The following is a 72089-nucleotide window of genomic DNA, read 5'->3' as shown; positions in this document are numbered from 1 at the left end:
TATTTTTTTTTAATTAAAAAATAAATATGTGATGTGTGAATATGGGCGGAAATTTTTTGGTTTAATAATAATTCAAAGTTTCATGTGCTATATTGGATGCTACTAAGTTAGGACTATATCAAATACTAGATAATTAAGCAATTTATTTGAATAAACATAATATATAAACAATGATAATATAGATATTTATAATTCTAAGGAAACAAAATTAGTTCTATATAAATTTATATCATTTAAAAATTTAATTAATTTACTTAAATTTGACAATGAGAGGAATATTTTCTTCCAGTTACGGGATACCTCCATAAACGCTCAATACGTTGAGTATGGGTCGATATATTATTTGGGTCTATAAAGTTTCTGCTGTGATTATCCGAGTAATGATCATATCCATTTTCATTAAGATTGTTATAACTTGAAAAAATATTAAATTTTAAGATTTGTGCGATCTCATATTTATTATTTTTTAATAAAAAAATAACATTTAAAAAAAAATAATAAAAAAAAATAATAAAAAAAAATAATAAAAAAAAATAATAAAAAAAAATAATATTAAAAATTTCCCCGAGTCTCAGTGACTTATCACAATTTTTAATTATTGTTCCTTATGGGAATAAAAAAAATACATGATATATGATCTTTCTAAGTCTAAATATGATTGTTTATTATAGAGTATATTGACTAGTGTTGTTAAACGGTTCGTTTTGAGCCGATTTTTAAAAACGGCTAACTCAGTTTTTTATCCAGAAAAATATTACGCATGCCTGAAAATTTTGCTCATAGAAGGAGCAAAGACCTAGACATATAGTATCGAAATTTCGAGGCTTAGTCAATATCTGGCAAAAATATTGAGTTAACCGTTTTTTAAAAATCTGCTCAAAACGAGCCTTTTAACAACATTAATATTGTCATTACTCTTTAAAATCATTAAAAAATAAAATAATTACAATGATATTTTATTTTTTTTTGCCCAGCCTGGCCCAAAATATTTAGATGTTGGGCTGGGCCGGGTATTAGGCTTGGCAGGGTATGATTAACTACTGTTTGAGATACGTTAGGAGTTAAAGCTTAGTCCATTTTATTTGGTTTAGAAAAATATTGATAAATATCAAATTGGTATCTTTATAGTAACAATAACAATTCTAATAAATAATTTTTTTGCATTTATTTAATATACTTATAGTATTCGTTTTAAATATATTTTAAAGTATCATTTAAAAGCTATATGAAGAATTTTGATCAACTTTTTCGTAAAGATAGAAGAAATGGCACAGCAGAGCCCCTAATAGGTTGATTAAATTAAATAGACTATATAAAATATTTTACTAATTTGTTTTATAATCTTTTATCTTCCTATTTAAAATAAATAGTAAAAGAACTTCTTAATTCGACAGGAAGTAAGATTTAAAATACTAGCTTGTAGTTCGAAATTTTTATAAGTAAAACCCCTAAATCCTATAAAATAAATTATAAATAATATATATAGTCTTTATTTAAGTCCCTTTATATATTATAATTTATAAAAGCGATATAAAAGTGGTATCTTATAATTAGTTAAATAAAATGGGGCATTGAGTAGGGGAATTCTAATTTTAAATTAACGACTCCGAATCTTCCCTATTTGGATACCCTACCCTATCCTTAATATATATGTCGTATTGGGATATGGAATCAGAGAATCGGAATCCCAACATGGGGATTCGAGATCTTGAATCCCCACGTTTTATTCGAATTTAAAATATATTCCGAATCCCCATGAAAAAAAAAAAATAATATAATTACTTTTTCTTACCTTTTTTGCTGTCTGGCTGGTACCATATAATTAAAAGGTCAAAATAAGGGATTTAAAAAGAAAATTTAAAATAAAAGTAAATAGTATAAATTTAAGGCATATAATGAATGAAAAATAAGGTTAAACTAGGTTTTTGTAAATTTATATGAAATATTAAATATTTTTACATGAATATATATTTTAAAAAAATCAAATTATTTACTGCAACAATACTTCAATGCTATATGACATTTCGTTGAAATTTAAGGTTGTTCTTGAAACACTAACACCTTTTATTCATGTAACCCATTTTGCAATTGCATAACGATGGTTTCCCATAGTTGTGACATTCCGGAAGCTCCTAAATATTTTTATCAGTTTAAATTAATAATTAATATATTCTATGTACATGAATTAATTTGAGAAGTATATGTGATTACTATAAAAATAGCTTAAATTACCTATGATTGATATATCTTTGTTGGGAACTTCAAAATCATTTAATTTTATAGTTTTATAAAGACTAGTGGCAATAAATGGTGTTGAAATTCTTCCAGCACAGGTTCCTACTCATATTTTGTTCAATTTTAAATATTTTCCCTTCTAAATTTTTAGGAATAAAATAACTCAGAGACCTGCAGAGGTGCCATTTGCACGGCCCGGCCCGAATTTTAAAAAAAAATATATTATATTTTTAATGGCGATTTAAAATATTTGGTTTTAAAATATACGGCGCCTGGGTATTTATATTAAAAAAATTAAAATACGACATGACCCGTGTATACCCGGACCGGGCTTAGGGCCGGACCTGCAGGTCTCTGAAATAACTGATATGAATTATCAATAAATTTAATTTTAATATAAATTAGTAATTGTATTGGGCGAGATTTTTTTTCATAGAATTTCTAAATTATTACATTTTTAAATGAAAATTTATCTATGATTTAAGAATCTTATTGGGTGGGATTTTTTTCCATGGAATATCTAAATTATTACATTTTGAAAATTTATATTAATACAATTATTTTATTTCTAATATAAGTTTTAAATTTTTTTAATGCCTCAAATTTTTTACCCAAAACAGTTACAGAATATAATTTTTATAGAACCATATTAAAAACACCCAAGTACAAATCTATTCAAAATATACAGAAAGAAATGTAGACAATATTTTTAACGATTCCGTCACTTTTTTTATTGTTTACAAATGAGGAAAATTATATGAAAGCTATATACATTGCTACTTAAATAGCAAAGGTTTCAATCAAAGATTCGTGCTTTCGAATTGTCCATAATATTACTAATAGTTTTTGTTCAAAAAATATTGCGATAAAATTACATGAAAAAATAGTTGTGTTACCAATAATATTGGGATTAGTACTTGTTTTATAAAGGGCCCCTTCTTTTATTTCATATTTAAATGATCGTGGGCGTCAAAACATAATTTATTCTTAAATAATTGGACAAAATAACTTTATCTTAGGTCATCACTTGTTATTACCTATCCATAGGACAGATAGAACAAATATCTGTCCTAAATTTATAAGGGAAAGTATTAAAAATTGAACAAAATAAAATATGAGTAGGGTGTGCTGGAAGAATTTCAGCACCATTTATTGCCTCTAGTCTATATAAAACTATAAAATTAAATGATGTTGAAGTTCCCAATAAAGATATATCAATCATAGGTAATTTAATCTTCTTTTATAGTAACCACATATACTCCTCAAATTAATTCATGTACATAAAATATATTAATTTTCTATCTAAACTGTTAAAAATATTTAGGAGCTTCCCCGAATGTCACAAAATATATGGGAAAACATCGTTATGCAATTGCAAATGGGTTGCATGAATAAAAGGTGAGTGTTTCAAGAACAACATTAAATGTTCAACGATATGTCATATTGCATTAAATAATTGTTGCAATAAAATTTTTTTTTAAATTCGGATTTTTTTATAAAATATATATTCATGTGAAAAAATTTATGATTTTATATAAATTTACAAAAAAATGTCTTTTAACCTTATTCCTTTCCATTCATTATATGCCTTAATTTTATTCTATACATCATAAAATTTGTCCCCATGACTGAAAGAATTGCAGTTCTATACCTGAATACCGCCTACAAACCCACAATTCTCCTCAATGTTTACGTCCCTCCAAAACTTACAGAAAGAAGGATATTCTTGGAACATCTGGAAAGTGTGATAAGCTCCTTGCCTAAAAGATACAACAATATAGCGATGAGAGATTTTAACACTAAAATAGGTCATAATATAATATACAAAGTTAGTAAAACTATAGGTAACACAACAGTTTACAACAGTAATGATAAGGATGGGAAAAAACTTCTCCAAATATGTTTAGACAACAATTTAAAAATCGAAAATACTTTTTCTAAACATAAACCTCTCCACCTCATATCCCACTCAAGAGGTGGACACTCCTCCCAAATTGACTTCTTTCTATTTAATATCCACAGCTGGTTTGCAGATGTAAAGGCCATCCTAAATATAAATATATCAGATCACAGATTAATTAAAGCGCATATAAAGATACAAAGTGAGGAGTGGAGAAACAATAACCAGGCACATCTATAACACAACACGCGCAGCTCCAGAACAAACTCCCAAATGGCACTTTACCAACATAAATGCTTCAGTTTTGAAAACAGCCTACAATGATACAATCTGCTCAAACATAACTAGAATAATCCTGCCCTTACCTACCAAATCACTAGAGGAATGCTGGTCGGATTTCAAAAATGCAATTTTCCACGCCTATAATAACTTAAAACATAGCCAAATACCAAAAAGAGAATGGCTCTCAGTAGAAACAAATTTAATCTTATCAATAAAAAACGATAGCAGTCGCAATTTAGAGCTATGGAGGCGTATTCAGAGATTACTACGCAGTGATCGAAGGATCTTCTTGGCAAAGAGAGCAGAAGAAACAGAAATGGATATGAGAAACAACAAAACTCATGACGCTTACAAAAAGCTCAAACACTTCTGCAAACCAGCATGTTTCAAGAAATTACCCATACTTACTCTACAGGAAGGAAACAATTACATAGACCCTGAAAAGCAAATGGCTATCTGGACAGACTTCTATATGTCAGCTTTTGAATCCAGAATTCCTTCTAAGATAGCGGGCTTCCAACAGCCAGGCTTGCCATTACCCCACTCCAATTTCTCCCTCATAGAAATCAACAAAGCCATAAACAAGCTAAAAAACAATAGAGCTCCAGGCTCTGAAGGGATTAGAAACGAGCATATGAAAGCCGCTCTAGAAAGCATTTCTAAATATTTATTAGCCATATTCACAAAAATATGGCATTCAGGCAAAACCCCCGATGATTGGAATAAATCAACAATCTGCAACTTCCCCAAAAAACCCCACCCTTCATCGTTCGGAGATTACAGAGCCATTACTCTTACTTCTACAGTTTCAAATTTGTTCATGGTTCTCCTGAAGAACAGAATCCTCGCTTCTACCAAAGATCTCTTATTAAGTAATATTTGCGCCTACAGGCCAAACAAGAACAACAATGAACCCATCCTAGCTCTTAAAATCTATCTCCACAAGTGCTTTATATATAAACTTCCTTTTATATTTACTTTCATAGACTATAGCAAAGCCTTCGGCAACGTGAAACACGATGCCCTTTGGGAGGCTCTAAAAGAATGCAATATTGGTCAAAACGTAATTAAAATTTTTAAATACCATTACAACAACTCTTGGGCCAGGTTACAGCTAGACCAAACTTTCTCACCTTACTTCAAGATTAGAAGAGGCGTGAAACAAGGCTGCGTACTATCACCTATTCTTTTCAATATAATCATAAACAAAATCATAGAAGAAACCACGAGCACTATGAACCTAGTTGATCTATCATCAAACAATAATAATATCAATCACCTATGAATCATCTCATACGCAGATGACCTGGTTTTAATTACCAAGTCAAGAGATGAGACAATAGACTTACTAACAAGTCTCTGCTTTCATAGCAACAAGTTTAACCATCAACTTTAATAAAACTTTTACTATGCCATCGCCAGATGCGTCTATAAATAACTTAACATTTGAGGGAAATGAAATTAAAATAGTTAACAATTTCAAATATCTTGGCGTGCTTATCGACAATAAAGGAAAGTGGTGAAATCGAAGCCCGACTAAAAAATGCCAAAATAACCTTCATGAAATACCATAAACTCTGGATAGCCAGAGAGATCTCAGTCAAAACGAGACTCCGCATATTTAACGTTACAGTCATCTCAGTCCTCCTCTACGGCAGCGACACTTGGAAAATAAATAAATCCCAGACAAAGAAAATACAGGTTTTCGTAAACCGTTGTCTACGCCAGCTTAACGGTGTCTTTTACCCAAGATTAATTTCAAATGCCAGCCTTTGGCGAATTTCAAAAAATGTCCCGATCGAGACTACTCTCAAAAAAGACGTATTCAACTCTTTGGTCATACCATAAGAAATTTCAGACAAAATATAGTTCATGAGGCCCTTATGAAGGAAAATCCTATGGTAAATACAAGTCAAATTGGCTGTACAAAACGATAAAAGATTGCATAAGTCTAAATCTGACGATGGACCAATTCATACGCCTAAACAATGAAAAAGGTTCAATTAAAAAGCTACTAAAAATCATATCCAACTATCTAAACCCTCCAAACCTCTCTGCTCCCCCCTAAGCATAAGTTCCACCTTCCTCCCGCCATGGTAAACATACATTCATCTATAAAACTCCTCATTTACCTAACCTTGATATAACTATCCAAAACATACTTAACTTATGCTATCATCCCTCTAAGCTAATATTTTTAAGTAAATAAGGCAGTTTTTTTAACACAATAAATCAATATTTATAATATAAAAACAAATTCAATACAGATCATCATAAACTTAAAATCAACCAATACCCCTCCCTATAATATATATTTTACTTAATCGGGTACGGGCTTTTCTTTCTCTTCTTGTTTCCCGTAGGCGTTTAAGCAAGTGGTTTTGCCTCTTGCGCGCACAGGTAACTGCAGTCTGCCCAAAAATTTGTGGATGAGATCATCTCATAGGCTACAGCCAAATTTCTTAACCCAATTAGATGGGACGAGATAGTCCAAGCGTAGCTCTGCTGTTTCATATAGCGATAAAGGGCAATTGCGCTTATTATGACGTATGACATATTTACTTTTTTAAACATTCTCATATCTTTTGATAACTTATATAATTTATTATAACAAAATATCTCTAAAAAATAAAAGGAAGAAAAAAAATATTATTTAATTGTTTTAAAAAAATATATTCCGAATCCCCATGGGTTTAAAATATTTTAAAAAAATTCCGAATAAAATGTGTGGATTCAAGATCTCGAATCCCACATGATTCCATATCCCAATAAGACATATATTTAATTTTTTTTAAAAAAAAATATAATAAAATATCCTGTGTATGTCGCAGGGGTTTTGCGATGGATGTTAGTGTATTTTAACCATTTATGCAACTTCTAAATAGTTGATTAAAATAAAATAGATTCGATCCATAATTTACTCTTAAAATAATCTTTATATTATTAAAGAACTTTACTCAACCAAAAGTAAGATTCTTTCATTTTATATATACTACTAATTAGTAAACCCAAGTCTTATCAAATAAATTAGCCTAATTGTATTAGTCCCACTTTAAAATAATTTATAAAAGAAGACATACAATGTTAGTTTTTTATATTAAATGATTCCACAAAATGGTATGCTACAGGCGCGTAACCAGACGGGTGGAGGGGGGGGGGTTGATGAATTGTGAAGTGCAACATATTCTATTTCAAATAGGTTGAATTCTTTTTTAAATAAGTTATATTCTATTTTCAATTTTATAAAAAAAGTTAAAATTCATTTAATTATTTTTCTTCCTTGTATAGTAATATTTTATCGCCAAAATGTAAAGTGGTTTCTCTTACATTTTTTTAACCTTAAACATTGATAGATATAAGGAAATTTTATCAACCAAAAAAAATCTATTCAATGTATCTCTACTAATAATTATGTATGATTAGGCAAATTTTATAGAGTTTATGAAATTCAGATATCCAAAAATACAGAATTTGCTAAATATTCTGAGATTTCTTGTTCTACCAAAAGAAATGAACTGCAAAAAGCATACTTGACAAGATAGTTCGACATCAAGATGTTACAGCATTTTTGGATCTAAAAGAGCCTGTTTTGCCCCTAGAGAACCTGAACCAGATATTACCTGAAGCTGATATATTATTAGATTCAATATGACAGCCGATTTTTTATATTGGAATTTATTAATAAATTCTTTAATTATAAAACAATTTTTTTTTCAATATTTTCAAAAAAAATTATATGGATTTGGTTGTTGTTATGTGAATCACTAATATTTATATTACAACTTACAAAACTAAGGGATAATATCAATTAAGAATTTCACGAGATTTATTTAATTTTTGAGGCGAAAGCAAAATTATAATTATATAATTTTGCTATTCGCAATTCTCGACTTTTATCTAGATAAGCAAAGCAAATCGTTCTAAATTAATATGAACTTAGATCACTATAAAATAACTGTTATTATTCCATGTTTGACTCAAATATATTTTAGATAAATGTTGTTTATAACCTTATTTCCAAATCTGTTTTTAAAACTTTTACTTTTCCTTATCTCTATTCGACTTTTATGTAAGAGCTCTAGGATATTATTTAGCTGTTAGCCAGGCTCCTTTACATAAAATTCAAATGTAGCTAACCAAGGTTAAAAAGAGAACTTTGACATAGTGTAACGTTTATTTTATTATTATCTCACAATTTTATAACTTATGAACATTTCGTTCTTAAAATTATACAAATATTCATTTATTGCGCTTACTTAAACTATATCATTATGTGATAATATAAAATATACGATGTTTTAACTAAAAATTATATATATAATGTAAATTTTCACATTTATTTTTAATATGGATGAAAAATCATTATTAAATTAAATTAAGATATTCTTATTTAAGTTGTTCCCATTGAAGATTCCACATCGACACCCAGTAATTTATATTATTTTATATGTATTTTAGCCTAAACTTTTGAAACCTCTAAAAGTGATTCCTTAATTATTCAATATGTTGATCATTGGAGTCAACTCTCAAACTAATTAAATTCATTAATAAAATTATTTCATAGTGTAAGTAAACCAAGAATAAATAGTTTTATTGATGTTTTACTGTTAATTTTATTAAGTGACCATATCCCTTTTTTTAAAATACAAGTTTAGTTTTTTATAGACCTTTTAGAAATAATTAGAAAATGTTAGCACGCATAAATCAATGCTCATAAAATGTCTAAAGAAGATTCGATATATCATAACTGTCACATTCAGTGCATGATATCATATTAATTTAGTAAACTTTATGATAAAATATCACATTTGATGATGTTGTGAGAGTAACAATTTGAATCGGATTCCCTTATTAATTTTTTTGAAATATTTTAAGATTTATTTCAGAGTCTTTAGAATTTTGTTAAAATTTTCTATAATGTTTAATAGAAATGATATAATTTAATAATTTATTTTAAAATTATCTCTTATTAAAAATAAGAAAAACTTCTTAACTCGACAAAATGTCATATTTTTCTATTAAAAACTCTTATTTTCATTTAACATATTTAAAGAGGTTCATAGTCAATCTGGTTTTTTCATAAGTGTTTTGTCATGGTTATAAATTAAAACATTTTGGATAAGTTTATTTGGATAAGTTTATTTGGATAAGTTTATTTGGATAAGTTTATTTGGATAAGTTTATTTGGATAAGTTTATTTAGATCTCACTATTTTATAACTTATGAACATTTTTTTTTGAAGGAAACACCACTAGTTAATAAATAAATATTTTGCAATTATTTTATACTACACTTATTATTCTTGTTAAAAATCCCGATTTGGGTCTATTTTTTAGTCAAAATACTATTATGTAAGCTTCGAGATTTTAAAAATAGAGTTCCAGTCCAAGCCTTAATATTATTTTGGCTAAAATCTTAATTGGCAGTTTTTAAAATCGACTCAAATCGTGCTTTTTGACAACATTACCACTTATGTTATTATTAGTAAATATAAAATAAAAATACATGATACATGATTTCTAATATAAATAATTAGAGTAAATTCACATTTTTCTTTATAAAAATTAAGTAGTTCCCATTGAAAATACCGAATCTACATTGGGTGATTTATACGTTATTTTTTATTTAATTTATAATATAATTTTGAAGTCTCCTTATTTATAATCTATTTTTCTCTCAACTTTCCTGCCTTTGGGTTAGAAAAAAAAGGTTAGTCCCACTGGCCCCTTACTTTATTATAAATGAAATTAGAAAATATATCATTAACTTAAAATATTTATAATATTTTTCTATTACAATGTCATGTATTAAATATAAATATTCAGCATTCTGAAAATTTAATCCACGACTATTGTATTCTTTTTTAAAAATAGGATATGAATGTGAGTATGAAACATTTAATAGAGGGAATTACTGATTTAAACCAGTTTTTTATGTAATGTAAACCGAATACTCCTAATTTTAGTAGGGATCAGGTTCTGGCTCTCACGGCAGGATTTCAAAGTGTCTGGCGACTATATATTTATCTCATCAAATCAATACATTGATTATTCGGGTCAATTCTCAAACCATTTAAATTCACTAATAATTTATGAATATTATTTTAAGTGGACTTTTTCTGTTAATATTAAAGTGACCAAATAGCTATATTTTTTTATCAACTTTAAAAGGATTAGTTATTATAGGCCAACAGAACTAACAGAAAACAATAACAAGCATGTAGTCATATATATAAAATTAGCAAGGAATATTTTGTTCATCATAACTCCTACTCAGCTCAGGGCATCCTTATAATATTATGCATCAATAGAAAAATATTGTATTTTTACTCACTATATTATTTTTAATTTTGAGATGTGATAGAAATTAAGGTCTGGTTCATTTTATTTAGCTCAAGAAAATATTAATAAATCTGGAATTATTAAGTTTCTTTCAAATATCAATTCCAATAAATACACCTTTATATAAATTTACTTAAAATGTCTTATATATGTAAATGTATTTTTTAAGATTTATTTCAAAGGGATATGATGGAACTTGATAAAATATTTCCTCGTAGAAGTAGAAGCAATACCACAACAAAACCTCTGATAGGTTTTATAGATTTATTAGTCTATAATTATATAATTTTCTCATTTATTTTTAAAATATAATTTTTAATATTAGAAAGATTAAGAATTAGATTTTTCTATTTATATGTAATAATTGGCATTAAATGAATATTTTGGTATACTTTTAGTTTATATTTATTAGACCTCTTTTGTAATAAATTTATAAATGATATATAAGTAAAAGAATTGCTTCTTATTTTGATCAACTAATTCCACAAATGATAAATACTAATTTTAAAATGGCTTCCAATTTATTAAACATGTTAATCGGGTGTTAGATTAGTTTTTAGGGTATAAAATGCTTTCCTCAAATTATTTTAGAAAAATATTGTTTCTATATCAGTTAAAAATTAATCCATTCTAATCTCAAAATTTATACTTTATGGGGGGGGGGGGTATTCATAATCAGATTAATTTCAGTGACTACTATTACTCAAATTATTTCTTTAATGTTTAATAATATAGGTAGAAATACCACTGCACACCCGTTAATAGGTTGGTAAAAATTTATCATAAATTTACTAATTTATTTAAAATTTATTTCTTATTATTAGAAATAGTTGATGAACTTCATAACTCGACAGAAAGTAAGATTTATCTATTAAACCGCTCCTATCTTCATTAAACATGTTAAACGAGGTTTATAATCGATCTGGTTATTTTTAAGTGCAAATTTGTAAAAGTGTGTATGCTATGGTTAGCATAAATTGAAACATGGATATATTTTCTTCATAACATTTATTCGGACTTCACTATTTTATAACTTATGAACATTTTATTCGAAAGAAACACTACATATTTTAATTATATTTTACCCTTAATTATCTTATTATTGGATAATATAAAAATATATGATACATGATTTTTAATATAAATTGTTTATATAGAGTGCATTTGCACATTTATTTTTTCTAAAAATTAAGTTCCCATCGAAGATACCAAATCTGCATCTGGTAATTTATACCTTATTCTTTATTAAATTTATCATATAATTTTGAAACTTCCACATGTATAATCATTTCTTCCCACACCTATCCTGTAGATTGGTCAGTGGCAAAAAAATGTTTGTTCTAGGTTCACCTCATGGACGCTACCTTTTTTTATAAATGAAATTAAAAAATGTATCCTAAACCCAAAATATTTACTTATTTTTTAAAATCTTTTCATATCCTGTATTAAATATCGCTGTAAACGTTACTTGGAAGATGAAACGCGTTACTCGCTTTTTTTGAAAAGGTGAAAAGTAAATAGTTAACGTTATTCATTATCCTAAAGAAAAGCGTTATTCACTATTAAAAGTAACGAGTTATACATTACTTAAAAAATACTAAATATTATATATGTATTTATTTTATTTTTCCGATAGATAATAAAGATAAAATTATACAAAAATCCGTATAAAAATAAAAAGGAAGAACTTTGGTGTTTGATCTGAATTAAAAACTGGCTTGAATTTTTTTTATAAAATATTAAATAAATATAATATATAATAAAATAAAAAATATTTTTTTCCATATTTATTTTAGAATAAATAAGTAAGTTTTGCATTTTCGTTACTCAAAAAAAATAAACGCGTTTCAAAAAATATTAATTTCATCGAAGACCTTACAGCACTAACTAAATATAAATATTCCGCAATAACTCTAAAAATTCAATCATGTTATTTTATTTATTGAAAATATGATATGAAAATGTGATTAGGAAACAGAGTAAATCAAACTGATTTAAACTAATTTTATGGGTGATATAAGATGGTTCTCCATGGAATATGATATTTGAAGATGATTACTTTCCGAAATAAATAAATCAAAGAAAAATTAACGAGTTGGATAAATATCCTAGAAAATCATGACCTAAAGGTCAACAAGGAAAAAACTGAATATATGATAATAGAAGGAAATGAATATTATATTGACATAAATGAATGGTAGCTACCTGCAATTGAAAAAGAATTAAAAACTATGAACCAAGGTTGGTTGAGATGGAGAAATTTATTAGTAGTGCTCTTTGTTGAAAGAATTCCAAGAAGTCACGTCTATAGTAGAGCTAACTATGTTATATAGTTTAAAAACTTGGCCAACGAAGGAAGTTTTTAAAAAATGGAGATGAGAATGCTGAGGATATAATTGAGGTAACCATAAATAAGATGCAAAATATAAATATACTGGGAGGTTAAAGATAATACCGATAAAAGCAGAAACCATATTAAACAGACTAAGATGGTTAGACATACGATGAGTAGGTTCGGTATCAAGTTAGTGAATGACGGGTAAACGAAAGAGAATAGCAAAAATTCAATGGGCCTATATAAATAAAATCCATTATAGCGAAATATAAATAAAATGAGATAGATTATATGAGCAATATAAAATGGAAAGAATTGAAAGAGTTTACCGTCCCATTAGGTTAAGCCTAAAAATATTAAACGATTCCACAAAATGGTAATAAACTAAGAAAATTAATATGAGAGTCAATTATTATTCAATATTTCCTTCAAATTTTTTTGACTTTATTTTATGCGAATGGTAAGAGTAAAAGGGGGGGGGGGGGGAATTATTTAAAATTAAATTAACAATTTTAATTAATACTATTACTTAAATTATTTCATTATGGATGATATGATATTAAAATAAATGACCTGAGGTATCCAACTATAATTTTTAGAGAGAAGAATAGTATAACTATAGTGTAATTTAAGAATTTAACATTTCTCTTAAAAAAATTTTAAATATTTATTATAATATAAATTTAAGATATTCCCATCGAAGTTACTACATCGAAACTCAGTAATTTACCTTATTTTTTTTATGTAATTTATAGTACATATTTTTAAATTTTCCCAAATGACTGACTATACATTTATTTCTTCGATACATTGATGCTTGTAGGTAGTGTTACATAATCGGCTAATTTTAACCAACTCCAAAACGGCTTAGCCGAGTTTTTGTAAATAATCGAAGCCTAATTACGCTTAATCTAAATCGGTTAAAACTAATTAAGCTGAGCCCAAAAATCTTATAAACCAAATTAGGCTTAGCCGAAAATTCGTAAAACTAATTAGTCAAAATAAGTAATGGCTAAGGAGCTCGGCTTTTAATATGTCAGCGTTATGTATGATACGCCTACTATAAATATAAATAAAATATTTATAATTAAAATTAAGGATAATATAAAAATACATGATATAAGATTTCTAGTAAATATTTATTTATATAGAGTGGATTTTCACACTTTTCTTTATAAAAATTTAGTAGTTCCCATCGAAGATACCGAATCTGCATCCGGTAATTTAGGCATTATTTTTTATTCAATTTATCATATAATTTTAAACCACAAAAATCTATATTTCTTTCACGTCTATCTTGACTGTGGGTCAGTTGTAAAAAAAACAGTCGTCCCTGGTTCATCTCATGGCCCCTTACTTCATTATATATAAAATAAAAAAATATACTCTAAACTCAGGATATTTATTATCTTTAATGTTTTCTCTATTATAATGTCATGCATTAATATAAATATTTAACAATAACTCCAAAAATATAATAATGTCTCTGCTATTTTATACTTTTTATTAAAAAATTATGATATGAATGTGAATGTGAATATGAAACATTTAATATCGTAAATGTAACTTTAAACCAATTTCAATTATGGTAAGACGGTCTATGTTCTGGTCAACTATGAAAGACTTTAAAAAGACAGGAGGGGGCTCTATATAATTATCTCAAAAATTCATTGATCATTCGATTCAATTCTTAAACTATTTAAATTAATTAAATTGTGAAATTTTTTCATGTTTTTACTATGGATTTTATTAAAATGACCTTGTCATATTTTGTGATAACGGTTTACATTTTATAGGCTTAACAGAAATAATCAGAAAATATTAACGGGCAAGAAGTCAAATACATAAAATTAGCAAGGAATATTTTATTCTTTATAACTCCTACTCAGGGTTCTTTATCTTTATAATGTATCACTAGAAAAATATCTTTTCTTTACTTTTTATACTATTTTTAATTTTGAGATGTGATAGAAATTGAAGTTTAGTCAATTTTAGTAGTTCAAGAAAATATTAGTAAATATTAAAAATTAGTATCTTTAAAATAAAAATTTTAATAAATAACACCTCTTAGTATACATTTATCTTTTTGTATACATAATGTTAATATTAAAATGTCTCTAATATGTTTTAAAAATTAAATTCGTTTTTTAAGTTTTATTTAAAAGCTATACGACAAAGCTTAATAAAATTTCCCTCATAATGTAGTAAAATACAGCAACAAAGCCTCTAATAAGTTTTTTTTAAGATTAAATAGACTAATCATTTATTTTTAAAAATTAATTTTTACTATTATACAAGATTATAAAAAAAATGTATCTTAAGTTATCTTGAAAAGATTGTATCTGTATTAGGACACCACTTTAAGGCCAAGTATCTGTGCCTATATACATTTGAAAAGGATCTTTTAATAACTCTAATTGATACTCATAAAATTAGGAAGGAAAATAGGATCCGATAACTTTCACACCGAGCATTATCTCCATTTATTTGGTTTTTTAAAATTTATTGATAAATTAAAATAATTCATAATATATAACTATATTCCAATCATAAACCATATTTCAATCATAAACTATAACGATATCTTTAAAGTAACAATTACAATAAAATTCTTTTATAATATTTATAAGGTTTATTTGAAAATTATATCAAAAATTTTGTTAAATTTTCTATATAATATTTAATAATATAGGTAGTGATACCACAGCACAGCTTCTAATAGGTGAGTTAAATTTATTACTCACAAAATTTATTTTATAAATTTATTTTACCAATTAAAATAGTTAAAAAACTTCTTAACTCGACAAAAAGTAAGATTTTTATATTTAAATCCTAATTAAATATAAGTTATAAATTTTATAAGTAAAGCCTCTAATCTTATCAAATAAATTATGAATAGCCTTTTTATTCTCACAGTGTCCTTTTCAACTACATAGTGGCATTTTTATTTAAAATAAAGTGTACTTTTACTATATGTTATTAAATGTTCAATGTTCATCATTATGATCAATTAAATATGTTTTACTAAAATAAAACCGCAGAATTTTTTTAAAGGATTTAAATATATATGTATGTATTTTCATCTGACCCGGACCTCTAAGAACGTAAGAAAGTGCACTTCTTTAAAAACAACTACACAGTTTTGGTCTGAGAGAGATTCAAAGGGCCGCTGTTCTTCATTAATTAGTTAAATAACCTTTTTCCAATTATCACTTTTTATGTGATAAATAGATTGTTTATAATAAATTAAAATTTATTCCTTCTCTAGTCACGAATAAACCTGTTTCAAAAGGTATATTAACATATTTTAAGATTTCTACTTAAGTTATTTTATTTTTTTCAAAGAACTCAAAACTTCGTAATTATGTTTTTGAATATAATTTATAATAGACAAACACATTGCAGAGCTGATAATTTTTGATATATTAAAATAGTCAATTATTCTAGTTAGGCTTACTCAAAAATTATTTTACTCAAAAATTACTTTACTCAAATAGTGAATATTTTAGACTTATAAATTATTATGAATTTTATATTCCATTATTAGGATAAAAAATTTGTCGTAGATGCATTCCTAAGAGCTCCGTAGAAAATTTTAAAAAAATTTATTCTGTATAATTAAATATTTGGTTATAAAAATATTTATGTATTATATATTTAAAAAATAGAATATGGGGAAAATAATGGGACATTATAATTTATAGATTTTGGCAATAAATTTTGGTATTTCATATGATTGAAAATAAACAAAATTAATTTATATAAATATATATGATAGCGACAATGTGTTATTTTTCCAACTTTGAATCATTTTTTGAGTAGATTTTTTAAGTTTAAAATTAAATCTGATTTTACCGGAAATGAATTCCATCAAGATTGAAATACCTACTCTATGAATTTCAGACAATTTTAGGATTTTTCATTTAAACTATAAATGATTTAAAAGTTAACGATAAAATCATCTACAACCCATAAGATAGGTATTCTAAACAGGCTGGAATACATTTCCGGTAAAATCGGATTTTAAATTAAAAAAAACGCGCTTAAAAAATGATTTAAATTTGTAAAAAATAACACATTGCCGCTATAATGGAAAATAGAATACTAATATAAAATTTATATGAATATTTAATGGGAATGGACCGAAATGAAAATAATAAACAATACGAACAAAACCAATAATTATTTTAATATCAAATATATATGTTTGGTATATCTATAAGATAAGATAGATTTCTAATATAAAAAATGAAGTTTCTTTCATATTCAATTTAATTTTATACCATAAAAATAAAATATTTTTAATTTTGAAAAACATTTATTTTAAGTTAAAGGAAAAATTGCATAATATAGCCCTAAAAACTTTTCTCTGTCTCTGATTTAAAATTCTAGTGGTTGGATTGTTTTTACATCTGCATTAAGTATTAAGAAAGTTTATAACCCCCCCCCCCCCCCAACTTAAATTAACCATATTTGTAATTCATATAACTTAACCCAATGTAAATGTTTAAGGATTTTCCTGTGCTAGAGAAGGGAGATTGGGAACTCCATTTCATTATTTATCCATTAATCTTTTTACTTAAACTGATTGATTATTAATGATAATTCCATACAAACATAACATTTACATTGTTATCTGATACATTAAATACAAAAAAATATATATATCCCTAGTAATTAACACAATTTTTTAAAATTTTTGAAACAATTGGGCTTTTATCAAGATATTTACAAACAAGAAAGTTAGATATTTTAACTGCCTGGAAAATGAAGATTCTAAATTTTTTTCAAATTTAAATTTCCTCTTAATATATATGAAAGCAAAGCTATAAATATAGCAATATGTATCAATAAAAATTTGCCGATTTGATGATACCAATGACATATGCATGGAAACTGAAATATCGCAGCGTAGAATTATCGTAAAAAGAATAAGTGTTTTAAGGAATGTTCAGATGAGGGTAATGACTCCCTTTAAATGTACAGAATTCGAGTATCATGATATCATCGAATAGTAACTAGTTTTACAGAAAGATTTTGAATAATCAACATCTTATAACTGATACTCATTATTTCCATCATAGAAGTTTTGGTGAAATTATTAGGAAAAGTGTAACTAAAGAGGCTTTGAAAGGAATCTCTTCAAATAAGAGTCTAAAAGTAAAACTGAAGAATTTATTCTAGATTCTATGAAAGAAAGTTGCAAAGGTGGAGAACCTTTAACACTAAACAATATAAAATGCAAGCAATGTTTGATATGTCTATATGAGACGCTTTAATCTAAATATACCAATTTATATATAGTATACGAATATCTTCTCGCTTTATCTTTTTCACGAGTGAGATGAGAACAACCTTACAGAAAATTAAAAAATAGACTGCTAGTAAATATTAGACAGGATTATCTAGAAGCCTTTTTAATGATGTCAGTAGAAAGAAAATTATTGAAAGAAATCGAATTAAGTGGGATTCTTTATTATTTTCGCAAATGTTCACTATAATGCGAAAATTGCTAAGGCATCTTTGGAGGAAATTTAACCTAAGGCACAACTTCAACAAATTACTTTCTTTCCAATTGTTCAAAATCGATTTAGAAATAAACGTTTAATAGTTTCCTATAGTAATAATTATGATTTGGAAATTTTAATATATTGGGATCTATGATTGGTATATGAAATAGGCTATATACATACAGTGATGATCCATAACCATTCTAATTCTGCTTCTTTTTCTATTTTACGAATGTACGATTTTTATATGTTGACTACAAAATGCAAGTATATGTCAACAACCGAATCAGAAGTAAATTTTTAATACGATTGCAATCATTTATATTTTTAGATAATAAAGATTTTAGCAATATAAAAAGAAAAGTATTCTCATTTTATCTTACTCATGCTCCCATCTTTTAATGCCAAACCTTTTGTGCGAGATTTAGTCAAATAGTATCGGTTTCGAGTGATCAAGCTCACTATCAGCACACCGTTACATTAACAACTATATACTTACTTATTAAAAATATAATATTTTTTTATTTCATCTTTTATTTTAATATTATAAAAATATAACAGGGCATTTATTTATTCTTATAAATATTTTATTAACTTATTTTTTTTTTCTAATCATCTTTAGAGTTATTTCAATCTCTGATTCCCCACCATTTATTAATCCCCGTTATTTGCCACAGGCTGCTTTCTCTACCATTATAAATATAAAATAATGAAAATTTATAAATAACAGAAAAGATTAATAAATATATTACATGAAAAAATATATTACATGAAAAAATATATTACATGAAAAAATATATTACATGAAAAAATAAGATTACTATTAAATTAATCCAAATACTTCGAGTTTTCGTTAAATATATTTGTTTTACATACTAAATTTCACGAAGAGTTGTCCTAAAAAATTTTCATTAGCGTTCCTCAAAATCAAAGACCTGCACATTTACGCTTAAATCAGAATTTTTTTTAAAAATAATTTAATATTGGTTCCCCCAGCAAATGATTCGAAAAATAAAATATTCCGAATCCCCCGTGTAGTGTTGTTAAAGGCTCGATTTAACCGAGTTTAAATTAAGATTTAGTCCAAAATAATATCACGCAAGCCTCGAGATTTCCTTGATAGTCCAAACCTTTCGGTCATCTATTGGCTAGATCTCCCTAGATTATATTTTTTGGCTAAGATATTGGGTATATTCGACCACTAAATGTTCTCTTGGGCCAATAATTTTGTTTTAGTATAACCCTGATGCCCCATATGTAAAAAAGAAGATAAAATATTTACTTTTAATTTTTTTGGAACTATGGTTCTTAATAGCCATAATATACACCCTGCCCTTATCGTGAGTTCATTTCGGCGCTGGAAAAACGGTTTTAGATATTCCTCTAATATCTTCGGCCACCCTGTTGTAATGTACTGTGAAACCTTTGATAATACCGCATTTCTTGTGTGTAATTTTATATCTAAAGCTGAAATAAATTGTGGAGCACCCGATACTATTAAATTAATATCTAACTCTTCCCAAACAGATGGTTTACCGAAAATTGGGAAACAGTAAAGCATATTTGCATTACTATTTTTTGTTCCTCGAAGTTACAATTCATAATCATAATTTGCTAGTAATAATGACCATTATATTAATCTTGATTACATATCTGTTATTCTTTATATGGATTAAGTAACGATATAAGTGGATCATGATCAGTGATTATAGCAAAATGTTTACCAATATAATATTGTATAAATTTAATTAATTCAAATAAGATTTTTAAAGCCTCACACTCTATTTGACTGTAATTTCGTTCGGCGGCATTTAATGTCCGAGAAGCAAATCCAATCGATTGGGTTTTCCTCGTTGTATAGATAGAACTGATCTTATTCCATGTTGAGACGCATCATCAGCTAGAATTATCAGTTTTTCCGGATTACCGTGCTAAAATTGGTGCCTCTGATATTAATTTTTTTAAATTTATTGACTACTTTTATTTCATTATCTATCCATTTCCATGGCACATTTTTCCTTAAAAGCCTATATAACGGAGCGGCAATAGTTGAAATTGTTTATAATTTTGATAATAATTAATGATACCTAAAATTTTGTAATTCTTTAACGTTTTTAGGTACGGTGCGTCTAAAATTGCATTGGTATTCTTATTTGTTGTTGTGATTCCCTCTTTGTTAATGGTATGACCTAAGAATTCAATCTTTTCTTTAAAAAAATTACATTTTTTTATATTTAATTTCATACTTATTTCTAACATCTTTAATACATTTATCAATTTTTTTTTATGAATCTCAATTAATTCTCCAGTAATTATTATATCGTCCAAATATCATTACCCCAGGCAGTCCTTTTAAAAACAAATTCATTGCTTGTTAAAAAAAGGCTGGCGCTGAGGCCACCCCAAACGGAAGTTGTGTGAAGCGATACAATACACTTGGCGTGTTGATCACTATCAGTTTTTTTGCCTCCTCATATTTGAAAACGCTTTTGGTAAATCTAATACCGTATATTTTGATCTATTACTTAGTGTGGCTGATAATTAAAAATTCTGGGTATAGGATATTTATCAGTCAAAATATTTGCATTAACTGTCTATCGAAAATCACCGCAAATTCGTAAAGACCCATCTTTTTTTAGTACAGGCACGATCGGCGAAGCGATATTCGAGTATTTTAGTTTTTCTATAACTCCCATGGATTCCAGTCATTGTATCCTTTTCTAGTGTTTTCCACGCAAATGGTATCGGTCTGTTAAGACATTGAAAGTTGGGGTTGGGTTTTACCGATAAACTAGCTTTAAACTCTTTCAGTAAACCTAATTTCTTAGAATAAACTTTTTTTCAATATTATCCACCCAAACCTCATTCATTGTGTTACATTGATTTATTATTATTAACTAGTGCTGTAAACATTTCTAAAAAAATCTAACGCGTTCGCGTTCAACGTTCATTTACAAAAATCGAATGCGTTCACGTTCACTTTCAAAAAAAAGGAACGAGTTCACATTCATGAACGTGTTCACGTTCGTTCAAAATTTTGTGATAAATTTTTTAATTTAATTTAATATAAATAAATGTCTTATATTTTTTAACACATATATTAACTAAGTTAAAAAATAATATAGTTTTATTTTGATTATATAATTATAAATACAATATAATATAGCAAATAAAAAAATTTTCTTATTAATTTTTAATAACAATTATTTTTCAAAATTTTTATCTGATAGACAGGAACGCTTGGCAGTTAATACAGCATTAGCTATACTAAAAACGCGCTCAACAGGGACAGATGAGGGGATTGCTGTATTATACTTAACAAACAAAAACTCTTTTAATGTGGGGAATTTATTAAAAACATTTATTGTTTTGTCCTTTGCTTCAAAAAATTGAAATAAGTTATATTCATTCAATCCATCCTCTACTTCTTCGTCGAAAAAAAGGATATCTCTAAATTAATAGTTCTTGCATTATCATTTCTGTTTTCAATGTATTTTTTCAATAACGCTATAAGTTAATTTTTTATAGGTTCGTTTTATAGATGTTTTATCCATGGCCCTTTGAAGGTTGAATACTGGATATATAATTGCAGAAAGAATATATTGATCTTCATATATATGTTCAAATCTTCAAAAAATAAAAATATATGAAATTAATTTGATAATGATAGGTTTAATACCTTTTATTAATCCCATTTAATACTGCGTCTATCAATGGTTGACCTAGGCCACTAATTTTTTTTAATTTTAAAATAACTATCGTTATTGTTGGGGCAAATAGCCCAAATGCATTTTTTCTTCAAATTTAATGATTTTACTTAGTTACATTATATAAAATAAAATAATTAATATATAATCAAATGTCGTTTTTGAAACTTGAAGATTTTAAAACTGATGTAATACTTTTTTGGCACATTTTACATTTGATAAGTATTGAATTAGTTCCTTCAATATAGGATGTTACTGTAAAATATTTATCATATTTGGGCCATGGTAATGTTAATTCATCTGATTTTGAATTTTCAGAATCAGATAATGAGGATGAAATAATAATATCCATGCTTATGCTAAGCTATTAAATTAAAATATAAACAATCTTCTTATCTTATCTTTTATAGCACATTGATCATAGACCTGCCAAAATGAGCGAACGTGAATTTTATGAAAGCCCACCCTTCATAAAATTATGTCGATTTCAAGGATACCAGTAACCAGTTGTAATTTAACAAAAATAAGTGGAACTTACCCTTTCCGATATACCTTAATATATGAAATTATATGTTTCTTTCGTAAAAGATCCCTAACACAAAATATTCAAATTAATAAACTATAATAATGGTGTGTTAAAAAAATTGAAATCTGAAAAAGGAATTTTTTTCTTAAAAAATTAGGATTAGATTAAATTTTTCAAATAAATAAAAATAAAAAGTGTTTTTAAAATTGAACGAATGTTAAATTCGAACGCGTTCGTCAAAAAAGGGAACGCATTCACGTTCAAAATTCGTCAAAAATAAAAGGAACGCCGTTCATCATTTTTTTCAATAAAACAAACTTCGTTTGAACGCGTTCCGTTTACTACTTATCAAATTAATACCATTGTTTACAATTATAAATTCATTATATATAATTTTATTCTTATAATTAATGGGTAATATACATTTACTAGAATATCGATCATTACATTATTATAAGATTTTAAAATAATATCCGTTTATTCAAAATGGAGACTACCGATCCTGTGTCAATTAAAAAATTAATATATATTTTATCTATCATTAATTTCACCTCAAATTTTTTCCGCAACTCCTCTGGAGAATCTCAATCCTCAAAACTTTCTCGCTCTTTTTCTGAGACATCTATCGTTCGAATATATTCTTTCTTACCACGATTCCTTCTGCATACTTTCTGTAAATGTCCTTTTATTCCACAGTTATGACAAATTGCATTTAAATTTCGGCACTTTGGGTTTTATATGGATTTTGAATAAACCTCTAGTCCAATATTTGCTAATAAAAATGATTTTTTGTCATCTATTTTGGCGATTTTAAAAATGAATTCCATCTTTGATAAATAAACTTCCATCTTTGATAAATAAACTTCCATCTCGCGCTCCTTTATATTATTTCTCCATTTGAAACTGCGCCAATGACATATTTCACTATTATTGTACAATTTATTATATTTTTAACGGTTTAATATATTTTGTACGTCAGTTTGTATTGTATATCTTTTACAAATCACAATCTAAATACATCAATTAATCATTATACACAAATAATATATTTGTACAATTAATCATATTATTAATTGCCTTTAAGGTTAATGAGTCTATTACACTTTAGCTACACAATGCTATCTAGGCCCCAGCTGAGATCTCTTCCTATCATCACAATTTGGAGCCGGTATCCAGTCATCTAAAATACAAGGCCTATTAATTACGTCGGATAACTTAACCTTTAAAGGAAAATTAATATTAGCTTAAACGTGGGAAATGGCAGAAACTCTAAACCAACACTCCGATGAGCAAAACGTACCATAGCCACAATACGCTGCCCATAAGGTATACCCACCACAGACAAGTCAAAAATTCTATTCACCTCCACAACGCAATATTCAACGGAATAACCACCTGTTACAATTGTGGAAACCTAGGACATTACCAAATCAACTGCTCAAATAGACAAACATACAACAATAACCCATTAATTATAATTCACCAGCAATACATCCGAAACCACCCTTCCCAGCAATATCCTACCCATCAGCTAACTAGGAACCGAGCAAGAACAGGAGGAACCTGCAAGATCATTTGGACCCCTCTCCAGGGTAGCAGAGTTTAAGTGGGGAGGAGTGTTGTAATCTAAAGAAACTCCGATTTTTTTGTTTTCTACCTTTTTTTGACATTAATTATCCCGTTTTTTTGTGTATAGCATAGTCTGTACTAAAGGTGGGCGCGGGCCTAATTTTTCATTCACGGCCTGCCCGCTCACGGTGGCAATAAAAAAATATCACGCCCATTCACGCTTATCACTAAAAAAATTTCGACCCAACCCGCCCGCTCACGACAAGAAATATTTTGATTCACGCCTGTCACGCCCGAAAATTCACGGTGTTCTTAAATTTTTCAAAACTATTGCTATATTTTTACACTTTTTTGAATTCATTCTATTTATTTCTCTAATTTCATAATCCATATTAATAACAAAAAATAAATACAATCTATAAATCGAAATTTATTTAGAAAAAATTCAATTGTGTACGCCTTTCCTCTAATAAGAGATTGGCTACAGAAAATAACCTTTCATTAGAAGCCGAACTTGTCGGGGTTGACAAAATTACTCGCTAATTTTCTCAAAAAAGGAAATGAATATTCATGCTTCCAAAACTTCAAAATATTGTCTTGTTATTTTATATGAATCTTTTAAGTTCATCCTCACAGCTTCCATCGGTGATGTTAATTCTTCCTCAGAATAATCTAGAAATTCTCTAAATTTTTTATTTAGAATATACGGTCTTTTATGAGTGTAGGATGAATTAGGAAAGTGATGGTTGGTATTGATAATTTAGAATATACGGTTTTTTTATGAGTATAGGATAAGTTTGGAAAGTTATAAATGATAGTTGGCATTGACTTATGCACATCATCTAATTTTATATCATTTAGCATTTTTAAGATTGTTTTATATATATCGTTTTCTTCTTTTATTAAAAACTTAAGTCTTTTGAAATTCGGATCTAGAATTAAGCCTACCTTATGTAGTGGCTGCACAATAATCTTTTAAAAGCAATCTTGTTCTATATTTTAAGGTTTTGATTATTATTGTATCACGTTCAGAAGGTTAACAAAATTTTATTAATTTTTGTTTCCATAGACAAATTTCATTTATTGTGGGAGGAATCTGCTCTCAGATCATCCGAGCATTCTTATAAATATTGATAAAAATTTATCTAACTCGCGTATGATGCTGATATCAATTGTGGCTAATCTATTTAATTCTTGCTTGCTAAACAAGTACACCTGTATTAGAATATGATTTTAAGAAACTCTTTATCATCATATATACAGAGTTCCATCTCGTTATTCTAGCTATTACATCTTGTTTAAGGGTGTGGCAGTGCTAGCTGTATTTTTACATATATTTAAGGCTATTTCAGTTAAACAATTGTCAAAAATATAATGCATAATATTATTTAGTATATTGCATATACATGCTAGCATTTCGTCATCTTTGAATGCACTTATAAGATTTGCTCCGTTATTACTCACAACTATACATTTATTTAAGTAATTTTTTCTACTTCTGTATATTCTCCTAAAATTGAATTGACTACACTTATAATTTTGACGTTTTTTCATTCATTGCCTTTGTGGCCAAAACAAATGTTTTTAATTACATAATGATAATATGTCCTATAATGGTTAAAAAACTTAGATTTTTAAAGTCATCCGTCCAAATATCAGTGTTTATCGACAAGTAATTATTATTGATCATGCTTTTAATCTTAAATTTTATTTCATGGTATATTTTTGGACCTATAGTATTCATGAGAGTTTTCCGGTTCACAACTTTTTTATTTTGTTATTCATATGTAACACCAACATTTATCTCTTGGCCTAGCTTGTAAAATTCTTCACTTTCTGTTGCATTTAAAGATCACGATAAAATCACCTAAACATAAAAAGAAAATAGAACTAACGAAATGATACCGGATGTTATTTATAAAATGAGAAAGATTTTTAGTTTTCATAAATTATTCTTTTTTAAAAAAGAACTAAATTAAATAAGCAAATATATAATATAATTATAAATTTGCAATTAAAAACAATTTTAAAAATTAAAATTTCCGTGATTCACGGGAAATTTATGTTCACGCCCGATCACTCTCGGAGAAAATTTTGGGAAGGCCCGTCACGCCTTGGAATTTAAAAATTATTCACACTCACGCCGTGACCCACGGCCCGCGCCCACCTCTAGTCTGTACATTATTTTTTTAAAATTAAGACTATAATTCGTCCTAACCCAGCGGTGCGGCGAATATCGTTTGCTTATATCCAATTAAGGTAGGAATTAAATCTGCTCTAATCCAGCGGTGCGATGACGCCGTTCATTTTCTTTGTCTAATTAAATTAACTTGGAACTTAAATCCGCTCTAATCCAGCGGTGCGCGTATGCCGTTCATTTTTTGGGGGGTCTATAAATTAACTTAGGACTTAAATCAGCTCTAATCTAACGGTGCGGAGTATGCCGTTCTTTTTTTGTTTAATTAAATTAATTTAGACATTAAATCCGTCCTAATCCAGGGATGCGACCAACCGAGTAGCAATGTTTAAGCGGAGAGGAGTGTTGTTTTAACAAAACCCCGTTGTTTTTTTATATCCATTTTTTTTATACATTACAATACCTTGTTATGATTTTTCCTTCACTTAAAAATCTTTTATAATAGTACTTGTTTCAAAGCCTTCCCACATTGTTTGTCATATTTTATTTCCTTTGTTCATTATTATTCTTTACTTTTTTTACACGATTTTGCAAATTATAAAACCTTGTTATCATATTTTATTCACTTGAAACTGGTCCTAGTCAGTTTTAAGGATGACCAACATGTATAAAATCTTTATAAAAATACTTCATTAGTTATTTTTTGAGGACAAGAACAAAAGTTGTTGCCAACGAAATTTTAAGTATATAAGACGTGTAAAATATGTAATCGGGATTATTAATGGATTATGCATTTTTTAATAAATCTTTTTATTCTTTTGAATTTAAACTTGGACAAAAAATTTTAATTGAATAAATTCTAATTTTCATATATAAACTTGAGTTAAAATATGTTGTTTACTACATTCTATAGACGACTACCCACGATTAGTGCTTTTTACGATGACCAAAATCTGGTTCCCCGGTCCCACTCTCAATCCCGGTCGAACTCAGTCGATTCCTCCCCTATGTTTGAACTGCCCAAGGTCGTGGCCCCAACAATTTCAATTACTATATTTTTAGATGGCTAAACCGAGTTTTTAGCCGAAAACTATCACTTCGACCTCGGGTTTTTTTTAAATAGACAGCTCAAATTTGAAAGATCTAAATAAATAAACGCCTTAATATTAAAGGATTTTATCCTGCACGTGCCTGTAAATTGAGCCGAATTAGCCATCACCCAGGTATACTGGACAAAGAGACCATCCTAGTATTGATGAGAAATTAAGCTGGACTTTTTGATCGAACTTCCTAAGTAGTGTTGTTAAACGGCTCTTTTTGAGCCGATTTTTAAAAAGGACTAACTCAATATTTCATCCTGAATAATATTAAGCAAGATTGAAGATTTTGTTTGTAGAAGGAACAAAGGTTTGAACATCTATTAGCAAAATCTCAAGGCTTAGGCAATATTTTTCTGGTTAAAATATTGAGTTAGCCGTTTTTAAAATCGGCTCAAAACGAGCCGTTTAACAACACTATTCCTAAGTAATAAAACAAGATTTGAGTTTTGATAGGCATCATAATTATAGCTAATATGAAGGAAACAGTATATCCAAGTAAGAAGATAGAAAAAATTATCTAAAATAAATTATAGAATAAGTAAATATTGCATTTGACGCAAAAAAATAAAAAAAACTGATTTATTTCATTTTCTGGACTTTAAATATAATTATTATTACAGTAATAAAATATATCTATAAAAAGTAGGTAATTTCTTTTTAAAAATATACACATAAAATAATTATAAAAGTATTTCCCGAATTTATTAGACTTGAATAGTACACTTGTTGCTGTAGTTGATATTGTTTTAATTTTACAAAAATTATAATATAAATATTATAGAATATAAATATGGATTAACCAAAAATGATACAACAAAATTAAATAGAGCTGATAAAAATAATATATTTCGGATAAAATAGTTTGCATTTAAAGGATCCTTCTCTCTATAATAATATATTAAATAATATGAATATTTTTTTAACATAAGATAAAATAGTTATTACTTAAAAAGGTAATTCACAACTTGATGGTTGTGTTATTATTATATAAAATGTATTTTTAAATGTCATATATATATTAAATAATTATAAGAAGATTTTACAAGAATACTTAATATTTTTGTTTAAGAATATTTTTTAAAGAGATTTAATTTATAAACAAGAAACCCAGTTGGCGTCTACCAACGAGTCAATAATATAATAAAGACACCGACATGTAAAATATAGTAGACTAAAAAAAGAGCCCCATAAATAGGGATATAAACGTGTGCTTGATTATTATTAATACAGGGATAGATGTTTAAGTAAAGCAAATCAACACATATAACGATTAATGGGGAAATGGGAAGAATTATTGAATGATATTAAAGGTTACGATTTATAATATACTTCATAAATTACAAAATTATATTGATATATATAAAAATGTTGATTAAAAAAAATTTTGTTAATCAATTTATATTAGATTTAAATATATTTTATTTTCAACATACAAATTTTAATATAATAATGATGAGTGCATAATCCAATCAAATATAATTACCTAAATACTGTTTAAGATGTACAAAATTACATTTAAAAAAAATTTAGAGCTAAATAATTTCTAATTCCATAAAGTTTACGAGAGAATAAATGTAATTTATGTTTTTTTATTGTTTTGTAACGATACCTGAATATGTTTTTTTAATAAGTGTTGGGGGAGGGGGTTAAATAACGAATAAAACTAAAGGTCCTTTAAAAAATACTTATATAAACAAATTTCGCGTTTAATGACTTTTGTATAAAAGTATGGGATTTAAAAACCCAATTCCTTTACCACAATAAAGGAAACGAAAAGATGATTTAAAAAAAAAGATTAGTTGGATAAATAGAGAGAGAGGAAGTGATATTTCTATAAAGATTTATGCTATTTCATTTCTCGCCGTAATCGAAATCCGAGGTAAGGGTCTGCTCCATCTGCTTTTGCAGTTTTTCCTTCTCGCATTCAATAACGAGTTGATTCAGTTCGGCGGCGCTATAACCTATGAGCGATTTCATGTCGCACACAAACTTGTAAACGAAACGTTTACCGTGAACCTTGGTGAGGACATGACCATCATAATAATACCTAAGTTAGGTAATTTTATGAAATGAAGATAATTATTAGTTTTTTTAATGTATGTAGCTTTTAAAAAAGTCTACATCTTTTTCAGAGTTTCTTCCCAACTGATTAGAATAAAGAACTAAAAACACACTATGAGAAGAAAAGAGCTGTATAAATTATAATCAACAAAATTATGGGACTAGATTAAGAATGTAGTCAAAAGAATCCTCCATTTAAAATTACAAGATGTATCTCCAATATTAAGGCGACAATATAGAAACTTCTAACATGATCCAGTTTCAATTTATAATCTATAAATTGTCGCTCTCTACAAGGTGACAATATAATTTTTATATGGTTTAATTGTACCGTTATACAAAATAAAAGATATCAGGAGTTACCTAAGAGCCCGACTCAATTTCTCGTAATTCATATTAGGCCGGTTCTTGCGCTGACCCCACAAATTGGCAACCACTTCAGGATTGCTGAGTATAAATTCGCCGTCGTCACTGACCCATCTGATTATTTCACGATAATCTTTGTCAATCAGGAGTTCCAAAAGAAATTGCCAAAGTTGAATTCCCACGTTGCCTATATGATGTGTTAAATCATGTTTGTAGGAGAAACTTAGATGGAAGGAAAAGATGCAAATTATATGAATTAAACAAATACACTATAAATTATCCACAAAATTACCGTTTCTGAATGGAGCATAAGTGACATTGGTATGCATAACCCTGTTGGTTTTTAATTTTTGAAACGAGTTTGTCATTTTTTCATACTTACCTGTGAATTTAATACAAATATATAACATGCTACTTAAAAGAATCATAAAATCTTAAAATTATGTTATAAATATCTATTCTAATCAACATAAAACGTATATAAATTAAATTAACCGAAAATATAGATAAAATTTATCATATTTACAAAATTTATTCAAAAAAAAAACAATCTCAAAGTGAATCTTATTTTACTTTTTTAAAGGAAATATTTAGCCTAGTCTATACCTTGTTTAGATAAAATCAAACAAAACAGTAGCCATAAAATCTAGTCCATAATAGTTTAGGTATAGAGCATAAAAATTTATCTACAACACGTGAAATATATTAAAGCATGATAATTTTTTCGCTATTAATACCTATAAATTCTAATTGTGTGTTTATGAATATTATAAAAAATATTAGATGATATAAAAAATAGCTAACCGTATTTTGCAAAATGGTTAGCACAAGAACCACCGGGAGGCACTTTAGAACCTATCATATTACTCAAACCGTTATTCTTTCCTGGGCCTATCGTTATTTTCACCTTTTCCTCCTTTTCTCCTACTATCTTTCCGTTGAAATTTTTGGCGTTAAAATTTTCCAAAAAGTAATTGCCTGCTCCGAGTTTATTATCTTTCGGTTTCGATTCGTCTTTCTCGTTGTAGAGCGTAGCTACTATTCCACATTTCCTCATGAGTTCTAAGTGAGTCCACAATACGTCCAAGGTTTTGTCTGAACTTTGGGTAATGTTTCCGTCTCCAGTACATTTTCTTAAAAAATCGACATGATTTAAGGCTAAAAGTTCCGTTCCGTGTAGTGATTTAAAGTTTTGGGCTTGAAATTGGCAACCCGGGGCAGCTAGGTTAAACTCTCGTTTGGCCCACAGGACCCAGCGCTGAACGTGAGCTTTATTCCAAGTAGTTATATCTTATTTGAATTTAAATTGTAAAAGAAAATACAATTAATTAAGCTTATGGAATAAATAATTTATGACTTTGTGGAAATAATAGTGGTCATTTAATGCTGCTACGTTTTGGTCAATTCATATGTATTTTAATAAACGTTCAGGCATTATAATAATTTGGAAATTACAAGATATCAAAATAACTTAATTCTTAGAAATATTTATAAAACCAACAAAATATGAGAAATAAATAAATAACCAATTTTGTGGTTATTCTTGAAAATTATATTCAAAAAAATATTTGGAAAACAATATAATATAAATTTTCGTCAAAGTCCGGTCAAGTCTAAATCCTAGTTAAGTCAAATCGGACTTGAATCTGTCTGTGCAAGACTGCAATATTTTGAACCTAAATTCCGGTCAAAGGGAAATTGGTAAAACCCAATATTTATTAATAATAGATAAAACAAACATGTGCAAAATATTATATACCATCAGGTATGCCGAATTTCTGGGCCTCCAGCTTAAACCCGTCTGATCTGGTCCATTTCATAATCGTAGTATTGTTATTGGAGTTTTTCGCCATTTGACTAAGGAGAGCGGCCTGTTTATCGGCTATGAGTTCGTTTTGCAGAGCGTATGTTATGAGGGAATTGAGCTGTTTGTTGTTGAGGGTTTGAGATCCATCTAAGATAATTTCGTTACTCCGCGACAAAGGAGGGTAACATGGGTCGTCGGGTGAAATTATACTATTGAGAATGTGGTCGGGAATCGCTTCATTATATATTTTTTTAAAAGATATAATTAGTAACAAGGTAATAAAGAAATTCCATGTTGGAACATACAAAAAAGGCATTCCCTTCCGATTCTGATATATTATATATTGTTATAGTGAGAACAGAAACAAAATTTGAACTCACTAGCTTTAATATTACCTGAGATATTAGGGATTATAAGCGCAAAATTAAAGCATTTTTAACTCTTTCAGGAATTAAATAAATAGTACTAAAAAACTAAATCAATTTAAACTATATTTATTTTCAAAGAAAATTAGAAAGGAAAAAAAAAAATTTTTACTGATACTTGGTCATCTTATGTCCAGTAAAAAAATTTGGGATTTTTTAATTGTTTATTAACTAAGACTGCACCGATCCATAATTTTTTTCCAGATCCGATATTTATTTCAAACTGCACTGATACCGGAACTTACATTGATTTTTTTGTCATTATTTTATATCTAAAAATCAAAAAAAGTCTTAAGGCTTTAAAATTCTAAAAATATGTCTTGTCTTTAAATTTGTAGAAAAGTTGTTATTTATAAGTTATATAGTAGCCTTAATTTTTTTAATCAGACCTAGCCCACATTAAAAAATATTCCCAAACCTGGCTCATATACAAAAATTTATTGTATTTAATGAAAATAAAAAATATTTTTTAGGCCAATCATTTTGATTGCAACACTAACACTAAAATTTACCATTAGAAGAAAACAATTGCAATATTTTTTTAAACTTACATTCTAAACAAGTTAAATTTAAATAATTTGTAGGTTCAAATTCATCAAAAAAAAATTTCGAAAACCAGATCAGCTAGAAAATATGCCTTTAGAGCAAAATGCACTCCCTTTAATTATTCTTTGGATGTAATTGAGCTAGAAGCGTCATTTAAATTTATTTATATAGCCTAATTAATTGTAGGCCTTTTAAATTATATGTTAAAAAAAATTTAATATCAAAAACCGGAAATGGTCATATAATCGAATCGGTATTTTTTTCTATTAATTATATATATATAGGATTAATGAATAAATATGCAAATTTTCAAGCTGGGCAGAGTTCAGATTTAGGAGATATGGCATTTTAATCATTAGTCCATTGCAAATATCCTTAATAAATATTTGATATTAATCAATAATTGTAATATAAGTCAAAAGTTATGAAATATTTTATATAAATAGTTATTTATGATCTGGGTAATTTTTTTTTGAGGGAAGGTTGGAAGGGGGGGGGGCTTCAATTAATTTAATTGGTGAATTGAATTTTCATCAAAATAACTTAAAGATACAAATCAATATTATAACTATTGAAAACAAAATTTAATTTTTAGATAGTGAATATTCAATCATTTTCACAATATGAAAATAATTTAACCTTATCCCGAAGTGGCATAAAGCGAGAAACTTATGTACTCCGGGAATGGGTTTGAACAAGATAATTTTTCATATTCATCATCTTTTAAATATGCGTAATTAATTCCAGTGATATTTGCTACAATAATTAAATGAATCTAAGGGGTTTAATAGATTCTCATATTACGCTGAAGGTACTTTTAGTACCTTTACCTTTTAATATATTTGTTAATTGGTTAATGAACTTTACCTTAATTTTATTTTGTTAAATAGACACAATTTTTGGGTTCTTACTTTTTATATTTCTTAATTTGTTAAAGAACTTTACCTTGATTTTATTTTAATTAATTAAATAAAAATAGACACAGTAAATATTTTATTTTGTTTTAAATCACAGAAAATATATTAATGATCTCTATATATTTTTAAAAAAACATAAACGCTTCAATTATTATAATTATATAATAAAAACAATAGACAAAAATTTATTTATAATATCGAAATATACATTACATAACATAACTATACTTTGTGTTAATCTTTTGGTAATGTTTGCCATGGGCTTTTACGAAAAAATGTCATTTAGCTTTACAAATTCAAGTTTATGTAGATCATGAATTTTATTCCATATATCTACTACACCATCCGAAAAAAAAATAGAATTGGTCTTAAATCTGCAAATTTATTAAAGATAACTTTTATATCAATATTAGATTTCTTTAAAATTAGAATATTATGATAATATAAAATAAGTATTTTTTTCAATTGGTTTTCTCTTTTGACCTTTATTGTTATAATACGGTGTTTACCAGGCATCATACGACCCTGAATAAAACATCCTTTCCATGACCAATTTTTTTGCTAACCTTGCCAAGGATTTAGTCGTAGAAAATTCTTCTTGTTTTTAAGGTCCAGGAATTTGGTAAAACCGTCAATATCCGAATTTTTTCATTTCGAGAATGTGTTATTTCAAATTTATTTTCCAATTGCTTAATGATTTCACATTCATCGTTATAATTAAAATTATCTTCTGAAATTTTTTTATAAACATATGTCTTAATTTTATGTCTTATAATGCAAATTATATCTTTAATGATTAATTCTGATTAGTCATCCAAGGAAGTGCATTTCTTAGGTCTTCACAAAACGTAAGTTTATCCAAATTGTGCGATTTAGGAATGAAATAAGTATATTACATAAATACTTTTCCCACACCTTATCTTTTATTTAAACCAGAGACCTGCATGGCTCTGAGCCCGGCCCGGGTAAACTGAGCTTGTCGTACTTTAATTTTTGAAATATACGTGGACCAGGTTTTTTAAATATCCAGGGCAAATTTTCTTAATACTCAATCGCTATTATTACCTATAAATAGACCTGTGTGCCGACGAAGCTATCGGCGGCCGGCGCAATTTTCAAAAACCAATCGACGGCCGGCGACGAGCCGATTTTTAGCCGCCGTCAACAAAATCGGCGTAGTTATAAATTTTTATAACATAAATTTTTTAATTGCTTATTATTTTTTAAAAAAATGAATATACACTACTCTACAGATATCTCGGCATATTTTTTAATATTTATTTAATAGAAAACTCATTATAAATCCAAAATCGATTTCGTAATTTTATAATTATCATGTATAAAAATTATTTTATTTAAATTTTTGGGATAATAATGATGCCCTTGAATTTAACGTCAATCCAGCGGTAGAGAAAACTCTTTCACTAGGTGTGCTAGTCAATAGAATGCAAAGAATTTTTTGGCGAGCCTGGAAAGATTGGGAAGTTTACTCTTCTTTTCTCTCCAAAAATTTAGAACGTCAATATCTTGTGGATATCGTTTTCCAAGAAAACTCTGGCATTCTTGTTCTAAGTCACCTAACTTGGAATCATAATTTATATTTGTTTAAATTAAATAATTCATCTTGATCCTCATTAGCTATATTTACTACCTGATTATCATCATTCTCTATAAGTTTAAGATGTTTTATTATAAATTCTGAAGCTGAACAATTTTGCTCTATTAAATACTTTGACACAATTGTCAATTTTTGGAATCTTGGATCTAAAAGAGAAGCCAATTCTAGATAATTTTAAATAAAAAATAAAAGAATATACTTAATATTATTACTTGCAGATTACACACCGAAAATCGTAACAAGTTTTTTTTAGCATATTTTCTTAAGTGAAATGATTTCAGAACTATCACTATCATTTACTATTAAATTTGTTTCAATTTCACTTCTAAGAAGTAACGCCAAGTTTAAAGTAGACCCTTTTTATACTGAAAGAAATTCGACAGTTTCTATAAATTTTGAAAGAAATGCTAATCGTTCTTCTACCAGCTCAGATTCATAATTTGAGAAACTGCTTCCCAATTCTTTTAAAAACATTATTAATTAAATTCTTATTTAATCCAGATATGCTTTCTAGCATAATTGATATACTATGCCAACATGTTGGGACATTTAATTTTAAGGTTTTCATATGGGTGGAATTATTGTTATTATTATCATTGAAATTGCCAATTTGAAAAAGGGTATCCGGGTATGGATCAATGGTGTCAAGATCTAACATGTCTGATGTTAAATCTATTGTACTTAGACATTTTTTTGATCTTCCTCGAATTCTAACCTCTGCAGTTATATCTTAGAGCAGTAATAATTTCTCTAATTCTTTTGCAAAAAAATTTCCAGACTATGGATTTTTTATTATCCAGAGTTAGGATACTAAAATTATTTATAAAATTATTAAATGTAGATGCATCCATTTTAAAAATATGTAAAATTATGGTAACTTTTGGAATTTTAGATTTTTAATTGATTGAATTCTATAATGACGTCAATCTAATTATGATTTTAAAATAGTAGAAAATAAATATTCATCAAAATCCTGACTGACATTAAAAAAATTACAACTGATGTTGACCAATTATTAGAATAAAAAGGTATGAAATATGAAAGAAATTTCTGCGCTGGCCTGCGTGATTTTCTTAAACGGCGGCATTTTTGGCATAACCAAGGCTGGCCGGCGTACAGGTCTACCTATATAATTAAAAATTAATATAATATATTCTAAAAAATCTGGACCCGGGCTATGCAAATGATACCTCTGCAAGTTTCTGATTTAAATACATAAAAGATTTTAGCTTAAAATAATCTATCAAATATTTAATACAAATTTTTACTAATGAATAATGATTGAAATGCCATATCTCCTAAGCCTACACTCGGCCCAACTTAAAAATTTGCATATTTATTTATTAATCCTATATCTATATATATAAAAATTTAAGAGAAAAAAATACCCATTTGATTTTGACCATTTCCGGTTTTTAACATTAAAATCTTTAAACAATATTTAACATAAATTTAAAGGCCTACCATTAGGCTATATAAATAAATTCAAATAAAGCTTAATTATATTTAAAATTAAAGGGAGAACATTTGCCCAAAATGGCCCATTTTTCAACCTTAGAGGCTCGTATCTCAGTCGCTGTTTGGAGTTGGAGGATAAAATTTCATTTTTCTTAGTTATAATATATGCAAACTCTAGTAAAAATTTTAGAAAAATCTAAGGAGGTCGGGTTGAAATCATGTTTATTTGTCATGGAATTAATTCACCATATATAGTTTCATATTATTCTTTCTTAGTGATGATTTTTCACTATTTTAACCTTAATACAAATATAAGTATAAATTTATATACTAGTACACTATATATGGTGAATTCCATATCAAATCAACCAAGGTTTCAACCCGATCCCCTTCAATTTTTCTTAAATTTTGTATACTGGTAGTAAATACTATAACTAAGAAAAAAATAAAATTTTACCTTCCAACATTGTTTACCCGCTAAGATATGGCCGTTTAAGGCGCGGAAAAATGGTACATTTTTGATAAAATGCACCTCATTTATTTTCAGATATCTCGAGAAATAATTATGTTAGAAAAATAAATATGATGGACATTTTATTAACATCGAAAACCGGATGTGTAAAACCGAAAATGGCCATAGAAAAAAAGGTATTTTTTCAAATTTTTTTTTCTGTAGATAGATATCACACTGCTTTATATTTGTACAAAATCCTAGACTGAGATAAACATGGGTTTAGGAGTTATCACTCTTTATATGGCTAAAATTGAACAAATTTAACATTAATATCATCATATTTTAATTTAATGAATAGTTATGAAATAATGTTAATTTAAAAATTATGTCTAAATGATAGGCCCTTACTTTTTTTTATCTTTACAAAAATTTTTGAGAAGTGGCTGGAATAATGAGCTTTGTTTAATACTTTAGTTAAATTTTATCTCGAAATTAAAATTACTTGACAAAATAATTTATATTCAAAATTAAAAGAAAGGCTTAATATATTATTTGACGAGAATTCTATAGATTATAAAACATTCAAACAATGGTTAGCAGTTGATCGAACTACCCTCGAAACACTGACAAAATCCGCTGACGAATTTGTAGATTATTTAATTGAATAATTAAACAATTTAATTCCTCATTTGTTTATAGCTTCACGATAATCATTAATTCGAAACTTTTTAAAATTCAATTTAAATGTTGGCGAATTCTTAGTTATTGCAAACTTTTCAGAAAATTATGCATTTGTAGTAACCATGCACAAGGATTTAATCAGACCAATAATCAAGCCACTATCAACTCTTTTATAATTTATTAATAAAACATGTAAATTTATTGGTTATATCAGATTGTTTAAAGCACAACGCATGTGCATTTTATTTATTTTAAAAATTGATCGTATTCTTTAAGGAAAGATTTAATAGAGTGGCTAAAATTTATTAATTTTTCTGATGGAGCAGTAACCAATATAAAAACAAAAGATTTCATTAATCTCTACAATCATGAAAATGATTTTGGGATAAAGGCTGAGTGACATTTTTTGAAACCGCACAAGGTAAAAGTCCATGCGACATTTTGGGGGCCGTTACTAAAAGGTTAGCAGCTAGAACAAGCTTGCAACGTCCATATGAACATCACATATTGACAACAATAAATTTATTTAACTATGCAAGAAATAATATCTATGGGGTAAATTACATATTTGTGAGCAATAATGAATATATGAACATAGAAAATCAACTTGAAAGCAGTTGAGAGCAAAGAGAATTTCTGGAACACAAAGTTCCAAGCTTTCATTCTCCTAGACGAAAACAAAAGTGGTAATTTATTAAAATTCCTTGGATGATTAGAATATATGATATATTTTAATTATAAATTTTTGATTGTATTATATGTAATGCAATTTGAGGCAAATAAAGTTATAAATATGTTTAGAATTATTTTGTCGAGTAACTTCAAGAGAAAATTTAACTAAAGTGTTAAACAAAGCTCATTATTCCAGCCACTTCTCAAAATTTTTTGTAAAGATAAAAAAAATTAAGGGCCTATAATTTAGACATAATTTTTAAATTAACATTATTTCATAACTATTTCATTAAATTAAAATATGATGATATTAATGTTAAATTTTAGCCATATAAAGAGTGATAACTCCTAAACCCATGTTCATCCCAGTCTAGGATTTTGAACAAATATAAAGCAGTGTGATATCTATCTACAGAAAAAAATACCTTTTTTTCTATGGCCATTTCTGGTTTTACACATCCGATTTTCTATGTTAATAAAATGTCCATCATATATTTTTATGTCATTTTAAGAACTTTTATTAAGCTACAAAATAAAATTTTAATTATTTTTCTAACATAATTATTTCTTGAGATATTTGAAAAATAAATGTGGTGCATTTTGTCAAAAACGTACCATTTTTCCGCGCTTTAAACGGCCATATCTTAGCGGGTAAACAGTGTTGGAAGGTAAAATTTCATTTTTTTCTTAGTTATAGTATATACTACCAGTATACAAAATTTAAGAAAAATTGAAGGGGGTAGGGTTGAAAATCGAATTTTTTTTTGATTTGATATGGAATTTACCATATATATAGGGTGATTCCACGTCAAATCGACCTAAGAACGAGATTTTCGACCGACCATCTCAAAAATGAATGAAACTTGGCATGTTAGTTATTTATGTTGTAAATGTTAATAAAATCAAAATTTTCGATAGCTAGCTTAACCAGAACTAAAGATATACGCCTTTAAGTCGAAAATCGCGAAATGCGTGATTTCATTAAATCTTATTTTAAGAAATACTTAAGATAGAGTTACAAATTATATATCATTTTATATCCCTTAAAATTTTACGTTGGAAAATATAAAAAATTAACATTGTTAGGAAGGGATTTTTTTGGGTGTTAATGTTCATTAAAAATGTTTATTACCTTTATATTAAACGATTTAATAAAAAATCTCGATAGCCATTTTTGTTTTTTAATTTTATTTGAATTTTTATTATCTTCATAAATAAAAAAATGTAATATAGATGGCGTTATATTAAAATATTTTTATAATATATAATTTTTAATAAAAATATAATTAGTATTGTGATTAAAATTAAAAAATTAGAGTATAACCAAGAATTATGTCCTGGTGCAATATGTAAGCAGGCAGCCCATACAGATATTATTTTATTGACGCTATATTGTAAAATAAACATTTTAAAATTTTATATTCAAACTATTAAAATTTTGTGCTTATTAATAGAAATTCCATTTCTATAATCTCTACCAATCAATCATCATATATTTCAAAACTTAAACATTTTTTACAACCAAATGAATTTATGATAATTTGTGATTTCTCTGAAAATATGCATTTATAATCCAAGATGCTTTCAATGATTCCACTGGAATAATAATCAAGCCACTATCCATATTATGATAGCATATTATAATAATAATGGCAATATAGAAAACCTCAACATAATGTTATTGCAGTATATTTATACCAGACTAAAATGATAAAATTTTTGACCAATCAATTCAGCAAAAAGCCAAACAAAATATATTACAGCTCTGACGGATCAGCTGCACAATATAAAAAAAGAATTTTTTTTTATAAATCTGTGTTATCATGAATCAGATTTTGGTGTAGCAGCTGAATGACATTTTTCAGCTACATCCCATGGAAAAGGTCCATGTGATGGCCTTGGCGAGACATTAAAAAGATTAGCAGCACGTTCAAGCCTTTAGCACATCATTTCTGGACACATTTTCGCCAGTTGATTTATATCAATTTGCAAAAAAACATGCCATAAATTTTACTTAAACCAACAAACAATACAATTTAGAAGAGATTAAACTACTAGAAAGATTCAATTTAGCTCGTCCCATTCCAGGAACTCGGGAAATACACGCAGTATTTCCTTTGAGTTTAAGTAAACTTAAGTCAAAAATATATTCATATGCAGAGGAATTTCAAATTAACAATATCTCAAATGCCAATCTTTTGCCAATATTAAAGGATTTGTAACATGTGTTTATGACGATTTTTGATGGTTAGCCACAATACTAAAAAAGAATGAAATTACTAAGGAGATATATATTTCCTTTTTACATCCCCATGGACCATCACTATCCTTCTTTTACCCCATAATTGCGGAAATGATATGGTTACCTATTAATCAAATAATAACAATAGTAGATCCTATTACAGTGACAAGACTTACCTACAAATTATCGTCTCAAGAAATTCTATTAATAAGCACAAAATGGGATAAGATTAAAACAAGAGGTATTTATTTTTATATTGTTTGTGTATAAAATTATAAAATATGTTTATTTTACAATATAGCCTCCTAATAAAATCATATCTGCATGGGTTGCCTGCTTACATATCGCCCCAGGACATTATTCTTGGTTTTACTCAATTTATTTTTTAATTTTAATCACATTACTATTCATAATTTTATTAAAAATTATATTATAAAAAAAATTAATATAACGTCATCTATATTGATTTTTAAAATTCAAATAAAATTAAAAAATCAAAAATGGCTATCGAGATTTTTTATTAAATCGTTTAATATAAAGGTAATAAACATTTTAAGTGAATATTAACACCCCAAAAAAATCTCTTCCTAACAATGTTAATTTTTTAACCGGAAATAAGAAAACACTTGAAATTTTTTAATTTTTTTTATATATTCCAAAGTAAAATTTTAAGGGCTATAAAATGATCTATAATTTGTAACTCTAACTTAATTTTTTAAAATAACAAGATTTAATGAAATCACACACTTGCGATTTTCGACTTTGAAGGCATATATCTTTGAATCTGGTTGAGCTAGCACTTTAAAATTTTGATTAAGATAAAATATAGATCCTTGTTAATTAATGAAATATTTTTAATTTTTGGAAGGTAATTATTTTGCATAATTTTTATTTATTATAAGCCCCTTTTTAATAAAAACAATAAACAACTAAAAATAAAAATATACAAAAATGTTGGGTAATTTTTTTTACATTAATTTATTTTATTAAAATAGATTTTTTAAACGGGTTAGAATAAACCGCTTTTATTTTTGCAGGGTTTGACTTCGAGTTCCGGTCATATACTTTATAAATTTTAATTTATAAATGGCGCCTTCCTTCACACCTTTTTATGCGAGTTATTATGAGAAAGAGAAATGATCAAAATTAAATAAAAACTGTGAATAAAAATAAAACAAAGAATATTGGCTGATCTGATATTTTTTCTAAACGTCCAATATCGTCACTGATTTGATATTTAACATTACAGCCCTATTATTAATTAACACCTAACGTTTCCATCAATAATTTGGGCGGCAAACGAATATCTACAAAAATTAATACAAATAATAATGGCTAAAGATAAAGATGGCATGATGTACTAATATTTTAATCTGTCATTTTACATCAAATCGATCCTGAATTTTGAACGCTTGAGATTTGGTTGCAATTTGTATACAAACTAAGGCAGCTTTCAAATTTTAGCATCTTAACTCTTATATTTTTATAAATATCACAAGGATCAAAATATATAAAAAATGGCTCATTTTTGTGATTTTACCAAAAGAAGTTGGGAAATATGATATACCCTGTAATTTACTGTTTTTAGATATTTTCTTGCCAATAATAATTAAATGCATAGATGTGTTATAATAAGAGTATCATATAAAAACTTTTAAATAATATTAGAAAATTAATTAATTACATATTGATTAAAGTGGCAATCGGTAAGCGTAAAAATAAGCTTTTTTTTTAAACTTAGATCCTTTAACTTTAAAAATATATGTCAGGATGTTAAAATTAAACACTGCTTCTGTTATGTGTAGCATAGTCTGTATAAAAAATTGCTCATTTCCAAAGTGTCCCATGAAAATCATGTTTTTTGGATAATTTAAGGTGGTATAATGCAATAAAAAAAATTTCAGAGATGCATGGATGCTACTTTTTTCGTACCAGCATAGTATTGTGTAAACCTGATACCAAAAATTTATCTTATATATAAAAGTTTCTAAACATAGATATATTATATGAGCTTAAGTAAATAAACATTTTACATGCAGATTATTAAAGGAAACATTAAATAATTAAACAATGATAACTTTAAACAATATAATTTTTTTATAAAATTTGATATCTCGTTATTTTAAAAATGTAGTTTCATTTTCTTATTATATATAAAATTTCCATTTTTCTATTTCCCCTATCGTTAATGGTAAACTTAATTAAGGATATCAAATTAATAAATTCAAACTGAGGCAGTTTTTAATTAGTTATTTAATATTAAAAAGAGTAAAAATGGCTAATTTTTGCACCTCCAACCCTTCTCATGTAATACAAAATAAGTTGAAATTTAGTTTTTGTTTCTTTCTAATACACATTTTTTTTTATCAGAATTGAAAGTAAAGAGACGTGATTTGACAATCAATATACTTTTAAAAAGAAAGATATATTATTAAATGTTATAGATAAAATGGCAAAAAAATTTATAAGTAAATATATTTTAGATATTTGGGAGAAAAGTCCAGATTTCGCTTTTGAGATTATTTTTTCTTTAATTTATAAATTTCATTATATATCAAACTCCAACTCATACCAGGCCTGAAATTGCTCCTAAGAAATTTTTCTGGTAGAAATTTTTTAAGAAAAATGATATTATAGCACTTCTTTGACTGGAATAAAATTTCTCCAAGATTGGCACAAAACAAAATATGATTCTAATTTTATTAATTTAAAAATATGTTTAAATTTATATTTTCCAATTAAATATTTAAGGACAGGCTTAAAAATAATTATATTTCAAGGCAAGCTTAATTTTTTTAAGTCAGAAAAATTGAATTTGCACTTATATCCAATCCCAGATAAATTTCTAAAAAAACTCCAAATATTAAATTCTTTTAAATAATCTCGATAACCTGCTCAGGTTTACAGAGGTATTTACCATTTTTAAATTTGCTTTACTTTTATTTAAATTGAGAATTAATAAAATACCCCAGGGTGTTATATAATGGTGCTTACAAATTGAAGTGTTCTCATTTACCCTTTCATCTGGTAATAATGTAATTTTAATGGTAACGTGCAAATTTATAAATGATTTTTGAGTTAAAAATGCAAAATAGTTTGTATTTATATTTTATAATATAATTTTTTTTTATAAAAAATACCACTTTACTTAAACCACAAAAGCGTTTTATAAAACACTAGATGCTAATGAAAGTGTTAAGAACTATATAAGATATAAAACGTTTAAAATTAGGGCTGTGCCAATATTAATTATCGGATCGGCACCAATATTTTGAGTTTTTAAAAAATCGGATCAGGCCGATACCTATAAAAACCCCATCCGATCTTTTTTATTTTATGTTATGTTAAATATAGTTTATTTCACATTATTATAATATTTCGAAAGATTTTTTATTTATTTTTATAAAAATTGAAAGATTCTAAATCCTTTTTTAAAAAATTCTAAATAATTTTTTTAATCTAGATGGCCTGCCATACTTGAAAGAAATCAAGGAATATTTAAGAGAATCTTTATATCAAGAAGGTATAATAACATATATTTCATATCTTATCTAATATTGCTTGGTTGGGTTATGATTGACCCATTTATTTGGGTGGCATTTGATTATTTTTCAAAGTCAACAAAAGGTGGGGATGTATGAACCCACTATTTTAAAAATGTTAATTTTATGTCTGTGTTTATTATGATAACTCTAATAACATTGATATTATATCCCCTATGGATCCACTTGACTATTGAAGAATTAATGCTAAAAAGTATCCAACTTTGTCAAAACTTGCCATTAAATTTTTGGGGCCTCCTGCAACAAGTCTAAGTTTATCTTCAGTATAGCAGGAGATATATATAGTCCACATCTAAAAGCTAATTACCAGAAAATCTAGAAGCTCTAAATTCAATTTTTTAATTATATTTAGTTAAAGAGTGGTAAAAAATCAATATAAATATCGGAAAATATTGGATGAAAGAAAAATGTGGATTTGTACAGCCCTATTTAAAATACATTATATTTGAATGGTTTCTTGTTTCATAGTTTGTAAGAAAAGTAAGTAGTGTTTTACTTTAATAAGAATAAAATATTACTAAAAAATCTACTATAAAATATAATACCTATATATTACATTTTTAATTGAACCATTTTGATTTTCGATATTGTAAAAAAAATCATATAATCTTTTTATCAAAATTTATGATTAAGGTGTTTCACATAAAAATTATGATGCCTTCAATTTACATTGTTCTAATTTTAAAAAATAATACATTACTTTGATCTACTGATAAATCTAGCATCTCATCCAGCGGCTTAAGTACATCGATTATATTAATATAAGGAGTTTGATCTATAAGTTAAATGGAAAGGAAAAAAACGTTATATTTAAATTAATAGCTATAATATTTAAAAATTAAATACCCTTTTTCCTTATGATTTCCAAGTTTATTTGTACTAAGCCATCACCATTAACATTCTGTTCCAACAAGCTTAAATTGGGGTCAAGCTATAAAAAAATTATATTACAATATCTATTGCATATTAAATTGAATCTGGAGGTGGTGCGAGCAATGGCATTAATACTAATCTAGACAATCTATTTATTAAAATGAATTAAAGTGTACAATGAAGTCGGCCACTGAGACATTTAAATACTTTCTTTTATCTACTACTGCCAACAACATTGTTTATAGCTGACTTGAATATATGAATATTTTTAATAAATGAATGAGTCTAGATTATTATTGCTCACTGAGTGTGATGGTCTTAAATTAAGTTAAAACAGAATTGGGCCTAATATTTTTAAAGTTTTGGCAGCATTTGCGAAAATTAAAAAATAAGTCAAATGTGGGAGTTAGGTTTGCAATCAGGGCTTTAACTAATAATTTGCATTTGAGTAAAAGAATAATATATATGGGAGAGGGGGGAGGGGTTAGTTATTTAAAAGTTTTTTATTTATATTATAATAAACCTTTTCTATATCCTGCAAAAGAATGTCGTAATTGGATATGCTTTCCTTAGTTTGGATAGAATCTATCGAATTTCTGATTTGACCTATTGGAGTGGCTATATCAAACTGTATAATGATCATTTTATCCATTCCCCTGAGAAAAAGTAAAAAAAATAAGATAACCTAGTTTAAATAATTCATGTAAATTATGTAATTAAAAAGCAAATTGTCACTCATTTAAAAATATTTTTGCAAAAATTTGTAGTAAAATAATTAATATTTATTTTTATATAAATTGATATGAGTTAATCTTAATACCACTCCCTTCCAAATTATATTTTCATATTCTTGATCTGTCAATTTGGAATTGATTATCCAATAAAAATAAAAACTGTTTATTATAAACAGCTCATAGTTTTATAAGAATAAACCATATTTTATGATACATATATATGTGTTTATAAAAAATTGGGAAGGAACTTGGGGAAAATATTTTTACCCTAGATACCTCAATTTCTATTAAAATGACAGATAAATTTATTATTATAATATAGGTTAAATCATATATATATAAATTTATAAAATAAGGCATGGATCCCCAACATGATTGCAAAGGAATCCCTCAAAACTATTTTGGTGAGAAGTTCTGTTGCTGCCCATTATTTTGGACAATTATGGTATAACCAAAAATCCTTTATAATCATGGAATTAAGTTATATTATATAACAGTGAAGTAAAAGGAAATATCTAATTGAGTAAAGTTAAAGAGTATATAGGATTAAATTAAAAAGATATGGGTTAGGGTTAAGACTGATTAAAAATTTAATCATTTTTATTAATAACTTGTCAAATCTGAAATGTCATGTGATTAAAAATAATTTCCTTGAGTTATAAGCAAATTTGTCTCATATATAAAACTAATGTTAAAATAATTTTTATTTATTTATTGATTGTTTTATTTTAATTAGAATGCTAAAATGTTGTATAAAAGATTTCAAAAACTCATTATTATTACAAAACAAAATTTCAAGTATAATTGATTTGAGATTAGCGAAATATTAAAATAAATAAATAGGTTGTTACTCTTTGTAAACAAAAAATTAAACTTATGGTAATTGCAAAGCTTGCTAATATTTAGTAAGCTTTTACTATTTTCATGAAGGAAAATGTTCGAAAAATATAGTATAAATATATGTACCTTATAAATAATAATGATTAATATTCAAATATTATTAATAATTTTAATTATATATTACATTCAAAAAAAATCTTTATTACCAAATAAAAGTATTCGAATCAATAAAATATAAAGTAAATAAGATTCCGTCAAAAAAAAATTAAAAAATATGTTATTATCGATATGAAATATAACTTACTCTTGGGCAAAATTCATTTTCATCTTTGAAAAAAGAGGAAAGAAATAAAATAATGAATGAATGGAGATATTAAATTAAAAAATGTGATCGAATAATTTTTTTATTTTATCATAATCTAGTTTTAGATGTGGATCAATGATATATATCATTGATGTGGATGTAATTATGGAAAAGTATACTATTATTTTTTAATAATATTTTAATATTTTAAAGAATTACTTACTTGTTTTAATTTAATCTATGATATTAAAATTGATATTAGTTTAACGAAATCTATTGAAGAATATTTTGAATGTTTTATTTCCTACGTTAAAAGCTTTTTTGATAAGATTTAATTGTTGGAAAATTATTGCTAATAATTTGGAATTAAACTGAGATACAGATGTACATCTATGTAAAACCAGTGTTGTAGTATGTATATTATATATGTTGTTAAACGGTCGCCGACTTAGGTAGATTTTTATAAAGAGCCCGATTAAGATTTTAGACAAAATTATCTAAGCCTCGAGGTTTAATAAATAGAATGAAACTTTCTGCCATATATTAGCAAAATCTCCAGTTTAATTAGTTTGGCTATAATCTTAATAGGACCGTTTTAAAAATCGACCTAATCGAATATCTACACTATTGTTGTAATTAACATCTTAAATAAATATTTATATACTGAAGAACATCTAAATAAATAAATCTACATGTATTTTAAAGTTTTAAATAAATATATATAAATATACCTGTCTTTAGCCATGTATTTTACTGACTTTATAGAAAAAAATAAATACATTGGGCAAATAAAGTAATAAGAAACAATAATTCAATAAAGATAATACAATATTTTATTTTATTTTTTTTATATAAACTTTCAATAATTGTAATAGGATTGCCATTTTTTATTATTAGTTATTTTTTTATTAAGTTTGAAATAGATTAATTTTAGAAAGAATTATATTCGGAAAAATTATATTAAATTTTAATATGTTTAAGAATTTTAAGATATTGTCTAATATATAATAAAAGAATTTAATCATTGAATTTTTACCAGGAAAAAGGAAATTTTAATAATACAAGGTAAAAGTATATAAAATAATAATATATATAATTAAGATTTACTGCAGTATAACTACTTAGCCTGTTAACGTTTTTATTAACTTCTAGATTGGTGATTCATTTATTAGAGGCGTTTAAAAGTGTTAATACATAGGAGTCCGCTAAACCTCATTTTGTGGCTTGCACGTCGATTAAATGACATTAATATATATTTATTTAATGATAAATATGACAATTAGTTGATGTGTAATACATAAAATGGCTCTAAGGCCGACTCCTATCTATGGATTCTTTTAATTAATAAATCACCAATCTAATTGTATATATATATATGTCATATCATTTGTTATATATTCAAATTTGTACTGTTATTACAATTCAATTTATTCAAATTATATTTTTATTTTAGTTATAATTTTATTTTATATCTTAACCTTAAACTATATTCTAATTTTAATTTGTAAAAATGTTATATATACCTTATGAAAAGAGAAAGAAAATAGATAATAAAATATATTTTTTATACTCTCCTTAAAATCGTTTTTCTCTTTATGGTGCCCCATTGGCAAAAAAAGACTCGCCACCACGTAAATTTTTTAAAAAAAATTTTTTAATTTCTCTTTGAAATATAAATATGAATAACAAAAAAGAATTATAAAACGAAACAAATAAATTATATAAAGAAGGAAAAAAAAGGTAAAAATCAAAGTTATTTCCATTATGTTTTCATTCAAACTCATTAATATTCCCTGGAAAATTTCTATTTATGATATACTGTTAGAATTAACTTATAATTGATATGAACATTACTCAAGAATACTTGGTAGTGATGACGTCATTTTTGAATTTGTGAGTCTTAAAGATGGTCAACTATTTTGAACAGCTTAATGGGAAGTTTTACATGTATAATGACTCGGAGTTTATTCAACTCCATTGTATTTTTGTAAAAATATAAAGTGTTATAATTTCTAAATATGTATACGAAATATTAATAAAATATGGAAATTAAACTAGAATTAATATATAAAATTCCAAAATTGGTTGGACCACTTACTGAGATTTACTTAGACAAAATATTAAGTTATTTTTCGACCAGCACATTACCGAACTCTATTAAAATAAATACTTTGTTTAATAATTTATCAAACGAGGTCTTGACAATATTAAATCAATTAGCTCTGATACCGACATATTAGATCTTAAGATAGTGACTATAAGGTTAACTTACCTTTTACCTGTACAAGATAAAAACATTTTGATAAACAAATTTAACTTATTACAGAAGAACTCGAGTTAGAATTTCATGCAATGGTACATATGAGTTTCGAAACTACATAAAAAATGAAATTTTTCGGACGTCAGTAGATTAAAAGAAAAATTACGTACATCTACCTTAAATGACAAAATAAAATATAAATTTTGAAAAATATTTAACCTTAAATGAAATGGTAGAGCTAGGAATTAAATTAGATAGTATCTATGATAAATCAGATGTTGATAACATAAATTATATGAATAACGATAAAAAGTCTGATAAAGATAAAAACTTTAACAATAGAAATAGAAATGACAATAATAATTATTTTAGACCTGATAATAATTTTAGAAATAATTATGATAATAGAAATAGAGATAGGAATTAAAACAATAATTTTAGATACAATGACAGGAATTACGGTAATAATAATTCGAGATACCACGATAATTAAAACAACTATAACTACAATACCTATCGCTACCAAATAATAATCAATCTTATTATGGTAGAAATAATACATGGCATGATAATAATCAAAGAAAACAGATCCAATACGGTGACGGAAATCGTAACATATACCAATCTTATAACAACAATTCAAATAATTATAGAGGTAGTGACAATAATCAGAGAAAGAAAATACAATATAACAACAACTCAAATAATTATAGAGGTAGCGACAACAATAATAGAAAGCAAATACAATACAACAACAGTGATTATAATATGAATATTGAAGAAATTATTGAAGAGAAAGTCGACTCTACAAAGAACAAAGATGATAACGATTTTAATGTTAACAACTTATCTGGGGACATGCTCAATGATAAAGATATTGCATTTATGACTACTTTAAAAGTGAACGATATTGTTACATGTATGCAAGTCGACACAGGCTCAAAACATACTATTATTATACCTCATGGTCTGGCTAAAAAACTTGGTATTAAAGATGTTAAGAAATCCGAGTTACAACTTACCGCTTATGACGGAAATTTAATCAAGATCATCGGCATCACTCAAGTTAAAGTGACTTATGAAGGTATCTCAAAATATGTACAAGCGGTAGTCGTTGAATCAAGTAAAAATGCCTTGTGAGGACGTACATGGATCAACGCTTTCACAAATATTTTAAATAAATTTATAGCAAATGTTGACACTAATTACGAAGATGAAATAAAAAAATTGATTAAAGAATGTGAATCTAAATTGACAAATGGGCCAATCAACAAAGCAAGTGTTAAGTTACATTTAAGAAGAGATGCCCAACCTAAAATTATACCGCCTAGATGTATTCCTTATTAAAAAAATTGATCTTGTTTGCAATGAACTTAAAAAATGGATACATGATAAAATTATTGAGCCAGTAAATGATGTCCGATGGCAAGTCCTGTTACCGCTGTCTACAAAGATGATGGGAGCATTAAGCTTTGTGCTGATTTTAAGGACACTGTAAACCCAGCTCTAGAAGATTTCAGATACCCTCTACCACGAATCAATGATCTAATAGCTAAACTTTCAGAAAAAAGAAATTTACGAAGATTGACTTTAAAAATGCTTTCTTACAGATCCCGATTGATAAAAGTTGCAGAAATATTTTAATCAAATCTACGCACAAGGGATATTACCAATTTACTAGACTTCCTTTTGGGCTTAAGACCTCATCTGCAATTTTTCAACAGATCATGGATCAAATCTTCGGTGACATGGATGACGTCATATTTTATATTGATGATTTACTTATAACTGGAAAAAACGATGAAGCCCACCTTAACAACATAAAAAAAGTGTTTGATAGAATATCATCGTATGGGCTAATACCTAACTTCAATAAAAGTGTGTTCTTTAAAAACAAAGTGAGGTTCCTGGGTCATGATATTGACGCCAAGGGATTCATGCTAATCACGACAAAATTGAAGCAATAATTAATATGCCAGAACCAAAATCAGCTGCTGAATTATCAACATTTCTGGGAATGGCTGGCTACTATAGAAAATTTTTGAACAATTTTGCAGAAATAGCCGATCCTCTGTATAAGATTGTCAACAAAGAAAAATGGACTTGGAACCTAGAACACTCTAAAAGTTTTAATTATCTTAAGAAGTTGATTAGTCTTCCACCTGCTTTGACATATTTTAACCCTGAATTACTTATAGGGATAGCCACTGACGCATCAAAATGTGGTTTAGGAGGTGTATTATTTCATACTAAAAAAGATGGTAAAGAAAAACCTATAGCTTTCGCGTCAAGAACTTTATTAAAATCTGAAATGAACTATACCAATATTGAGCGTGAGGCTCTCGCTATTATGTTTGCTAAAAGGAGGTTCCAGGAATACTTAATCGGCACGAAATTTACAATTATTACTGACCATAAACCTCTAGTTCACATCTTTACCAAGGGTCTTAAGGATAATAGCACTATGTCCTTAAGACCCCAGAAGTGGAATATAACATTATGAGGATACGATTTTAATATAAAGTACAAAGCCGGTAAATATAATGTTGTTCCTGATTGTCTCTCGAGATTACCACAAGAATGTCATGATGAAACTATTGAAAATATCACTATAATAAATGAATATGGGGATTTACCTATTAATTTTAATCAAATTCGTGATGAAACTTTGAAAGATATGGAATTAAAACAAGTCATAAATGATATTAATAACAACAGGCCTATTATGAATAATATTTATAAAAACATTGAATTAAAATTAAGTATAATTAAAGATTGCCTTTACAAAAGCAACAGAATCATAATTCCGTCTTCTATGAGAAAAAATATACTACAGTCATTACATGAAGGTCACTTGGGAGCAAGAAAAAATCAAATCCTTAGCCAAAGATTACATGTGGTGGCCTGGTATAAATAATGATATAGGAATGGAAGTGAAATGTTGTGACGATTGTAACATATATCATGATAATCCTATAAAGATACAAAAACCATGGGTTTCGGCAACCAAACCGTTTGAAAGGATACATATAGATTATGCGGGTCCGTTTTTCACAAAAAATTTATTGATAATAGTCGATGCCTACAGCAAATTTCCAATTATTATTCCTGTTAAAAATATTACGACTGATGTTACTTTAAAAGAAATTTTTAAAACTATTTCGCTATATGGAATACCTGAAACTATAGTTACTGATAACGGTACTAACTTAACGAGTAAAGATTTTGAAAAATTTTGCAACAATTATGGTATCAAACATGTGCTCACATCTGCTTATCACCAGCAATCCAATGGCCAGGTAGAACACATGGTGAGAACGTTCAAAACACATATGAAAAGGAATATTAAAATTGTCCTAGACATCGCACTTGGCAAATTTTTATTTAATTACAGAAATACGCGTAATGATACTACAGGAGTTACACCATCTTAGAGAATGTTTAATCGAGATATTAGAATTAAATGGGACTTATTAAAACCGTTGAAGGAGAATAAAATAAACGTTGCTTACCACGAAATAGAACCTTTAACGTAGGAGATTTTGTTTAGTACAAAATACAAGGTGATGATAAATGGTGCAAAGGTATGATCACACATAAAGAAAGTGATATGATGTTCCAAATTAAGACAGAGAAAGGTATTTTGAGGAGACATTTAGATCAAATAAGAATTAGAAACTGTTTTAACACACTTATTAATTATGACTCTAAGGATTCCTTTAAGGAGCGAAGTGTGGACAAAAATATAAAAATTACTGATAATAGCGATATAACACCCATTTCTAGACCTAATTAAACAAAAACCTGTTTATTTAAAAGACTACATAACTTAAAATATAAAATCAATATTAAAATGCTTATAGTAAATTAAATATTAAAACGCTTACACTAAAACGCTTACGCTAAAACGCAAAAAATCAAAACGCTGAAAATATTATATAACAATCTTATTGATTTATCATTCTTCATTTATTCTTATATCCAATTTGATGAACTATTATTTCTCATTAATCACAACTTACTGATGATAATAATAACAACTGAGCATTACAAAGTCACGATTTATAAGGACAATTTACGATAAGGATATCAAGCTTACGATTTAAACAAACCAACGTGCAAAATCGATTTAAACAAACAACGATTGGGACAAGCCAACGATATGATGACTTGTGAAACAACTTGATGAACTAACTAACTACGATAACATAATTAAACTTATGTGAAGGCTTTTTAGAAGGAGAATGTTATATATTCAAATTTGTACTGTTATTACAATTCAATTTATTCAAATTATATTTATATTTTATTTTGTGTCAACCTTTTTAATATTATATTCTAATTTTAATTTGTAAAAATGTTATATATACCTTATGAAAAGAGAAAGAAAATAGATAATAAAATATAGTTTTTATACTCTCCTTAAAATCGGTTTTCTCTTTATCATTTTTTTAAAGAATTGAATAAGTTTTATTGTTCTTGAATATATGAATATCCATATATCCTACTTAAATATTTTAAAAATTTGAAGTTAAAATAATTAATTATTAAAAAAAGTGATTATGGCATGAAAAAAAAACAACAAAAAACACAATATTATTAATATAAAAAAATATATAAAACGCTACAACTAAATGACGAGAAATTCGTATTTGATTATATTAATTCTTCGATATAAATTATTTATTCTATTATCCATTAATTGATCAATTCTTATTTCAATTATTCCAAAATATTAATAATGATAACATGAAAAAATGGTAATAATAATAGAGTATGACAACAAGCTAATTAATAAATAAAACAACGAGGAAACGAGAGATCATTAAAACAAGCCCAAGAAAAAGATATGACTTATGCAACAACAAAGTCAAAAACGTTAAACAATGAATTGGACAAAGCTTAACGATAACTGCTCACTTCAAATTACAGCGAGGAACATTTTAAAAAAAAGTGTGTAATGTTAAATAATAAAATATTAATGAATTAAATTAGTGTTTACTTATTATAACATCATTAAATAGTATTTATAAATTACATTTTACTTCGTTTATACACATACTTTATTTAATATATTTTGAACTATTCGTATATTCATTTTAACTTACACATTCATATGTAGTGAGTTAAAGAATTTTTATATTACTATTTATATTTTTTTATATTTATCATTATTAAAATTTATTGTATATATATATTATGAATTTGATACTTTAAAGAGAGATAAATATTAAAAATAAAATTTATTCACCAACTCCCTACCTACCTCGACATATATATAATATTAGATAATATGTATAAATGATTTGTATGAATAATTGAAAAAACGAATAAATGTAATGAATTTTTTTTTCTAAAGGTAAAAAGTAGAAAAAAATTAAATAAGGAGATCTAATGCATAATTATTATTGCAATAAAAAAATGAATTTGTCTCACTTTCATTTAATTTCTTAAATTTCATTAATCGGTTCCATGCCAATTCAGCGTGGCGTTAATTCGGTGCGTATCTAATACAGCTGTAATTTATTATAAATTTAATAGTATAAAATAAAAGAAATAAAAGTCATTTTGAATGTTTGCATAAATCTCAATTTTATTTTCTAAATGTATAATATCAAAAAAAAATTAATAACCAATATTTATACCGATTTCTTTAGTGGACCAATTTACCACATTATAAGGTATATTAATTAGTAGCCAATATTATGTAAGCCTGGAGATTTTGCGCATAGAGGAAAGAAAGAAAAAGAAAGTTTTGGACCTCTATCTCGAATCTTACATATATTTTGGCTAAAATCTTAATCGACCTTTTTTAAAAATAGACCCAAATCTGCCCGATGTTTAGGCCAATTTTTTCTAATATACGAATTAACGCGCAGTCTTTTTATTTATTATATTATAGGTATTGAAATTATTAATATACCTATTGAAAATATTTTATAAGTTTAAAAAACATATAACTCCCTGATAATATTGAATAACCAAAATTATGTTAAATCTTAAATCCCATTTTCACGCCTAATTTTAGACAACAAAAAAATAACTAAAATTATATTTTAATTTCGGATTTTTTCTTTTTGTTCAATAATTTTAAAGAATTCAATCATTATTTTTCTCAATAAATAAAAATAAAAGTTTATAATATAAATTTTATAATCTAAATTGAATTTCTGTTTAAAGGTATATATTAATAATCTTATTTCTGTATATCATTTATATATTTTTATACTATAGTTTACTTTTATTTTTAAGAATGCCTTTAAATTATGTTGTAAGTGAACGTGGATCAAAACAACTTGTTCATGATCAATATATATTAAGGAAAGAGAGAACTGTAAATCAAAAAACAATATGGAAATGTGTAGTCTTATAAATTATTGGAAGGTAGACCTTCCCGTTCCAAAGGTCGGTGCCACACATTAAATGAAAAAGTAATTCTTTATATAGATAAGCTTAATCATGTGTTAGATGGTGCTGAGGTCTAAACCCCGAATGCCTAAATAACATTAAAAAACATGCCATTGAGGTGACTGATACATCAAAAAATTATAAGCATTGCAATAGCAGGGGGTTCCCCATCCAATGCTGCCCTTCCACTCATCGCGTCAATAAAAAGGACCATTTAGCGGGCTAGATCGTTTATAGGTTCTCCATTACCTAGCCCGACGAACGGTTATAATCTAGATTTACTGGAAAATCTATAGAATAAAATGTTCGGGGCTGACATTCCAGAAAGTCTTTGCAACCAGAACTGCCAAGAATTTTGATATTGGCCACCTCCCAAAACCTTACATTGATGGCGAAAAGAGTCACTGGTATGCAGATGGCACGTTTAAGACAACTCCCATAATTTTTCACCAACTTTGGACCCTTTATGTCTTATATCATAAAACGATTGTATCCACAATTTAAGCGCTATTACCGAAAAAAACCTAGATTACATATAGAAGGGTTTTGAATGAAATAAAAAGATTACAAAATAATCTAAATCCAATATCGGTAATGATCGATTTTGAGCAGGCTGAAATATATGCCAACTGTAAGAGGGTTTTTTTATATGACCCAAGCGATTTGGGGTCACATACAAACTGATAGCGAGTCACTAGCACATTATTTAGTTAGAGATGCAGGAAATGAGTGGGCAATAAAAATTAAACAAATACTTCTTGCATTTGTTCCCGTGAATGGCGTAGTTGATGCCTTTTAAGGACTTTTATATTTATCAAGATAATGGATTGATAAATTTTTCGTTATGGAGATAGACAAGCACTAAGATTTCCAATTCCCCTTTGGAATCAATAAACGGCTACACATTGAAGGGAATCCCAAAAACAAATAATGCAGTCGAAGGTAATTTTTTTTAAAATTTGCTATCTTTTTAATCATTATTACTCATTTTTTATAATTTACTTTGCAGTTATTTTCTAAAGGTTGGCACAGAGCATTCTCATCTCTACAATCATCGCACCATCACTCTATTTGGAAATTTTTAGATGCTCTACGTTTAGAACAATCGTTAACCGAAGCAAAAATTGAACAATATATTTCTGGTACGCAACCCCCAAGATCAAGAAAGATGTCAGGATACAGCTGAAAATATTATAATAATTGTATCTGACTATGATCGCCCGATTAATAATTATTTAAGGGGGATCGCATATAATTTTAATCTACAAATATAATAATGTAATCTATTTTTTTTTATTATATAGTATTTATATTTTCTAAAGTCATTCTATAAATAAATAAAAAAAATTGTGCGTTAATTCGTTTTTGATTATTTTATAATAGAACAAAAATAGCCTAAACATAATATATATATTTTTTAAATGATTAATAGAATTATTTTAAGGATTTTTAATAAATCTAAAAAATGAGTCAGTCTTAATTTGAATTTTTTTGGATCAACATTAGTGTTGTTAAACGGCTATGGGTCCATTTTGAAAAACGGTCTTATAAGATTCTAGCTAAAATAATATAGATTCGAGATAGTGATCCAAATATTTCTTACATATATGCACAAAATCTCCAGGCTTATAATATTTAGCTACTAATCAACATACCTTATATTGGTTGTTAATTTTTTTGATATTATTAATTTTTATTGATATTACATATTTAGTAAATAAAATTGAGATTGTAAAAATATGAAGAAATAATTAATAGGACCAACATTCAAAATGACTTTTATTTAATCATCTTTATTTTTTATACTAATAAATTTATAATAAATTGCAACTGTATTAGATACGCCCCGAAATGTCGCCGCGCTGAATTTACGCCGTGCCGAATTTCCCGCTCCGAATTGGCGTGATACCAAAAAAATCAGAACCAGAACCTAAAATCACAAGCTTATCTGATGCATGTCTAAATCTTAAAATATTCATTTTTTTCAATAAATTTATACATAATAGTAAAATTTTATTTATTGCATTACTATAATAATGATACTAAACTATAACACATACTACTTATATACTTACATAAATGAAACAAGATATGTGATTTAAAATATTCTATACATATGAATAACATATATTAAACTATCAATACTTACATAAATGAAACAAGATATGTGATTTAAAATATTCTATACATATGAATAACATATATTAAACTATCAATACCTTTTATATACTATTTTTATTTTAAAATTAATATTGCGCAAATATTTTCCTCTTTGATGATGATATTACGATTTATATATTTTTTATTCTTATAGCATTGATTCAAATGCGATAGTGTTCATGTAGTATGAGTGTCGAATAGATCCATCCCACTAAATATTAGAATAAAACAAAAAAATGCATAGTTGCTTTATTACAGCAATATCCTAATTTAACTTTTTGGTCGAAATTGAGTTAGTCAAAATCTTATTCATATGGGATCTTCTCAAACCCTTTATATTATAAAATACCCATAAGGATTCATATTAAAATTGTTTGCTATGTAATAAATTATAGTTCTTAATGTTAATTAACTATGTAGTCTAAGTTTTTTCAACTTTTTAAAAAAATGTATCTGTCAAATTAACTTTTAATAAGAAAAAGAGAGGTAACTTCTTGCAATTTATTCTTCAAAATTATACCAATTTTATCCTTAAGAAAATATGTCTTACAGATGCACTAAAGAAATCGGGTGTAAAAGGATGCCAGAACACATCTCTTACACAATCGGTATGTCCCATTATAGTTGCTATTAAATTTCCGGTTTGCAGGTCGTAAACTGATAATTAAAGATAAACGAGATATATTATAAGTTAATCTCAAATATTTTTATTGTAATTTAAAATTCTTTAAAAAAATTAATGAATTAAGACTCGCTATTTTCCCAGTGGAGCAACCAGTGACTATAAATCGTTGATCGGTCGTGTGGATAGGTGAGAAACGACAACGGATTAAAGTGTATAATATCGAATGACCCCCCGAATAAGTCATCACAGATGAATCGCCTTTTAACTTTTTAATCGTTTTCACTTATAAAAAAAATAATAAAAATTATTATAAAATAAAAATGAAAATATATTTTATTTAGGGTGTTGAACCTGACTCAGGAATTCTCTCCCATCTGTAATCCCAATCTTGATTCGAAACTGCTTTCAAAGCTTCCTAAAAATTACGTACAAATTTATTTTTTTTATTTAATTCTATTTTTATTAAGCATTAAATTAAACCCTTTTCTTCAGAGTAGGCATAAGATGTTATTGTTACTAAAAAAATTTATTATTCTTTTTTTCTAATATAAATTAAAATTGAATACTTTTCAATGCTCAATTCAAATTGTTAGTTAAATATGAAATGAATAAACGAGCCTTATTTAAAGACTTGCACTTAAAAAAAAATCTTTTCATAATATTATGATTATTTAAAAGGATGTAATATGTTTTTTGTAATTATACCTCTTGACCAGATCTTCCTGAGAATTTTCTAGCGTCCCATAGTTTAATGCTTTGATCCTTGCTATTTGATATCAGGTAACGGTCATCCTTCTTCCTCAAAACACAAAATTTTTAAAATTATTTTAATATAAAAAAAGAAAAAAAAATGACATAAATTACAAAAACAACTATTTATCCCTGAATATATTAAAATCTTGTCATTTTAAAAGCCCAACCCGTTCGCATGCAGATTTCTAACCAAAAATATATATGGCTAATATTTTTGTTAAATTAATCATGCCTATAATATTTCCATGGTATTGTATAATATTTGAAGAACTATTCCTAAAAAGAAGCCAATTAATTAGTTAGATATTATGATCAAGTGATGAGCAGTTTAAAAATAATCAATATAAAGTTCAGAATATTATATTTTAATCCATTTATATTTTTAATTCTAAAATAATATAATAATTGAACATATACTTTGCTATCCAAAAATGTTATTCCGTTGGAATGTCCGGCCCACACACCTACGGGTTGGGGATTTGATTCATTAAGGTTTCTGCGATCCCATACCTGAGCATCCACCGGATTTACAAATAAGTTGAAAATGATTTATCTAATTAAAGGTTAAATCTCCAAAAGTGATAAACTTATAGGTCATAATCATAATAGAGGTCAGAGTCCTGCAAGGGATGCCCGTCAACCCATTTTTAACTTCACCAGTAAAATATAGGACAGGCCTACGGCCAGAAAAAAACATTAATGTTATATTTACCTCATCTTCTTCCGTTTTTTGCCTGACTGAATATCACAATTAAGGCATTTAAAAAATAAGAAAAGTTTTAAAAATATTAGGTGGAAAATATTTACTATTCACATCATATTTTGTATCAAAGCAGATAAACAACATTAAATTATCATATAAGGAAGTATTTAAATTTAACTTAACATTAAAAAATAGAGAAGAAAATAAATATTTTGAGTTTTCTTCCTTGTGTCTTCTTTTTTTAAATTGGGGCCACAGGCCGTAACGTATCACAAGTCTAGATCGAAAAAATAATCTTTTACAGGTTTCTAATAATAGGGATAATATTGTCTAAAATAATTAATGAAGATCACGTCCGCTCTTTGGTCTGGACATTACCAATACATACGTACCGAATCACGATCAAATAAAAGTCTAGTCCAGACCGCGGTCATATAGGTCCTTTAATTTTTTATATTTTTGTTTTTCGCTAATTTAATTCTTGATTTATCATTTAATTATATATAAAAGTATTTTATATTAACTATCAAATCAAATGTTATTTAATTTAAAAGTAAAATGTGTATTTGATAAACTTTTCATTCATAGTATATTGCAAAATAAAAATGAACTAAATAAAAGAATCACAGAAACTAAAGTAACTACTCTAAAAAAAAGTAATATAAAATAAATTATACAGAAAAATTTACTAAAAAATTATATGAATTAAATAGTGAAGCAAACTCTAATATCGGTCCGGACCACGGCCCGAACTAAAAAAATCGAAAGAATTTTTGGATAGCGATCCTGGGGAAGAAACCGGTCCAATCCAATCTAAGACCGTTAGGACCGGGCCGTTGGCCTTCACTAAAAATGATCATAAAATATCGATTAACTTTTTTTTCTTTGATCATAATTTACAAAATTAAATTTTTTTAGATTAACTACGTGAATTATTTTTAAAATAGGTGCAGCATCGCTAGCTTTTATCATTTCGGGGGAGGGGGGGGCTAAAAAATTATTTTTACGATTAGGAGTAATCAAAAAAAGGTGCTTCCCTGAGGATGAATTTTCTAGGCGTTCTTTAAATTTTAGGGTTAAGCACCCGACCCCAGAAAAGCTGCTGATTTAAAATAATCAACAAAAATGCTATAAAAAAATTAAACCTTGACTAAACCATCGTCTCCCCCAGATAATAAGATGTCTGAAGCGTTCAAAAATGCTACAGCATTTACATCGTGTTCGTGTCCTCTAATCTGAAAAAAATGAAGAATATAAAATATAATTGGCCGGCCATTTTAAGATTGGGATTTTTACGGGATAAACTAATTATTTATTTTCTTTTAGATCGCGAGGTAAAAAAAATAAATAGGCACGTAATAGTAATTCTTTCCACTATTAAAGTAGCGGCACCCAGGGCTGTGAACCCTCCTTTAAAAAAAGAATTCTGGTTTGGGTTCTAGTTCAGTAAAATATCTCTGAACCAGGTTCGGGTTCAGGGTTCGTGGTCCAGAAAAAGACTTAAATTTAGAAAAAACAGCAACATACGTTTTTTATAAACTTTATTTAACTATATTTAGGCCTTACCATAAGAATAATTTATCATTAGAATTAGAATATAAGCGAATTATCATGATATCTTCCAAAATCGAATTAATTAAAATATCGATTTTTTATGCTTAACTTTGACAGTGAATTGCAACTTGTAATTAATAAAGATATTTTACCTTGTGATTATGTGCTTTTCTTTGGCCTTATTTTTAATTTAATAATCTAACAAACAAAAACAAACATTTAAAATATATATTATTATCTATTGTTAGACCTGTGCGCCGACGAAACTATCGGCGGCCGGCGCAATTTTCAAAAATCTAATCGACGCCTGGCGGCGCGCCGATTTTTAGCTGCCGTCAATAAAATCGGCGTAAATCGGCGCAGTTATAAATTTTTATAACATAAATTTTTTTAATTGCTTATTAATTTTTAAAAAAAAAACAAATAAATATACACTATTCTACAGATATCTCGGCATATTTTTTTAATATTCATTTAGTAGAAAACTTATATCCAAAATCGACTTCGTAATCTTATAATATCATGTATAAAAATTATTTTATTTAAATTTTCGGGACATAACGATGATCTCCTTGAATTTAACGTCAATCCAGCGGTAGAGAAAACTCTTTCACTAGGTGTGCTACTCGCCGGAATGCAAAGAATTTTTTGGCGAGCCTGGAAAGATTGGGAAGTTCACTCTTCTTTTCTCTCCAAAAATTTAGAACGTCCATATCTTGAGAATGTCGTTCTCCAAAAAAACTGTAGAATTCTTGTTCTAAGTCACCTAACTTGGCTTCATAATTTATATTTATTGAATATTTATTTGCCAATTTTGTCAAATAACTTGAATTTAATAATTCATCTTCATCCTCATTAGCTATATTTGCTACCTGATTATCATCATTCTCTATAAGTTTAAGATGTTTTATTGTAAATTCTGAAGCTGAGCAATTTTGCTCTATTAAATACTTTAACACAATTGAATTTTTAAAATCTTGGATCTAAAAGAGAAGCCAATACCTAGATAATTTTAAATAAAAAATAAAAGAATATACTTATATAATATTACTCGCAGATTACAAACCGGAAATCGTTTTTTTAGTATATTTTCCTTAAGTGAAATAATTTCAGAACTATCACTATCATTTACTATTAAATGTGTTTCAATTTCACTTCTAAAAAGTAACGCCAAGTTTAAAGTAGGCCCTTTTTGTACTGAAAGAAATTCGACAGTTTCTTTAAATTTTGAAAGAAATGCTAATAGTTCTTCCACCAGATCAGTATCATTATTTGAGAAAGTGCTTCCAATTCTTTTCAAAACATTATTAATTAAATCCTTATTTAATCCAGATATGCTTTCTAGCCCAACGTGTTGGGCTTGGGACTAATTTTAAGGTTTTCATATACGTGGAATTATTGTTATTATTATTATCATTGGAATTGCCAATTTAAAAACGGTCAAGATCTAACATGTCTGATGTTAAATCTATTGTACTTAGACATTTTCTTTGATATTCCTCGAATTCAAATTCAACCTCTGCAGTTTTATATCTTAGAGCAGTAATATTTTCTCTAATTCTTTTGCAAAAAATTTCCAGACTATGGATTTTCTATTATCCAGAGTTAGGATATAAAAATTATTTATAGAATTATTAAATGTAGATACATCCATTTTAAAAACATGTAAAATTATGGTAACTTTTGGAATTTTAGATTTTTGATTAATTGAATTTTATAATGAGTCAATATAATTATGATTTTAAGAGTAGAAAATAAAAATTCATCAAAATCCTGATTGGCATTAAAAAATTACAAGAGTTATGTTGACCAATTATTAGAATAAAAAGTAAAATGAAAGAAATTTCTGCGCCGGCGTGATTTTCTTAAACGGCGGCGTTTTCGGCGTAACCAAAGCCGGCCGGCGCACAGGTATTGTTAAAGAAAAGACGCAAAATAATTTTTACCAAAAATGTTCTTATATTGAAAATAAAAAAATTATGTTATGTTTTAAATAATTTGCATGTATTTTACATTTAATCTTAATATAGTTTTATTTATGTTATTTTTTAAGATAAATAAAAATTTAATATTAAAAAAAAAGTTATTGAACCCTAAACTCTATTTTAAAATGGGTCCGGGTTTGGGTTTAGTAAAATATTTAGGATTCGAAGAGTTCAGGGTTTGGGTTTACAGTCCTGGCGGGACCAAGTGAGTTTATTTTCAAATGTCTTATAAACATGTAAGAGAAGGTTAGGGTTAAATGAATGCGCGAAGCAATTTTATGATATTAAAGTGCTCTTTCATTTTACCCATTTATCTTCTTTTATTGTAAAGCGATAGTTGGCATCTAAATACATGGGAATAATTTCATTTCAAAATAAATTAAATTAAAATATAATTTATTTTTTCGTCATTACCAAGAGCGTTTTTTTGTTGATTTCTTTATCGTATATATGGATGCCACCATTAGTAGATCTTATATGAGTTTGTTAATATTTTAAATAATTTATTCCCTCATCATAATTATAAATAAAAAACCAGAATAAATCTATCAAGTGTATTACATTAAAATATAGCAATTCTGGATTCCATCTAACTCTCTTAAACCCGGTTGTAAATGTTAAGTTTAGGATATTCGATTAATCAAATACTATAGTCAAATTAATGTACTATTTAGTTTATATGATTATAATATAATATAAAATATATTATATTCATTAATTTATAATATTTTATTATGCTATAATTAAATTTTATGTTGAATTCCATATCAAATTTACTGAAAAACTAACCCGATCCTCTTGGATTGTTTTTAAAAATTTGTATTATGATGGTATATTATATACAGTAATTAATAGGGCTGTGCCGATCCACAAATATTTCACTGCCTCGATCCGGTATTTGTAAACAATCAAGATCACGATATTTATATTTATATTATTCTTATTTATATTTATCATCTGTCTTTGAACCAATGTAATAAAAATATCAATATTTTCTATTTTTAAAAAAATTCAGCTAACTTTCACAAATGATTAAGTGAATTTTTTTTTATTCTCCAAAAGTTAATAATCTCATTTAAAATATTTGCAATGTTTATGGGTGAATGTTGCTGAAGATATTTTCTAATATTTAATTTTCGGTCCTGGGTTGGGCTACTTCTTACACCCCGACCCGAGAAAAAAGTCTTCAATGTCCGTGCCTGACCCGAGTCTTTTGGTCAGCCCGTACAGGGTTCTAGTTGCAGATAGTATAACAAAAATAAGTATACAATATTTAAATATTTTTTAAACATTATAATAAATAAATTGTATTTTATGAAATTATTTGTAAAATAAAAAAAATTATATAATTATATATACAATCATAAAATAACCAAAAACAATCGAATTAGCAAAATATTGGTGCCGATCCTATATTTAATATCGGCACAGCCCTAGTAATTAATAAAAATATAAAATTTTAATTTTCCTTACTTCCTAAAAATGGAAAAATGCACTCCAATTAATTATATATCAAAAAATAGTTAAGTTAAAAAAATTATTGAAATTTTATTATATAACTCTAATATCACTTAAAATGAGAAAAATTTTAATAGCAAAAAACAGCCTATTACCAAAAACTAGAAATAACCATAAGAGAAAGTCTCTTTTTTTTAATGAATGGATACCATAATGCATTATATTTGTTTAAAACATAGATTGGAAAAAGCGCTAGTCCATGAGTTATCACATTTTAAAAATTAATCAGAAAGTCCTACATTAATATAATTTAAATTGAGAATTTATAGTGATTTTTAATTATTTTTTTGCACAAAGAAATAGGTGGGTGAACAATGTCATAGTGGACAATATGGTACATCAAAATTTTTTATATTATACAAATATCGGTAGGAAATTTTATATTATAATAAATGAATAACATATATTAAATTATCTATAGAATATGAGTAAAATTTCATATTTTGTCCAATGAAAATAAAAGCATGAAATTTCGTGTTCCAAGAATTCGATTTGCTGTTAAAAATCTATTTTTGAGATGTGTTTTCAACTTAAAAATTCAATGTCGCTGAGAAATAACATTTTAATCCATGTGATATTATTTCTTGTATAATATTCATATATATTAATATTTAATTTTTTACGGGTTTGCAGGCTTGCTTTAGATGTAAAAGGGCTTAGTAATGTCTTCTAAACTACCTCAAGGAGTTGTCATGCATTTGCGAAGAAATTACATTCAGCCTGGATACCAAAACCATTCTCATGGTTATCGAGATTTATAAATATATTTTTAATCTTCCTATACTGAGCAACAGCTCCATCGAAAACATAAAAACCTAATCAAATCAATTTTTCAAAAATAGAATCAATTTTGATTGAAATAAATAAATAAAATACAAGTGTTGTGTTTTAGATAATCCTATATAATTAAATAACTTACACGTTCGAGATATCGTTTTCATAAGTAATAAATCATAATGAATGAAGTTTCATTTGATTATTAGTCCTTGAAACCCCGAGCTTGATCTAGAATTTAAAAACGTAATTCTTCGCAAAGTCTGATATTATTAAAAATTCCCTACCAAACCAATTAGATTTATTTTAGAGTTAATAAATAAATATCAGTGTGAAAAAATAAATGAGGGAAGAATTAAATATTCTATAAAATCGTTGGAAGATTTTGTGATTGGTAAGAATCTAAAGCCAACCCCACTGTTAAGTTATAGGATCAATAGCATTGAAATCAAACAGAAAGTCTTTCTTTAGGTTCCGAAGTTCCAGAATAAATTTCAGATTTCATTAAATAACAGCAAGGTGGCTGGGATGAATTACAAAGATTTAGGGTTTATATTAGAAATCTAAAATACCCGTCCCGGTTCCCAGCCCATCTGAATAAAATCTATTTGTGCCAGGCCGAAAATAAAAATTAACGGGCCGAGTTCTATTGAGTTATTGGGCAAAAAAAGTGGCTAAAGACCATCTTAAAAAATTATGGCATATGCATCACTCTATTTTACAAAATATTGAAGGATACTAAAGCATATATTAGTTGTAGTGATAATAATGATAACACCGTTGATAACTTTGAAAACTTACGTTCAGATAGGAGAAAAAAAATCATCATATAAAAAGGAATAACCACAAATTTCTATTACATCTTTAATCGAAAAATTCTCATAAGTTAAGGAATAAATAAGGATGCAAGTATTTTAAAATTCTAGGAAGAAAATTTTTCAATATATCCAGAACTAGATATCCTATATCTAGAATAGCTATGGTGTACCAGCGAAACAAGTACAATAATTTTTAATGCATTATAAAGATAGCTATTTATTTTAGGTCAGCGTAGAAAGTGTTTTTTTCTTCTTTGAAATACATATTGTCAGATTTGCGTGGAATTCTCAAAAGTATTTTAGAAGATGTTATAATTGTGCGATTAAATAAAACATTTAAAATAGAAATAAATTTTCAATTTTTTACTGGTAAATTATGTGTATGTATTTATATGGAGTATAAAAAAAATTTATGTTATTTTGAGTAATATTTCTTTATAATTTCCAAACCCTGAACCCCTACCCTTTTTAAAATTTTAATCCTGAAACCGGACCCTTTTTTGTCAAAGTGTTCATATCCCTGAATATAAGGCAATATAATGTCCGTCTATAAAAAAAATCGAAAGAAAAAAAGCAGTTTTCTTTTTATGGTAATTTCCGGTTTATAAGGGCTAATTTAAAATTTAATAGTGTATTTTGAAATTTGAGTTTGTGAAGTTGGGAATATCTCAAGAAGTAAGTTGAATTGGTTAAAATATTTCTTTCTTTCTTTATATTTTTATTAATTAGTGTATACTAACATCATAAAAAATTTTTAACAATTGAAGGGGTAAAGTTAAGATAGTCTTTATGGTTGATTTAATATGAAATATAACAAATATAAACATTTTCGTGAAAGTATTTCACCTTGAACGATTGCCAACCAGAAAATATACTTTATTGATTGAGGCATATTTACCTTCACTAACCAGCAAAAAAAAATACATGTTCCTATATACCCGCCTATAATTTCGGACCCGTTGGGAGAATATGATAGCGAAAATATGCAGAAATGGTTTTCGTCGGGCTCTTGTCTTGTGTCAAATGGTTCAAAAAATTGCAAAGCATTGTGGTTTAAAAGAGAAGGTTTTGTCAAAACATTTTCGGTTAGATCAAAGATATCACATTCGTGGACTTATAAATAATTAAAATTATATTTATGGATTATGATGAGCTCTAAATATTCCTTATTTTATCATAAAAAATATCAATTAGTAAATTTACACAGAACCCCCTATAAAGAAACGTTTCAAAATGGAGCTATTGTATCTTTTTTAATAAATATTATCTACCTGTCAATTTAATTGAATTTTAAAAAATTATCATAGCAGATAATATCATCATTGTATATATATGATCAAACCATAGGCGTAGCCAAGATTTTCCTAAGTGGTGTGGGAATTAATAAATTTTTGGGGGATTCGCCCTCATACCCTCTTTTGGGAGGCATTCGCCCCGTTTTTACCGGGTTTTCAGTCGAGCTTCTGTAATCTATATACAGCTAGAAATAATTTTTGTAGGATCTGATGTTAATTTTAATAAAAACAACATATAATCATTATTTATAAAAAATTTAAATTTATATACAATATTATGTAATAATCTTAAGGACACATTAATGGTAATTATATAAAATTGCACCTTTTTCTTAAGACTTACCTTTGGCTTATCTTCATCACATTTTTGGTTTATGGCCTTTTTATATATAAATGCCATTTTCCAAAAAAAATATGAATCATAGTCATTTGGGAGACAGGGGGTGGAAAGGGGATAAGGAGGATATTAATTTTCCCTTGCCCCTATTGGCTACGCCATGGATCAAACTTTGTGGGTAGGGATGGATGCTGTCACAAACAAGATTAAAGTCTCTAAGATGCATCTGGTCCAAGTTTAGTGCCCTTTGAACAAGCCCCGTCTTTAAAATAGACCATAATGATGGAATATCAAGAAAATAAAATAATTATTCATCTTTTGAAAATAAAAATCATTAAGCTTATGGAAATCGAAGAAGAAATAGCAGGCGATCATTTTAAAAAATGGGGAAGTCATAAATTCATATGAAACTATCATTGTGACTGTCTTAATATTTTTATGAAATATAACATTGTGAATTATTAAAATGTCCTTATTTTCTTTCACCTAAAATAAATGTAATTTCATATATTCTTTATAAAAAATAATAAGAATATATAAATGAAAGATAGCATATTATGAATTTAAAAATAATTTCTATTAGAAAAATTATTGGGAAGGAAATGTTTGCCATCCAAAGTATAGCAAAAAAATAAAGACATGACACAGATTTACATTTGATCATCATTATAATTGTATACAATTAAATTGGTCTAATTACATTATTTTATTTGTAATTAAAAATATTTTATGAATGAGAAGTAAGAAAGAGGTTGTCCTAGCTAGCTTTTAGGTCATTTAGGCATAAGAAGATTTTCAAAATTTTAATATTATTTCATTATTTTTCAATCAAGATTATTTAAAAAATATAGCCTTTTCTTACTAAGTTGGAAGAGACTGAGAAAACAATAATTGTGAACAGCCTCTAAGAAACTGTATAAAAGGTTTGAAAAACTAAAAAGTTACAACATTCACTTTGAAATACATTATAATCAGAGTTAATACAATATTTAAATATTTTATGGAGTTTTAAAAGATCTTAAAGGTTTAGGTATAGGTTAACCTAAATGATTAAATTTATAATGTAGTATGTAAAAAATTGTTTTCCATCATCAATCTAGTAAAATTTGCTTTTAGACTCTTAGTCCAGACCTACAATTATGATTTTAAAAATCATGCTATTTATTATTCTATATGACTGCATTATATTAAATATATGTTTTTTATTAACTTACCATATTTAGACCAAGATGAATATATAAACTTTGTTCCAAGTGGATTTATAGCAATATCCAAAATACTCCAACCAACATCATGGGCAGAATATTCGATTAGGGGTTGGATGCCATTATTTAAAAAAGTTTTTTGTAAATCTCTATTTAATTTTAAGTCCATGACATTGTTTAATACATTTGATTTAATGCAACAATTTTTAAGATCATATAATCTAATTTTATCATCTTAAATTAAAATATAGACAATTTAGCAAACATATGCATACCTTGTGCTGAAGTTAATAATAAGTTGCCACATGTATTTAAAATAGAACAAAACGCTTTACTATTATATCTCTGCAGTATTCGACTCGAATTTGGAATAAATCTATATAATATTTAAAAAATTGTTTCAATTTTTATTAAAACCTTGAACAAATAGTGCATATATCCTTTAAAGAAAATCCTTCACAATCATTATGATTTATTTTTCGCTTTTATTAAATATAATATTGAAGCATGAGTATTCTAACTTTCTCAATGATTCTCATCATCATCCATATTCATTTCTTAATCTTCGCATGGATATAAAATTTTATCAGCTGTTTTATTCGAATATAGAACGTAAGCTAAAGGGTGGCGTTTCAAGAATTAAAAGTTATTGCTTGAAATTCCAATCAGTTTCTCCGCTGAATATGGATATAGATTCTTCAAATATGAACTGTATGCCTAGAACTAACTTTTATGAAATTATAAGTTAACATGTAACAAATCAAATTAAATTTTGAATGAATTAATTATAAAGGAACATAGAGAATATAGTGTTGTTAAAAATCTCCTATCCGGAATTACATAAATGGTTTAACATTTTAAATAATATATTGAAAGCCTGGAGATTTAAGATGGCAGTAAGATTTGTTCATCTATTCAAATCTCGAAGCTTAAATAATTATATTTTGGATAAATTTTATTCGGGCCGTTTTTAAAAATCACCCAAATCGGGGTTTTTAAAGACACTCCTAGAGAAATTAAATATATCAAATTCTATGCATTTGGATATTATAAACCTTAAGTAATTTCTTTATATAAAACCAATGTATATCATTGTATAAAACAAAAAGCACCTCAGCATTAATCTCACGTGAACTAAGTTGTAAACGATTACTTTAATACGCTATAAATTAAATGTAACTTTTTCAGATCCTTACTAAATATATTTATTTTCTTTTAAAAAGTGAAAGTTGCTTCGAATTCCAAAGATGTCAGAAAAGCGGTCAGGAGCTCTATAATTATGAAGACATTTGCAATCTAGGTCTAGAGGAAGACACCATTATGCCAAGTGACATCAAGGGTGTGATGAAAGTTGAAGCCATTCATTTGACTGAGTCACCTGGAAAAATACAAGAGGTTAATCACATGGGCAGAATCAAAAATAGTTAAGTAATAACAAAACCCATTCAGGACTCTCACGCACATGGTAAATCTCTTATCAAGCAACCCCAGTCATCAATGACAATCGCCCCGGACAACATTTTGATGAACGTTAAGATGTATGCAGTGACTATTGCCGCTGTAACGTGATATTTTAACTTAAATTTAAATTAACTCCCTTTAGTAATACTGACATTTATGATTGACGTTATAATAAAATAACATTATAAAATTTAGTGTGATATTTTAACTTAATTTAAATTAACTCCCTTTAGTAATACTGACATTTATGACTGACATGTAATGTTAAAAGTTTTTATTATTTAGTAATACTGACATTTATGACTGACATGATATGTTAAAAGTTTCTATTATTTAGTAATACTGACATTTATGACTGACAAGATATGTTAAAAGTTTCAATTATTTAGTAATACTGACATTTATGACTGACATAATATGTTAAAAGTTTCTATTATTTAGTAATACTGACATTTATGACTGACATGATATGTTAAAAGTTTCTATTATTTAGTAATACTGACATTTATGACTGACATAATATGTTAAAAGTTTCTATTATTTAGTAATACTGACATTTATGATATGATAGTAATACTGACATTTATGACTTTATATTGCAATATTAAGACTTATGACTGACAGGTGATGCTTAAAGTTTATATGTTTAGCATATTGACTCTTATGAGTGATAAATAATTAAAATTTTCTAATATTAAAATTTATAAGATAGATAATATTTTAATTTCTGATATACCTATAAATAATTTAACTTCGAAAACGTCATAGCTTAATTTTTAAAAAGTTTGATTGAAATCTATATACACATGGTAGGTTAATTTATTCATATTTAAACATAAATTACATATCATTGATCAAATGATTCAATATCGTACTTTTTATAAAAATATCTTTTAATAAAAAATATAAAAAGCTATATAATATAAAGCAATTGAATAGAACTTAACTCATCAAAAAGATGGCTAACTATTGTTTTTTTATAAAAAAAACTATTAATAAAAAATATAATGCAATAAATATATTGTATAAA

At 26.8% G+C, this 72089-nt stretch overlaps 4 protein-coding genes across 4 annotated transcripts; 2 read left to right on the top strand and 2 right to left on the bottom strand.

Annotated features, from left to right (window-relative positions):
- The first annotated feature begins 3859 nt into the window (after window positions 1-3859).
- Window positions 3860-5702, top strand: LOC135924139 (uncharacterized). The gene is made up of 2 exons (XM_065459187.1): window positions 3860-4211; window positions 4390-5702. The coding sequence occupies exons 1-2, from the start codon at window positions 3860-3862 to the stop codon at window positions 5700-5702; spliced, it is 1665 nt and encodes a 554-aa protein (XP_065315259.1).
- Window positions 5703-28533: 22831 nt separating this feature from the next.
- Window positions 28534-47285, bottom strand: LOC135925566 (GA-binding protein alpha chain-like). Its single transcript, XM_065460957.1, has 9 exons — window positions 47204-47285; window positions 45849-45981; window positions 45299-45383; window positions 45153-45227; window positions 31829-32110; window positions 30874-31359; window positions 30362-30451; window positions 30067-30256; window positions 28534-29689 (listed from the first exon to the last, which is right to left on the bottom strand). The coding sequence occupies exons 1-9, from the start codon at window positions 47224-47226 to the stop codon at window positions 29494-29496; spliced, it is 1560 nt and encodes a 519-aa protein (XP_065317029.1). The 5' UTR covers window positions 47227-47285; the 3' UTR covers window positions 28534-29493.
- Window positions 47286-49909: 2624 nt separating this feature from the next.
- On the top strand, window positions 49910-50810 carry LOC135924138 (putative uncharacterized protein DDB_G0275317). Its single transcript, XM_065459186.1, has 3 exons — window positions 49910-49924; window positions 50052-50586; window positions 50653-50810. The coding sequence occupies exons 1-3, from the start codon at window positions 49910-49912 to the stop codon at window positions 50808-50810; spliced, it is 708 nt and encodes a 235-aa protein (XP_065315258.1).
- A 7230-nt stretch (window positions 50811-58040) lies between these two features.
- LOC135925453 (DDB1- and CUL4-associated factor 11-like) lies at window positions 58041-70191 on the bottom strand. Its single transcript, XM_065460780.1, has 13 exons — window positions 70120-70191; window positions 70016-70080; window positions 69874-69974; window positions 69608-69832; window positions 67700-67874; window positions 64066-64123; window positions 61258-61347; window positions 59827-59919; window positions 59362-59451; window positions 59008-59071; window positions 58783-58938; window positions 58582-58688; window positions 58041-58242 (listed from the first exon to the last, which is right to left on the bottom strand). The coding sequence occupies exons 1-13, from the start codon at window positions 70141-70143 to the stop codon at window positions 58180-58182; spliced, it is 1311 nt and encodes a 436-aa protein (XP_065316852.1). The 5' UTR covers window positions 70144-70191; the 3' UTR covers window positions 58041-58179.
- Window positions 70192-72089: the final 1898 nt, after the last annotated feature.

This window comes from Gordionus sp. m RMFG-2023, chromosome 2, assembly GCF_954871325.1.
Source record: "Gordionus sp. m RMFG-2023 chromosome 2, tfGorSpeb1-WG-v2, whole genome shotgun sequence".
NCBI lineage: Eukaryota > Metazoa > Nematomorpha > Gordioida > Chordodea > Parachordodidae > Gordionus > Gordionus sp. m RMFG-2023.
Note: the sequence above shows the minus strand (reverse complement) of the source record. Positions and strands in the feature narration are given on the sequence as shown.

What these genes read in the sequence shown, in the direction of transcription:
- LOC135925566 (XM_065460957.1), bottom strand. Translation starts at nt 47,226, where the DNA reads ATGAAAATGAATTTTGCCCAAGA. An exon ending in AAAATGAATTTTGCCCAAGA is followed by an intron (nt 45,982 to 47,203) that starts GTAAGTTATATT and finishes ACTTTTTCTCAG; the next exon opens with GGGAATGGATAAAATGATCA. An exon ending in AGATTTATCAGTAGATCAAA is followed by an intron (nt 32,111 to 45,152) that starts GTAATGTATTAT and finishes TATATAATGAAG; the next exon opens with CGATTCCCGACCACATTCTC.
- LOC135924138 (XM_065459186.1), top strand. An exon ending in AGCGGTAGTCGTTGAATCAA is followed by an intron (nt 50,587 to 50,652) that starts GTAAAAATGCCT and finishes ATAAATTTATAG; the next exon opens with CAAATGTTGACACTAATTAC.
- LOC135925453 (XM_065460780.1), bottom strand. Translation starts at nt 70,143, where the DNA reads ATGATGATGAGAATCATTGAGAAA. An exon ending in TTCATCTTGGTCTAAATATG is followed by an intron (nt 67,875 to 69,607) that starts GTAAGTTAATAA and finishes ATTATTTATAAG; the next exon opens with TCCACGAATGTGATATCTTT. An exon ending in CCGATTTCTTTAGTGCATCT is followed by an intron (nt 58,243 to 58,581) that starts GTAAGACATATT and finishes TCTAATATTTAG; the next exon opens with TGGGATGGATCTATTCGACA.
- LOC135924139 (XM_065459187.1), top strand. Translation starts at nt 3,860, where the DNA reads ATGACTGAAAGAATTGCAGTTCTATACCTGAATACCGCCTACAAACCC. An exon ending in CCTCATATCCCACTCAAGAG is followed by an intron (nt 4,212 to 4,389) that starts GTGGACACTCCT and finishes CAACACGCGCAG; the next exon opens with CTCCAGAACAAACTCCCAAA.